This window comes from Triticum urartu, chromosome 2 (assembly GCF_003073215.2).
Source record: "Triticum urartu cultivar G1812 chromosome 2, Tu2.1, whole genome shotgun sequence".
Taxonomy (NCBI): domain Eukaryota; kingdom Viridiplantae; phylum Streptophyta; class Magnoliopsida; order Poales; family Poaceae; genus Triticum; species Triticum urartu.
In genome coordinates this window covers 392,374,045-392,446,133 of record NC_053023.1, presented here as the reverse complement: position 1 = coordinate 392,446,133, position 72,089 = coordinate 392,374,045, and positions in this window count along the sequence as shown.

Here is a 72,089-nt window from a genome sequence, read left to right as displayed (position 1 = left end):
ACGTCTGCTAGAATCGTTTTTTGACGTATATAATAACTAAAAAAATCTTGCATACGCGTCAACTAAACAGGCCCACAAGTTAGACCACTCCCTCTTTTTTAAAATAATTTATATATAGCTCATGGCAACTTCTTATGCAATTTATTGCAGTCGTTTTTTGGTTGGCCAGGGCCAAGTTCGCATATTTCCGTGGGTTCCAAACTATTTTTAATACCTAAATGTCCAGCCAGATTTAACGTATTTTGAAGATATATTTAAATTAGGTTAAGGCCCAGTGAAATAGGAATTTGAAAATGTAATAAAATTCAAAATTATAAAGTAATTGCCAATTTGTCATCTGTTTTTATATTTACAACCCATTTCATATTACTTTCAAGATTTGCAGGCGTCTTGAAAGATTTGCAGCCCATCAGGGCGTAGAAAAATAAGTAGGCCTGGATTAGGTATTCTTCAGAAAAAATAAACTGGGCTCATTTTCACAAAGAAAAAATAGCTAGGCTGGTCACATGGTGAACATAAAATATAAGCCTGGGCTAGACGGGCCACAACCCAGTTCAAACCCTGCTCTGTCTCAACAATACGAAACAAAAAGAATACTGCTCGAGTAGCTACGTCCCAGGTGTCAGCCGATCTTGTGTTGTTCTCTTGTCTATTGACTATATATGCTCACAATGTCGTGGGTCCCAGATGTCAGGAAAACACTAGGAGGAAGCATTTTATTTTTCCATACGCTGATGTGGTGGGCCCCTACTGTCATCCTCTCCACGTACTTCTGCCGATTCCTGTTGTTTGTTGACCATGTTGACAACGCGAGAGGGCGGCGCCGCGGCGAGCGCACCAAAGCGCGCGGAGGACGTCGGCGTTAACGATTTAGGAGACAGTGGGGCGGCGATGCGTGCGCTGAGGCGCAGCCAGCCGTGGGAAGCGGAAGCAGGTGGCCCCGCCGGCGCTGGTTTGGTTTTGGCGGCTGGAGGAAGACAGGACTGAAGAAACACGACAGACTGTAAAAGCAGGAGGAGTACTTAACAACCTTAACTGAAACCACCAGGGGCACTTAACAACCAAAGCTGAAAGCAGTATGGGTACTTATACAGGTTCAACCATATAAAGAAAGCCTCGAACAATGCTACTTTGCCTACAGTTAACCAAGGGTGAGGCCGCCAAGCCCCAGGACAAGGCCTAGGTGCCACCCCGCGCATCCACAACCTTCTGAAAGCGGCTTCATCTCGCAACGTGGTCAATAAATAGGATATTCGCTTTAGAGCCATGGAAAAGCATGAACATAATCTTCTGTCCTATTCTCCAAGATGGACGGGCCTTCATTATTTGAGACCACCCATGAATAAGTATCTTTTCACCTCCAAGGGGAATTGAGTAGGTCGACATAAACGGTCAATAAACAGGATATTCGCTTTAGAGCCATGGAAAAGCATGAACATAATCTTCTGTCCTATTCTCCAAGATGGACGGGCCTTCATTATTTGAGACCACCCATGAATAAGTATCTTTTCACCTCCAAGGGGAATTGAGTAGGTCGACATAAACGGTCAATAAACAGGATATTCGCTTTAGAGCCATGGAAAAGCATGAACATAATCTTCTGTCCTATTCTCCAAGATGGACGGGCCTTCATTATTTGAGACCACCCATGAATAAGTATCTTTTCACCTCCAAGGGGAATTGAGTAGGTCGACATAAACGGTCAATAAACAGGATATTCGCTTTAGAGCCATGGAAAAGCATGAACATAATCTTCTGTCCTATTCTCCAAGATGGACGGGCCTTCATTATTTGAGACCACCCATGAATAAGTATCTTTTCACCTCCAAGGGGAATTGAGTAGGTCGACATAAACGGTCAATAAACAGGATATTCGCTTTAGAGCCATGGAAAAGCATGAACATAATCTTCTGTCCTATTCTCCAAGATGGACGGGCCTTCATTATTTGAGACCACCCATGAATAAGTATCTTTTCACCTCCAAGGGGAATTGAGTAGGTCGACATAAACGGTCAATAAACAGGATATTCGCTTTAGAGCCATGGAAAAGCATGAACATAATCTTCTGTCCTATTCTCCAAGATGGACGGGCCTTCATTATTTGAGACCACCCATGAATAAGTATCTTTTCACCTCCAAGGGGAATTGAGTAGGTCGACATAAACGGTCAATAAACAGGATATTCGCTTTAGAGCCATGGAAAAGCATGAACATAATCTTCTGTCCTATTCTCCAAGATGGACGGGCCTTCATTATTTGAGACCACCCATGAATAAGTATCTTTTCACCTCCAAGGGGAATTGAGTAGGTCGACATAAACATCATGTTGTGACCAAGCGCAAGTCTGACCCAACCATGGTCAGGCATCTGTATTGGAAAAATAGAACTCGGCAGTTCCTGTTTCAAGAAGATCACAATTGTAAAACTATGTATAAGCAATAGTTTATGAACAACATATATAACATAAAATAGCTCGTACCATAAGTTTCTCGACACAGTTGGACCTGTTCAACGAGTGCAGCAGTGGCACACATATCCCACGTGGCCTTCCACCATTGAAACGCCCCACAAGGACCTCAAGACGATCAATAAAGTGTAGGAACTTGTGGATGTCGATCCAGTCAACTTCAGTGCCATTAGTAACAGCCAAGTTATTACAGAGTAACAAATGAGCAGACTGCTTAACTCTGAAAAAACCTATACGTGCCACCAATTATAAGAAAATATTAGTTAGAAGTAGCATCTTCGTGAGAGATTCGTTGCTACTTCTAAAGTTAAATTGTGATTAGTTAGACAGAATAGGTGGATTAAGAAGTAATCGAGGCAACAAGCAAGAACCAGATACAAAACTAACATAGATGAACAATTGGAACGACGTCGGGGTGGAAGATCACAGTGAAGATGAGACCAGGTTCTGCTATTTCCATCAACATTCGTGCGCCAACTTTCAGTCCGTAACACTTGAGAAAGTTTATCCAAGTTCGGCCATAAAAAAAGCAGCGATCTTCTTGGTTCATGAACCCAACTCGGAACTTATATCCATGGCTTGTCTTCACTGTGACCATTAAACTAGTGTATTCAGTTATGGCAAGGCCGAGCATCTTGAGTACATGTGTTCTGGCAGAGCAAATAATACACTGCAGGAAAAATAATATGAGAACATAGCATGTTCAAAAAAACCCCACCCTCCCGGATATAAAAGAGGATTCTAGGAACATACTATGCGCGTTTCAAAATGCTGTGTTAGGATGAGAAGGAACAAGTGTGGCGTCTCGCCGAGGGCGTAGAAACCTGTAGGGTACTCGCACTTTGGGCACTGCAATTGAAACACACTAGATTCAGTAGGAAGAAAAATGCATCAACGGCGGCGGCTGCCATCCTAGGATTACCTACGACCAAGGGACTTGGGTTTATCGGGGATGGATGAAGAATTCGTACCTGGTTCTCCATGAGAAAACCCTATGCAATCACCGAGAGGGGGTTTTCTCTGAACAAGAAGACGAGGGAGAAGGGGATTCAGGCCCAGTGAAATATTGCCGCTTCGTCCGTCCAGCTTACTGCTAAAGCTGGAAAGGGGGGTTGTGATTTGACGGCTCATTGGGCATTACTGCGGTGGTACGACCGGGGTGTGTCTACCGTGAAGTTGTGCACTCTAATTTGTGCATATGGCACGTGGACCCTGTAGCCGGTTGCCCCACATATCAGCGAAAGGAAGTAGAAAGACAGGAGTAAATAGTTAGACATAAATATTTTTTTTGACAGAGAGATACTCCCTTTGTAAAGAAATATACAAATATTTTATATCACAGGCTCACCTTGCCGAGAAATATACTCCCTCTGCAACGCACGAGCATTATGGGGGTTCAACCTTTTTTATGGGGGTTCAGCTGAGAATATAATACTCAGATAGGCTCACGGTTCTGGACTTCGGGCCGCAGGCCGACCCAGCGTGTTTGGGGGCCCATGTGTCCTACCTCAGCGCTTTTCATATTGCAAGCGATCGGTACGGCGCTGGTTTTAGATGCTGTCGCAAGGCGAATACACAAAATTGAATAAAGCACGACAGCTGTTGGAATGAAATTGAACGACAGTTCCTAACCAGCAATCAGAGTTGCAATTCTATCAAAAATATACCATGTGATAAATAATACTGTCGTACTACTTATACACACAGGACACTTGTTTCACCATGCCAGATTATTACATCAAAATCTCTCGGAGGATAGATTAGTTCGGCAGTTGCATGCTGCTACTGAAGAATTTCAAAGTTGATTTGGACCAGCTCTCCTTGCCGAGAAAGTTCGATTTTGACATCATCCCCTACCGCAAGATATGATTTAGATTTGAACCTTGACCATCCTTTAGCATCAATCATCATGCGACCATCCTTTGTACTTATGGTATATTGAGCAGGTTCATTCACACCAAGGCTGCGCATGGTAAGAGAAACTTGGCCGCGGTCGCCCGGATTGTTGAACGACTCCCTCCTTGCTCTAGAAATTCTCTGTTTGCAAACAAGAAGACATACCCAAATAGTTAGATCAACATAGTGAATCATGTGAAACAACATGGAAAGAAAAAAGAACGAAGCACTTGGGCGGCCAATGCTTACCAAGAAGGTGGACATGTCAGTTTTTGTAAGGACTTTGGTATATGAAGTGCGAACTGCAGCCCAGTTTGTTGCCGGTGCAACTGCACGGGCCGGAGCACATGCAAGTGCAAGTGTTGGTGCAGGTGCCGAAGCCGCTGCTGCTGCCGGAGATGGTGCTCCTTGTAGAACTGGTGCCGGTGTCGGAGCAGGTGCCGGTGTCGATGCCCGATCCTCCGGTATATCAGACTGATCCGATGACGCGGTCGGTGCCCAATCCTAAGCTGGATCAGAATGAGCTGTTGCCGCTGTCAGTGCTAGAGCAACTGCCGGTGCTCGATCTGTGCGAGACAGCGGTGATCGTGTCTGGTCTGCTATGATCAGCTTTCTAACTTGACTAGGATCCGTGACCGTGATCCAGTCTTTTTCTTCATTTCTTTTAAACGCGAGAAGGACTAATTGTGGCATTTTTGTTAAACCAAACTGTAGTTCATCATAGGGATTCAGCTTGTACTCAGACAATAGACTGATCCAATTTTTTCTAGTAATATAAGTGATGGACGGTGCCTTCGTTACTGACATGACATAAGAAGTGAAACCTGCAAAAATAGCCATCGTAGAGCAAACCAAACAGTTTATTCTGTGATGAATGTCACATGGCAAAACCTGCATAGTAAAATTGCAAGAAAAGAAAGAAAACATGACATTAAATCAATAAGATTTATACAGTAAATCAATAAGGTTTACTTGATGTGACACGAGTGAATCCTTACCAGGAAATCACTATGTTGAAGTACCAAACAGAAGATTGATCGTCCAACTACGTGTGGCATGCAGGGGCCCCGCCTACTCCGACAAACAGGACAGTCCAAAGGTCGTGACAAATCATATGGACCGAACATCCATGGGGCTGGAAATCCTGGTGGGTGCGATAAACTCTGCAATGCATACAGATATTGGAGTGTAACCATAATTGATAGACCGTCCTCACAAAAAATATGATATGGATACTTCAAAATATACAGACAGAATTGAGTGGACAGACATTAACATAGACCGTTCTCAGGACTGACCACACACCAAAAGCGGTAGTACTAATAAACAATACAGGGTTCACAAACACAAATCAAGTACTGAACAATAGTACTTACTACAGACAAGCAAAGTTTCACTAACTAAACTCTGCAGACTATTTTTTGCCACCGACCTACGGGATGAACCACGCATAACTGACTAGGCCATGGACTTCGTGTGAGATGTCTACATGCACCATCACCATCTTGTCAACCTTGGAGAACCTAACAGAGTGGTCTTTCCACTCATAAACATGATGATGAAGACAGGCCGCATCAGATTTGTTGGGAAGCTTTACAAGAACCACACCCTTCATAATCGAAGGCACAACCAGGAAATTGTTGTGGTCAAGTACAGCCTTGAGAACACGCCTGACAACAATGCTCCAGGAAAACACTAGTTCAGGACACGTGGCGACAAGGACACAGCAGCTGGATAGTTCAGCAGTAGAACTCATCATCAGGTCTTCTAGTTCACACGGCATGACTTTGAGAACTTCATCTCCACCGCGGACCTGGTTCTAATTCAAACTGAAACCATATTTTATTACTACCTCCGTTCAGAAATATAAGATGATTTTCGATACTATACTCCATATATGACTACATATACGCATAGAAATGAGTGAACAAAGACACTAGAACATGTATTCAAAGGCATGAGAGCAGAGGGATTACATGCAATATCCATAACACAAGGTACTGAGGCAAATATACCCTCTTAAAAGGTAGCATTGATGTTCATAAAGTACTCCCTCCGTCCCAAAATTCTTGTCTTAGATTTGTCTAGATACGGATGTATCAAGTCACATTTTAGTATTAGATACATCCGTATCTAGACAAATCTAAGACAAGAAATTTGGGACAGAGGGAGTAGTTGAAAGTAATCTATAAGAAATCAGTGTCAACCTCTCGCATGTTTTGGTCAAAAGTGGAATTTAGAACCGTCATTTGGCACACAAAAATCACATGCAAGATCACCCAGAAAGTTGTACTACTAGTACTAGTACTGCGTGTTAGATGAAAAAACACGATCAAGATCGAGAAAAAGATCGTCAAGAAGAGATATTACCTGGACTTGCTTAATGAGGGATCCCGAAGAGGGGGGCTTGGACAGGGCGATGGCTTTGAGCTTGTCTGCGGTAGTCTCGGCGGGGCGCTTGCGCTTCTTCGTACCATGAGCCTCGACGGTTTTGGCCGGAGCCATAGACATCACTTCGGCCGGTGCTCCAGCGTCCATCAAGAAACTGTCAAATAGAAATAAAAGAAAAGAAACCATAATCAGAAACCCAAAAGAAGAAAAGAGAGGGAGTTATAGGATCAGTCTCGGGGTTGCAAGACCGGGCCTTGGGCCAGAATCAACACCATTGATGCGCTCACCTTTCCTTCTTTGGGAGAGAAGAACAATGGTAGAAGCAGGTCGGGGTTTTCTTGAAGAAATGAGGAACAAGATGAGGCAGAAGCGAGGGTTGGGTAGAGAGGAAGCTCAGAGAGAAGAGTGAAATGATGGTTGCTTCGTTCGTCCAACTTATTGCTGGAAAGGGGGGAGTTTTGTGATTTGACAGCTCATTGGGCATTACTGCGGCGCTTCGATCGGGGTAGTCTACCGTCACTCTACTACGGAGTAATTTAGTGCATGGCTGATGGACCCCGATGCTGGCTGTCCCACACGTCGGCGAAAGTGAGTAATTTAGTGCATGGCTGGAGGAGGATCCGCACGGTAGAGCGTGTCCATTGTTTTTCAGAAGAAAAAAATGATTACAGCAAGCGTTTCCAGTCTTACGATGGAGGAGTGCGAAACACGGCAGCCACTTGAACATACACAGTGCTCCTACTACTAGGCATGTGCAGTGGTTCATACATCAGTACTACACAATCTTGTTGCTAGTGTAGTAAGATATGACGATAAGAAATGATGTTGTGCGCATGTCAACTACTCCTATATGTAACATAGTACCGCTTTTTCGATTGTCCGGTCGAGAATGAACGGTGAGATCAATGTTAACAGAACTAGGTCCACAGTGCACGGAGAGTACGGTGCTATAGTACTCCATGAAACATGAACCATATGAAGCACGAATAGTGTTAGGCAGGGTGTATGAAGGGTGCACGAGATGGGAGCAAAAGTTCCCTTCTCGACCCACTTTTGGGTGTTTCGCAGAGTGCATGAAGGGTGCATGAGTCCACACTAGTAGGTTGACAAAAATACACGAAGAGGAAACAACTATATTGAGATGAGAATGCAACTAAACACACCCACACGCTTTGTGCTACAGTGATTGATCTGCACCGTCTGAGTTTGATCCAACGGTCATGTTGCGCCGAGACATGGACATGCCCATGCAGAGGGCGCCTAAACACCACCGAAGTCCCTCTGCTTCTCGAGGCGCACGACGTTGGTGATGCAGGGTGCAACCGCCCGCAGAGCCCGCTCCCGGTCGACGGGAGCCAGCTCGTCAAAGACAGCGTCGAATGGCACGAATGGATTCCGGTGACGGAGCCCTGAAAGGATTCGCCCGGCAATGGTGACGGCAGCCCGCAACCCCTCCTTGTCCAGCTCAGCCCCCACCATCGCGCGGAGACAGCTCAGCTCCTCGAAGATATAGGTGAAGAAGGAGACCAGGTCAGGAAGCCGCAGCTTGTTGAAGTCGACCGGGTGGTCGAACGGGTTTAGCCCGACGGCCGGCATCGTTGCACTGGCACGATGGTAGGCATCGCGCAGCCGTAACACGTGCGTGGCAACTTGGTTCACCAAGTGGCTGAGGCGATCCTGGACCTCGTCATGATCGGCCCGCTCGCGCTCCAGCCGGCTCCCCTGACGGCCTATTGTATCTCCCGCTTTCTGCAGCAATGCCGCCGACGCCTCGAGCATCTTTCTGGTGGATGCCTGCCGCTTTTGAAGCTCCGTGAACTCCCGCACATAACGAAGGAGCATGGCACTCCTCTCCTCCTTGAGCTCACGGAGCTCCACGTCCTTGGCCCTGAGCTCCGCATCCTTGGCATGGAGCTCCTGTGTCAGGAGCCTCACCTCGGACTCCGTGATCTGCTGCACCGCCATGGCACCAGGTAGAAGCAATGGGGAGAGGAAGCAAAGGGGGCAAAACGGCTGAAAGGCAATGCAATCTACGGGAAGGCGGAGGGAGCGGGGAATCTTTTGGTTTTCACCACGGTAAAACACCAGTCGACGACTTCTCACATCAGGGAGCAGTGGGTACAGGCGGAGTCATCGTGACTAATTGCTGCCGCACCTGTTCCCGTCAATCAAAAAATTAAAAATCCTGCCGCGCCTGCTCCCGTCAATCAAAAAATTAAAAATCCTGCCGCACCCAAACACCAGAGCAACGCCGCAATGGATATTTAAATTTACCTGCCGGCAAGTAGATAAAAAAAGGGGTGAAAAAACAAATGTGGCGGCGGTCTAGCTAATCGGTCGAACTAGCCCAACTAGCTAGCCACCGTGCTTCACTGATGTACTCGGCGGGAAAGGTAGTCTTTCATGATTTGACGACTCATTTACTTGCTTCGGTGCTACGACCGAGGAGGACCCATAAAACGCGCGGTAGGGCGTCCCACGTTAGGAAGAATATATGCGTGTACCACCCGGGAGGACCCCGAAACCGCGCGGTAGGATGTGCCACCTCTCGGCACGGAGGAAAAATGTGCGTGTAAAAATATACTGTATCTCCATCTTCTCTAGTACACCAATTTTCAAACTTTGGATAGCCACCCACCGTGACGCAGAATCGTTTGCTAGCCATTGATTTCCTCCGCGGGTTGAATCGCCAACATTTATCAAAGTTGAACCCTACTGATCCAACGGTTATGGTTAGTGGGATTCGCTCCCACGGTTGGGCGCCAGAACAAGGCTAGGAGGATCTTTCTAGAGCTTCAAGTGAGCACGCAGCTAGCCTCATATTGTGAAATGTTCCTGTTAATACTCCAGTACACACCAGAAGCATCTAAACAAATGTGCATGTAGAGATTAGCGGCCTATATTAGCAATTTGCTCCTCACATGAATACTGTCAAATGCATGTAGGGAAGTATTTTTTTCTCAAAAGAATTAGAACACGGTAGAAAAAAAAGTGTATGCATGGCAATATTTTTGTTCGCTGAGTGAAATATTCAAAATATCATTATAAATTTTAGATTTAGACTTTACTTTATTTTTCTTAAGGGGACACTAAGTTACTTAAATTGCTGTGCGGTCGACAACACACAGATGAGATAGAGTTTATGAGAAAACGCTGACTTGAAAGTATGGAAAGATGAAAATTATATCATCAAATTAATTTTACCTATATTATAAGTTTGAATTTGAAAAACTAAAAGATTTCAGAAACACGCCCTTATCATTTCTTTTGGAATAAAACTATATGCTTTTTTCTAATGCATTCTTCATATATAAATTCATTGTAGTACTCTGATTTTTATGAGATAGGATATTTACTTTTAATCTAACGTGCAAAGCACGTACAAATTACTAGTCCGTGCGTCTAAACACAGAAGGGGAGGAGAGAGAGAGAGAGAGCACACATGGAACCCACCAGTAAGTGAAGGCGAATAGTACTAAAAATAATATTACATGTTACCCATTAATTAGGCTGTGGTAATATAAAAACATTATGTGAACAAAGGGGGTACAACAAACATTGCTATTCTACGTATGTTGCCTACTCTTGACGTGCGGCTTGAAGGCCCGGTCGCATGTTCGATCCTCGTCCTTTATTTTTTAATTTGTATATGGGTCCAAATTTGTTTCATGACATGTGGGCCCCTCGGTGTGTAGTTTGTACCACTTTAATTTGTGGGTCGAAATTTGTTCCATTCCAAGTGGACTATCGGTGTGTAGTTTTGTAGCTTATTTATAATAATTAAAGAGAACAACATAGTTTTTTCAATAATACCATGGTGCGATGTTGAAGGCGAGAAAGGACGTGCGAGAGAGCGATGACCGAGCCAGAGGGAAATCAACTAGGGCAGTTGCGTGGGTTGCAACGGTGTTTGGTGTAGTTGTGGGCCGAATGCTACGAAAATATAATCAAAACCGACCGGAATAAATGCCTACACAAATTAATCCAAGGTTGGAGTGCCCCTCGCAATGTAAATAGCTCCGACTTTGCGAGGGATGGAGAGGTAGTAGCTTCAATGCGTGGAAGATACGGTGTGAGAAAGCGAGGTCAATCGAGAGAAATATAGATAGAGAGACAAAGTGAGTGTGGTCCGACATTCATTGAACAAATATATATGCTCTGGAGAGATATTTTCCGATTGAGCTTTTTGGCAAGGGTGAGGGCTGTAAGATAGAGCTTGAGAGATGATCCAGTCACAGACGTGTAGATATATTTTGTGCGTGGGAGGAAGCAAGGTCAACCGATCACATAGGGTCGCCGTGCGATCGAAAGAGTGAGATTGGTTGGAGAGAGTGACCTAGATAGACGATGTGCGTGAGCGAGTATACAATGTGAATAGGTCGAATTGGGCTCAAACATGGTGATATATCGTTTTTGTCCGAGAAAGAGCAAGGTCAATCGAGACATACAGAGAGAGAGAGATTGAGTGAGCGTGGCCCACCATGAGGTCGAAAGAGTGGTGGCGGCTTGGATGGACTGACCTAGATAGACAATCTGCGTGAGAGAGTATAGAGTGTGTCGATCGAGGCCCGAACAAGGAGATATATCATTTGTGTGTGAAGGAAAACGAGGTTAAACAAGACTCAAATAAAGAGAGCAAGATTGAGCGAGTGTGGCCCGCCGTGCGGAAGAAAGAGTGAGACAGTCTCGAGGGAGTGACCTAGATATACAACGTGCGTGCGTGCGCATGCACGAGAGGTTGGGGGGCTAGATAGGCAATGCATGTATTTAGCGCGAGAGGGTGAGAGGGAGAGGGGGGGGGGGAGAGAGAGCTCGGCATGGGGTGCAATGGCGGGTGTGTGAGGTAAATACATTTGGTAACAGAGTGAAAAAAGGGGTTGTGTAGTTGAGAGACTTAGAGATCGAAACATGGAGAGAAAGAATGAACGTGTGTTGGAAACCGATAGCTTCCTAAGGTGGTTAGGAGAGGAAGATTGACCGATACAGGAAGTATGTAGCGTTTGTGCGGGGGGGGGGGGGGGGGGGGGGGGGGGGGGCTAAAAACAACATTTGAATGTACATAGTACGAGACTTAATATCGATGTTTCAATTCGGTGTACATTGTAAGATTTGAACCGAGGACCAGGCATACGGGTAATTATTTCGAATTCGTGCCGTACTAAGTTTTGAAAAGTTGACATTGACTCAGTTTGTTGTGCTATTTTGTAGGTCATATGTTTGAATCCATCCAAAAGTTTTCTCACTACCATGGTGTTCATCATATACATATGAATTTGTATTAAAAAAGTAGCGTGGATACAGTGAAATGCGAAATCCACGTTAGAATTGGAGATCGCTACGTGACACACACTCTAATTCAAATAACTAATTATGTGACACACACTCTAATCCACGTTAGCATGGGTACCGTTTCAATTTTTTTTCAAATAACTCCTCATTAATTAAGTTATAGTACTCCCTCTGTTCACTTTTATAAGACCTTGAAGACATTTCAGACAATGTGCAAAACAGTTCATTTTAAGTTGTCTGAAACGACTTACAAAAGTGAACGGATGGGGTATCTCGTTTTGAATGACTAATTATTGCAAGGAAAACACGGGCATGGTAATACATACAGGTTCGTTTGCAAATGAAAGAAGATTCATTTGCATTCTCAAATGTAGGCGCACCAGGCAAACCAGGGTCGTGTCGGGGTGGACGCTGCTTCGGTGCCTTAAAGGCAACTGCCTTTGGGTCACTGACATGTGGGCCAGCCACCTGTTGGGCCCATATGTCATGGACACAAAGGCAGGTGCCTTAAGGCACCGAAGCATAGTCCTGTCGGGGTGGTCGCGTGTGTCAGACGAACGCGTAGCACCCAACCACCCACCCCCTCCCCCCCAAAAAAAGGACAACGACAATATAAGTTCGTGCTTCCACGTTTCGGATTGAAATATCTGGCGGCCCCAATTCTAGCCCCGCAAAATCTCTCTTCTCCACCGTCCCCTTCCGCGCCCAGATTGCTCAAATCCCTAATTCGCCGCCAACCCTTGAATCGCCCCTCGTCTCGTCTCTTTCCCCACTGTTCCCCACCTCTGTGCCGGACGACAGCAACGAAGACGACGGTCACGCTTCACCACCGCACCGGAGCTACCTCATCTACGCCCTCGTCCACCGCACCGGGTGGTCCACCGACAATGTCGGCCACCGCAACCGACGTGCCTCACAGACACCGAGTTCCACCGCATCAGGTGCGCTTCACCGACGTCGTCTCCCAGCTCACCGGGGCTACTTCATCGAGCACATCGTCGCACCTCCGCCCCCCGAGGCCGTTGGGGCTTCACCAACGGTCTCGTCCACCGGATCATAGCGCTCCGCTGCCACTCAAGATCTGCATCCGTGCACGGCCAGCCAACGCTAGCGCATCACCCTCAACGGCTCTGAAGTGACCCGCACTCTAGCTAGGCGAGCATGCCCAAACGCCGGCCCAAACTAGGTATCCACACATCACTCCCTTGTGCACTGTTCCGACGATGTTTGGATATCCTTTCACTGCTCTCTTAGCTTACACGCCTATGCAACTCTAACCTTAACTCTGTATTTCTTCCGGAGATATCATCTGAAACAAGCAAATCCATATTTTAGCGAAGCATGACAGTGCTACGGGATCTGGTACACATCCTGCACACCCGTATAACCTTGTATGTATCTGTCCTCCGGTACAACATCAAGGTTGATTCCTCTTATTTGATCAACCATTCGCCATGTCAAAAATGCAGAGGGGGATGCAAGGAGCACAAGGCCTGCACATCCAAGCAAGTGGTAACATGGACTTGTACATGGAACGTCCCAAGCGCAAGTAGAGCTGCAGTGAGCCTATACAACGAGCTAGCGTAAGTCCCTGCATTTCATTTAATTCGTACTGGCATTCGTGTATGATTTGTGTGCAGTGGCTGATCCACGAATTCAAGTTACCAGGGGCGAACATTTAACTTAAAAAATACGAAGGCACTTGCACTCCGGAAATCAACATAACTTGAGAAATGTGAAGCTACATGCACTTTGAAAACCAGCTAATGATCCAAAGTAGTTCAGATTATAAACACTAAATGATGCAAGCACCAAAAACACAAAATGCAACATGGTGTACAAGGACTACAAACATGGTCTGTACCTGCTTGAATTATTCGTTCTCTGGCTGAAAATATCGAAGTGTAATTGTACGTATAACCAGTGCGCAAACTGCATATCAATATATCTATCCTGCACAAGTATGCCAATAGTTTCAAACAACAGATTAGAAAAGTATTTATGCTATGTTGTCATGATACGAGGACTTTCTGGTAGATGGCCTCGACGTTTCCTCAAGGTATGAAAATGCACTATAATTTGCTTGTCATCAATGCCTGCAAATCTCTGTCTCTCTGAACATAGTAGATCATCATTAGACACTAAATCCTTCAATGAGCTTGCAAAATGCTTGCATTAGATCCCTCATTAGACACTATATGTTCATCACCAGGAGCATGTAAAATGTTTGCATCAAATCCTTCATTAGCAGTCTGTTCATTAGACACTTCAGGCTCAAGAACAACATGAGCTTGTATGTTTGCACCGGAAACTTGATTAGATACATCAGATTCAGTCAGTTCAGTATTGATTGGGGGAGTTATAAAATAAGTAGAAATTGGTTTCATTTTCTCATAGATTCCCTACATACAAGCAGTTCTACAACACCGTCAGGTTTAACTATTGGCCAGAAATTGAAGAGTTGAATTAGATATAATCAGGGATGTGATGTACCTGCTCGTTGCGCATGCTACTCTTGCAAGCTGCGACTGTCCGTTTGCGCAAGCTCGATGCCATGCACGTGCTGCCGCCGCTGCCTCCCACGCAGGCTACACCCAGGGTTGGATTTTCATCTTCTTGTCCTTCCGTTCGCTTGAAGCCCGGCGACCGCCCTCCAACGAGGACGCGAGGAAGTGCTGTCTCGGTCTGTCCAGCGGCAGCTAGGTTAGGAGCAAACCAGACTGGAGGCTGGAGCGAATGAATCGGGATTTTTCCTGCTGTCGATCGATATGGGAGGCGCTCGTTTGGGCCGCGAGCCTGCTATAGGGCCTGCCTTGCACTTATGTTATTGGCCCATCCAAATTGAAACATTTTTCTTCATTTTTTACATTGCCTGCTCGTGTGTTGGGACGAACAAAACTAGCATGGGCCAACCTGGACGACTCAAACTAGGTGCACACTTTCCAGCCACCTGAGGCGGCCGCCCATACCAGCCCCTATGGTGGCGTCGCCCCTTTTTGCGTGTATGATTGGATAGTGAAAAATATTCCAGTGGCGCTTTTGATTTACCCACAGAATGGTTGAATTGCTTGTTTCTATGAACTGAGTTCGCCAATAATGTGAAGGATGCCAGTCTTTTCATCCTATTGTAGATTGCTTAGATCTCGATATGCCAAAAGTAATCACATGGAATATACAGTAAAAGCTAGTGTGATGTGTTTGGCTACAACTAGTCTGACTACACGTCCTCATATAACATATCAAGGACGCACCATCTTACCAGATTAACCATTCGACTTACCCATGCAGTGTGGGAAGAAAGAAGTATTAGGACTACGTATCCAAGCAATTGATGCCATGGACTCCTTCGTACAACCTTGTAAGCGAAAAAGAAGTTGCAGTGTGCCTGTACAAAGAACTAGCGTAAGTTCAGTTACCTGCTTCTCGGAATTTTAGTTAGCCACTTATTGCAAAATTGTTCAATTACGTTGCTTGGCTTAATTTAGTTTGCTACTGATTACATAATGGCACAGCCTGTTAATCATATTGTAGACTGCGCCTATCTATGTGTTTGATACTTACTGTTAAGAATTACCTGTTTGCCTTAACTTAAATATCTACTTGTTTGTTTAACTGCTTTGCTGCTGCAACAGCGGGTTACAATGATGTTAATAACTACTTTTCAGCATCCAATTGAAACTCTTTAATTCCTTGTTTGTTTAACTGGTTTGCTGTTATAACTCCCAGTTGAGATGTTTTGCTAACTTCAACTTTTCTGAATCCAATCGGAACTTTAATGGCAAAACAGGTTAGCCCAAGATTAAAGAGCGAGGTCCCCATGGACGTTGCATCATCCCACAGCAGTGGCACCGGCCCAATCGTGCATTATGAATTTCCAACTGCTGATGCTCTAGAGGCTAAACTAGTGGTAGAAAGAGATTCTGCTTCTGCACTTAGAGATGAAGTTGACATGTTGAGGAAGCAAACAACACAATCACAAGCAGTACTCAAGACAACCATTAAATATTTGGTGGATTTCAAAACGAAGCAAGCTGAGACTGACCAGATTGTTAAGGTCCTGAAGGAAAAAAGGAAATTAAATTCCTACTTGGTAAATCATAGGTGAAATGTTCTTTCCATAGTTGAATAACCTTTGTGTTGTTTGTTCATGTAATCAATCAAACCATTTGTTTTAGAGATCATGTAATACTTGTTTTTTTGTTTTTTGTTTGTAATTTTATTTGAGCACAAGTTTGTATTAATTGATAAGACTCGGAGACATTTCATTTGGATTGCTGTGCCAGACCTACGAATATGCCAATCGGGCTGAATGTGCATTCATCAAAAGTAGTATAGATGGACCATAAGTGGCACACATCGGAAAGGGCCAAGATGCTGGCTAAAAAAAGGATGCTGTTGTAGCCAAAAAAAGTACAGTGGCCTGGCTTATGTATGTTAGTTGATATTATTGACCCATATACTCTATAAGTGTTTATATGTCTGTTAGTTCCGTACATTCTTGGTTGATTGACTCGGTATTTGAATCTTGATACATCGCTTGTGTACATATCTAAATGGGAGTACACATTATGCTGCGTGTGACATTTGAGTTGGACATGAAGTGTTCCAAATATTCGAATTCACCTTAAACTGGATTCTAGTTTCTGAATTTGAGTATCGGCATTTGTAAACCATATTCATATATGACAGTGGAATACATCTTTGTCGTCCTTTTGAAGATACTCCCTCCATTCCACAATGTAGTGCTTCCTCTATCGCCGTGCTTCAACTTTGACCGTAAATTTAACTACCAAAACCGATTGCGGCGGGAGCAAAAATTATATCAGCAAATTCGTATTCGAAAGAAGTTTTCAATTATATAATTTTTTCTCCCGCCGCTGTTGGTCTCGTTGGTTAAATTTATGGTCAAAGTTGGACCTCGGGAAGCGCGGACGCACTATATTTTGGAATGGAGGGAGTATATAAAAACACATAGAATGATTTATAAAGATTCATATAGGAATACAAAATGGATTCGAATTTAGTTGCCAGGGTAAACATGGATGCTTATTGTCCCAAAATTCGAAAGAAACTACAAAATGTCGGCTCCCACATCGGCTGCCCGAAGCCAAGTGTTTGGGAGATGGAAATTACTGTCTACCAATTACACGGACAATCCATCGGCCCGATTTCCACTGCTCTAAATAGGGGTAGGTTAGTAACTTCAATTAGACGTGACACAACCGCCTCTAAGCCCATTCCGACACAGTGGGCGTCAAACATGGGCGGCAAAACTCATTTGATTCAAGCTCGTCCGAAAGACCTCTGTTTCTCCCTCCATTCCCCATTCATACACGGTGGGCGGCCAAACACCCTCTCCTCGTCCGAAATAGATGTAGGCTAATATTTTAAATAGGGGCAGATGTGTAACTTCCATCAGACGTGACACAACCGCCCTACCTGTCAGCCCCGTTCATACACCGTGGGCGCCAACTGTGGGCGGCAAAACACCCTCTCCTCGCCCGAAATTGATGTAGGCTAATATTTTAAATAGGGGCAGATGTGTAACTTCCATCAGACATGACACAACCGCCCTACCTGTCAGCCCCGTTCATACACCATGGGCGCCAACCGTGGACGGAAAAACACCCTCTCCTCGCCCGAAATAGTTACCGGCAAATATTTGGGAGATGCGAGATTACCGTCCTATCCCCAACCGACGAGACGTCCAAATTTGAAACGGGGGATAAGTTCGTAACTTTCCCATATTTCAGACAGGCGTATCCCAAAAACATGGTTCCCCGTACCTCTCCCTCCATTTTCCCATTCATACACCGTCCGCGCTTGAACACCCCATTCCCACACCAGCATCCGTCCGCCACCCCATCCATCGCCGCCGTCCTCCACCAAATCCATCACCATTGTCCTCCACCATGCTGGAGCGCCTACCAAGACCGCGTCGTCCACTGCTAGAGATGGACGTTTCTCATCCATGGCGACGGACCAATAGCCTTGCATCGCGTCCTCTCGCTTCATCGACGCCGTCGTCCTCTTTGCCGGGGCTGCTCACACGACCTTCTCTTCCACCGCAACGGGACTTATCCCCCGATGCACCCATCTACCGTCGCAGATCTGCTTCAACGCCACCGACAGCCATCGCAACCCCGATGCCTACACGGCACCGCAAGAGAGGTGGTACTTCATATCTCCTCAACTTTTTGATCTCAACCAGAAAATAGATCTTAACTTGGTTACTCTACTTTCTTTTCAGCTCTTAGAATTTAGTTCTTAGTTCGAAGCAAACAATGCATGCTAAATATCATTTCTCCGGTTTGCAGCTTCAAATCTGCCATGGCACAGCCATAATACGGTTTAATTGATCATGCTTAGGGTTTAATTGATCATGTTGGTTCCGTGGTGGTTTCTTTAATAGAAATCAGAGGGGAAACCCTCTTTTGCTAAAAAATATATGCTTAGAGTTTCCCCCTTTTATGATCACTATACGATCAGAATACATGCTTCATGTCATAATAACACTACTCCACCCATCAAGCTAAACAAGCTTAGTTGTTCAAATACGATTCTGGTATTATTAAAACAGAGTTGTTTAATTGGTCAGCTAAATGTTCCTAAATTAGTTTCGAAAATGCATGTTCGCCGCTCGGGTGTGTATCTTTGTGTGTGGTCTGGTCAGCACGGTTGGGGAGGTGAACTTTGCATATGTAGGGGTTTATAGGGAGACACTCTCCAAGTTGAAACCGCAATGCATTCCATAGATAATCTGACTACTTTTTATGTTTTCATGAATCTCAGATTCTGAACAACATCATAATGATTATGAGCTTGCGCACATGAAAAGAATAAAGCAGAACAATGCCATGGCTGTCAAACTTGGCATTAAGGGACTGAAATCAAGTCTGGATGCAATGCAATGCAAACACTCTCCACCTACAGATTCATGCTCAGAATATGATCCTAACAGTGATTCTGAGCTAGAGGGAGACCTAAGTCAATGTAGCTCCCTAGTGGAGGAGTCAGAGGAAGATGCCCTATCTTATTCACCCATCAAGGTACTTGCTCTAACTTTCCAAGGTTACATTGCTTGCACATATCTTGCAGCTGATGCTTTGCATTGCTTCTACTTTGTTGAACTGCCATTAGCTTAGTTTACACATCGTGAATGTGAATACGCCCTGCCTATCCATTTTCAGTACATATTCCATCTGTCATCATACCATATTTATCCATTCAAATGTTGTTCTTGTGTATCAGACGTTCAAAAGGAAGAGGGCGATTGCTGATCGTGGAGGAGCACAAGCAAAGTATTTGGAAAAGGTAGTGGCACCTAATAAATCAAATAGCCCATTAGGTGTAGTTCCAACATCACCTGACCCACAAAATACCCCAACTCTAGCAGACTCTAGCCCTACTACACTGGTTATTTCTGATGCCCCAACTCAGCAGACCCCAACTGCAGCAAACAGTATGATTATGCCAGTTGACATAGCACCAGCTGTACGACGCAAAACCCCCATTCCAGCAAAGAGTACACCAAATCTAGTTGCCAAATCCCTTTTCGAACCAGAGAGAGCCCCAATTGCAGCAAATAGGACCCATGTTCCATTTCTTCCCAGTTTAGAAGATGAAGCTTATGTTGTTGTCAGGAACTTTGTGCGCATCTTTCCTTCATGGAAAGATTATACTGTAGACATAGAACAATTTCCAGTCTTCCTCCGCAACTTATGTGTAAGTAATGTACTAATGTTATTCATGGTCATTACTGCATATGTTTTTGCTGACAGAAGACACAAGATTTCATTCTTTTAAATAGGCGAGGCGCAAACTAGATTGTGATGATGAGCAAGGGTTGGTTGCGCTTTTCAAGCACTCGTTGATGAAGTATCGTTCCTACCTGAGGCAAGCGCACTTCGATGGCAAGCCTCTGAACGAAATTCCTGTAAAGTCTCTGGTGCTACATTTATCCGACGGTGACTGGAATAATCTTGTTACACATTGGTCTCGGCTGCAGCGTAAGGTACTGCCTATGATATCACATCACAATTTGAACTACATTTCTGAATTTGCCTTAATGTCTCACTTGTACGAAAACTGTTAGCAGAAGAACATTCGTTCTCAAGGGACCACAGAATCTCGCAACTATACTGCACACTGCATTGCTCTTGTGAGTACCTCTTGCCCTGTATGACCATACTTACTTTTATAGCTGTTTGATTATGTAGCATCACTGCACATGTTAGCCTCGTAATCATCCATTTGGTGGACATTATAAGATCCGTATGGACTCTTACATAAATTTAGAATCAACCCAATGCTTTTGAAGAGGTTTAGCTATGCAGTCCTCTTGTAAGGGCTGAACGTGGTCTATCACTGTACTTACATTAACAGCTACTCCCTCTGTCCCATAATATAAGAACGTTTTGTACAGTACACCAGTGTTCAAAACACTCTTGTATTATGGGAAGAGGGATTGGTTCATTTTGTAGCATTCTGCATCTTATCTCCCTCGCCCACCATTTACTAAAAAAGATCAGATCTATATTTAATCTTACCAACAAGTAGAATACACAGACAATGCCAGTGCAGAAGTGTAGCCCATTGCTCTTGTCAGTACATTTTGTCCTATAACGCTTGTACTTTCATGGATTGGTAGTTTATTATGTAGCATCAATCTGCATCTTATCTTCATTATCCTCTATCCCTTCCAGTATTATCATATCTATAATTACTCTCTACAAAATGTAGAGTACAGGCAATGCTTATGAAGAAGATTCCGTGATGAAATTCTTGAGTTATCCTTCCCTTGCCATGGAGAAGGGCATTATAAAGCCGGTGTTAAATGTTAATGTAAGTCAGTCCTTCTAAAGCCTTTTATCCTCATCTGCTGTTTAATTTGCTCATACTCCCTATCGTTTACTGCTGTTTAGTTTGCTGTTTCTACCAAAATGCATGTTCGTAAGAACCGTAAGTTCTAAGTTTTACTTGTAAAACCAAATTCCTTATTCATACCATGCACATTACTTAATACTCCCTATATGTATGCTTGTTTTTGTGGATCTATAATCCAGTGTGTGGTGAAGTAGCCCACGTTTGCACCTTGTCATCTCCTGTTTTATCTTACTGATGTGGCTGATGATATGAACAACATGCCATGCACATTATCCAAAATAGATACAATGATTTTCTTTGCCCTTCATCTATGCTTGTTATGTTGACATGGTAATCCAGTAGTGTGGTGAAGCTCCCTGCATTATGAACAATGCCAAATTATGCTATTGATATTTTGAACATACTCTTTATTTTCTAATTTGAAATTGGATAGAATTGACAGAATAGTTATCATCTTTGTTTATACACGTGCAAAACCTGTCATCTCTCTGCTTTGTTTCAGGGTGATATGCCTGATGGCATGCACAAGTCTGCTGAAGGCTGTGAGACAAACCCAACATATATTGCAGCAAAGAAGGCAAAACATCTTGAAGATAGCGAGACAACCCCAAAGTCTTGTCTTGATGCAGTGTTCAAGTTACTTGAGACTAACAGTCAGACAAGCTCACAGAATTCGTTGTCTGAATCAGTTCGACTTCTTCAGTCCCAAGTTCTAGCAGAAAGGCATTCTGCAACTCAACTTCGACTTGAAGTCCTATCTCTAAGAAAGATTGCGGAGAACACAAATGAGAACCTCATCGCTAAACAGCTACACCTGGAAGCTATGACCGACATGCTAGGCCGGTCTCACAGCCTTGCTCAGCAGCTTGCACAGCAGTTCCCCCGCAAGGCTAACCTTTCTTGAACTGTCTTAGAAGTGGTCTTGGTTCAGTATTATTTTGTTACGCTGCAATGGTGCCCAGTTTTTGTAATCTGCTTCTTCATTGCGCTTTATGATCACTGGTGGCGAACTTTGATGCCTAGTGGATGTAATATACCTTAAATCCTTTATTGTGTAGTGTAGGTTTATTCTTAGTTACTATGCCGTAATTTCTTTATTGTATAGAGTAGGTTTGTTCTTAATTCCTACTAGTTACGCAGCAGCCCGAAATGAACCCCGACCCATGATTGTGCGAATCAAATCACAGGCTTTTAACAGGCCAAAATTGTCTGGGTCCTTGTTTGACCCAATCGGATATCGGCTGCGAGCAGGCCGGATGCAAACCGGGCCATAGTTAGGCCCAACTATATGACGAGCTTTTAATAGGCCGAAATTAATATAGGGCCGAAATGTTAAACAGGCCCTTAATAGGCCAAAACTAATATCAGGCCAAATTACTAAGTGGGCCTTTAGCAAGTGGGCCCAAAAGCATAGTGTCCAGTTGACGGGCTGGATATGATATGGGCCATAATTGAGCACAAAGCCTCTTAAAGGGCCGGACCTGATCTGGGCCGTAATTTGGCCCAGAATGTGGTAGGATTTTAACGGGCCGGATCTCATATGGGCCACTATTAGGCCCGGAGCGTGGCAGGCCATTAATGGACCGGATCAAATATGGGCCGGCATATGGCCCAAAACATGGCAGCCAATTAATGGGCCGGCCTACTAGGGTCCTCAAAATCTTGTGGGCCTACAACTGGGCCGGCCCATTAATGTCGGCGAAATCTCATGGGCCTTTAGCTAGGCTGGCCCATTATGACGCGCAAGAATCTTGTGGGCCTTTACCTGGGCCGGCCCATTATGGCACACAAAAATCTTGTGGGCCTTTACCTGGGCCGGCCCATTATGGCCCGCAAAATCTTGTGGGCCTTTAGCTAGGCCAGCCCATTCTGGTCCACAAAATCTTGTGGGCCTTTAGCTGGGCCGGCCCATTATGGTCCGCAAAATCTTGTGGGCCTTTAGTTCGGCCGGCCCATTTAAACTTGTTGGTCTGTGCCATGTGTTGACGTATCATAGGTGCCTTCTGTCCAGTGAGTGGATGACATCTGTCCCGACGATGAGCCAACACGTGTTTCCTCTAGCCAATGATGATTTTACACGTGGAAAATCCCCATTGGTCGGGGCTGTTAACGGGTTATCGGATCCAAAACCCGACCCGATAGCTTAACGGCGTTCCGTTACGGTGGATGCCACGTGTCAGTCACCCTTGACGAAAGCACTTCTGTGACGCGCGATTTATCGTCATGGAAGTGGACACTTCCGTGATGATAATTTTGGTAATGTCATGGAACACTTCTACGACAGCACATGTATGACTATCTTGATTCTGTCATAAATTTTTCATGGATGTACATGCATGACAAAAAAAGCGACCTACTATGACAAACACGTATCATCATGGAAGTGTATTTTTTTGTAGTGAGGTAAGTCTTCCCTATGCCACTAGGACCATCGACAGAAAAACTTGGCTCTTGTTGTTGACCACGTGATCAAGGTTTCCTCAAACCATCCCTCTGCTCGATGTTTAGAGATGTATACAAATCTAGATGATCTTGATCCACACCAACTGACAACTCTTCTCGAACCTCCCTTAGGAGGTCAGTGAAACCATCACCCCTTGTCTCAACCAACTCTAGGAGGCCATAATTTTTAATACATTTTCCCATAGAATGCACCAGATCTTGGATGTCTCTAAGGACCATCTGTTCCTGTGTGACCAGGTTGGAATGGGTGCGATGGTAATCTTTGTATATTGACTCCAAATGCTTCTCCCACAATGCATGGATGTTGGTCGGTTCATAAAACACCAGATCTATTTTTTTTTGTGAAAAGCCTTCTTCAAGCATAAGGCATCTCAAAAGTCTGACACAATCAAGCCGTGATCAAGGGATTTGTTAGTCTCTATTAGGCCCATTAGTTCACACGCTTCACTAAAGGTCGAGCAAGCCTTCCATTTACGATTCTGAAATTCTCATATGAAGTTTTACCTCTAACATGATTCAGAAGAACCCTCATGAAGTACCTCTCACCTTCAGCATGGTGGGTATACATGATTCTTCCAACTTGTCCCCGTCCGCTCTGCCTTCTTTTCTACAACTTTTTCTTACCCTTAATCCATAGAAAGAATTCTGCTTTTTAAACAAGCCGCTGGCCTCCATTGCCAGCTGGGCTTGGCCCATGGGTGAGCCCCCAGCACCCCTCCTTTTTTTCCTACTGCTGGCGAACATGCTTCAGATTCAGCCCATTAGTGTTTTTTTCCAGTGCGGTGATTTTTCCTTTTATTCCAGCGAATTACCAGTTTTACAGAAAACCCCTTCATGTTCATGCATATCATAACTCGCCAACCATGCATCGGATGTAAATAATTTATATATGTAAAATGACTAGAATTTCATCTAGTTTCATAATATCCAACTTTCATGCATGTTTGAAATGTTTAAACTGCTGTTTGCATTAATTTGCTCCTATGCCATGCTAAAATGATTTAATTCATAACTAAATAACCGTAGCTCCAAACCTCACAAACTTTATATGTAAATGGGGTAGAATAATGCCTAGTTTAACATGGTGTACTTACTTTGCATGTTTAACAACTCTAAAATATTGTTTAGGGCAGAATAGTACCAAATCTAATATATGCATATGAGGATTTTTCCGGACTTGTTGTTTGTTGTTCCGACCTCATTTAAACTTGTCTAGATAGGTAGTTTTCATGTGCTTCACCTCTTGCCATGTTCATCAACATTTAATATTTTTGAGTACATGAACGAGAGAGAACTAAATAAGTCACGTGGTGTTTCGTCAATATGCAACTCGTTGCATATTGAGCTCCACTTAATTTGTAGTATTGTTTGTGCACTTTGCCATGCCATGCTTCATTGAACTGGACATGCATCATACTTGGTTGTGAATCATTCCATGCTTATGTGATCATTGTTTACTATGTTGTTTGCTTCTTTTCGGGTTGCTTCTCGCATTAGCTTCGGTTTCGTTCTAGAGTTGTGAGGATTCGTTCGACTTCGTCTGTTTGTCTTCTTCATGGACTCGTTCATCTTCCTTGCGGGATCTCAAGCAAGATGACCATACCCTCGAAATCACTTCTATCTTTGCTTACTTGCTGCTCGCTCTATTTCTATGCTGCGATACCTACCACTTGCTATATCATGCCTCCCATTTTGCCATGTCAAGCCTCTAACCCACTTTTCCTAGCAAACCGTTGTTTGACTATGTTACCGCTTTGCTCAGCCCCTCTTATAGCGTTGCTAGTTGCATGTGAAGCTGAAGTTTGTTCCATGTTTGGAACATGGTTATTGTTGGGATATCACAATATCTCTTATTTAATTAATGCATCTATATACTTGGTAAAGGGTGGAAGGCTCGGCCTTATGCCTGGTGTTTTGTTCCACTCTTGCCGCCCTAGTTTCAGTCATATCGGTGTTATGTTCCTTGATTTTGCGTTCCTTACATGGTTGGGTGTTATGGGGACCCCTTAACAGTTCACTTTGAATAAAACTCCCCCAGCAAGGCCCAACCTTGGTTTTACCATTTGCCTCACCACCACCTACTTTTCCCTTGGGAGTCCCGCTCTCGAGGGTCATCTTTATTTTAACCCCCCGGGCCAGTGCTTGTCTAAGTGTTGGTCTGAACTAGAGTCCTTTGTGGCGTCACCTCGAGGAAACTTGAGGGGCGATTTTAGTTGTACGGAGCGCTCATCCGGTGTTGCCCTGAGAATGAGATATGTGCAGCTCCTATCAGGATGTCGGCGCATCAGGCGGTCTTGCTGGTCTTGTTTTACCATTGTCGAAATGTCTTGTAACCGGGATTCCAAGTCTGATCGGGTCTTCCTGGGAGAAGGAATATCCTTCGTTGACCGTGAGAGCTTGTGATGGGCTAAGTTGGGACACCCCTGCAGGGTTTTGAACTTTCGAAAGCCGTGCCCGTGGTTATGGGCAGATGGGAATTTGTTAATATCTGGTTGTAGAGAACTTGACACTTAACTTAATTAAAAATGCATCAGCCATGATGGTCTCTTTCCGGCGGAGTCCGGGAAGTGAACACGGTTCTCGTGTTATGCTTGAACATAAATAGTTTCAGGATCACTTCTTGATCACTTTTAGCTTCTCGACCGTGCTTTCCTTCTCTTCTCGCTCTCTTTTGCGTAAGTTAGCCACCATATATGCTAGTGCTTGCTGCAGCTCCACCTCACTACCCTTTCCTACCCATAAGCTTAAATAGTCTTGATCTCGCGGGTGTGAGATTGCTGAGTCCTCGTGGCTCATAGATACTTCCAAACAGTTGCAGGTGCCGATGATACCAGTGCAGGTGACGCAACCCAGCTCACGTGGGAGCTCGATGAAGATCTTGTTTGATGTGTTGTTTCATTTCCAGTTGATCAGTAGTGGAGCCCAGTTGGGACGATCGGGGATCTAGCATTTGGGGTTGTCTTCTTTTACTTTGGTTCCGTAGTCGGACCTTGATTGTATTATGGATGATGTATGTATAACTTGTATTTGTGTGAAGTGGCGATTGTAAGCCAACTCTTTATCCCTTTCTTATTCAGTACATGGGATGTGTGAAGATTACCCCTCTTGCGACAAGCCTACCATGCGGCTATATCTCTAAGTCGTGCCCCGACACGTGGGAGATATAGCCGCATTGTGGGTGTTACAAGTTGGTATAAGAGCCTTCTCCGACTTAGGAGCCCCCTGCTTGATCGAATCGCTGACGTTGTTGAGTCTAGAACAAAATGTTTTGAGTCTTAGGATTATATATATCGGAGAGTAGGATTCTTTTTACTCCTCAGTCCCTTCATCGCTCTGGTGAGGCCTCCCGACATAGAGTTTTGACTCTTCTCTTCTCAAATTTCACTAAATTTTGTTTAGGATCACGCGGGTATCTTGGAATCGTTCCGATGGTTTTGTGACGAGAACATTGTTCTTGGTGCCTCCTGACATTTAGGGGTTTTGGCAGTGTCCCGGGGAGTGGAGCTCCGAGGTGTTGCCATCACAATTTTATCGTTGCAGTTCTGGAATACCTGAGTTCGCCGACATCGAAAATCTCTTTTATATAGTTGTTGGTGAGATAACCTCGACGGCACCCAGTACTGGGGCGGGAGTTCGGGAGTATTGCCATAACTCGTATAACGCATGCTTTTCGAAGGTTGAGGTAAATGATTTCCGTAGGTTTCTTGGTTATGTGTTGAAGGATGGATACAGCTGGATGTAGGATTTGTTAGTTTTGGGTGAGATATTATGCTTCCCCTGTATCCCCAACACCTGATTGCATAACCAGAAAGTTTCGGGAGTTTATAAGTGGGAATTCAAGTAGCTCCTAGAATAATCTTTCCAATAGACACATGATACGATATGGGATCTATCATATGTTTGTTCCAGCTTATTTTGCAAGCCAATCCTTTGTTTTGTTTTGAGTTGTGGTATTCGAGTTGCTTCAATGTCAAGTGTTGATTCCATACCTTTTGCTAAGCGGTGTTCTCATATTCCTATGTGAACATTAATCCTTCTTATTTATCGAGATTGTCATCCCAATTCTATTTTCAACGGTGCGTTTCTCTTCGAGATGATCCCATCATTCTTCCAATCCATAAGATCTATTATCAGTTCTTCTCAACGGTGTTGTTCCATCTGCCCAAGTTGTCTTTTTTCCCCGCCCTCCCACCCTTTTTCTTTAAGGACTCAGGTTTCTGAATCAAGTATCCATCTTATGGATGTGAAGTTTCTTCATTCTTGCTTCAATGTTCTTATCCGGTGATTTTTAGGAAGATTCTAACGGAGCTTCTAGTTTATCATTCTTTGTTCTCTTATCTTCCCCGGTGTTTTCAATGAAATCTTTCGATGTTGATCATATCTTTTCCTCGTTTCAAATGCTTTCTTATGCCGGTGCACCTCATAATCATTCCCCGTTTGTTATTCAATTGTTCTGGAGTGCTGAAGATATCTCAGAAGATTCAAGTATCCATTCTCAATTCGCTCAAGTTCTTTTGAGGATGTTATCTCATTCAAGTCACTTAATTCAACCGGCGCAATCTCCCTTTCAAGTAATCGTTCAACGGTGTTTCTCTTTAGTGGGCCCTAACCCACAGGTCTTTTCCCAGGATCTTACCTGACTCTTCTTTTCCCGGCGCTATCCTCAAATTCTTTCAAAGTTTGACGTAGGAATGAACTGTCGTCAGTCAAATGTCTTTCACTAAGATCTTTCAAATTCTTTCATCGTTGGTTCAACCTTTCTAATTTTCATTCCGGAGTGTCTCAACAATTCATGGTGGTGTTTGTCGTCATCATTCTTGAATTTTGAAGACCGAAGAAGAGTTTTCTCCAAATCTTATCCGTTCTCTCAAAGATTCGTGATTCTAGCTTGATGCCATCCTCTCATAATTACTTTCGATTGTGAGAATTCTTTTCAACCATCCGGAGCAATTCAGGAGTCTTTTCAGTTTGATTCTCCAAAGGACATCATTTCGGGTTTATTCATTCTCAGCTTTCAGCTCTCGTTCTCCAAATCCTACCGGTGCATCATTCAAATATTCTATAATCAGCTCGTGATCTCTTCGTTCTCATGTATCTAAATTCCCTCAAGTATCATCTTTCGTTTTCCAATTCTTCTCGGTGAATTGTGCCTTTGCTACTTTCATTTTAAATTCTTATGGTAGTTCATTCAAGATTTCTCTTCCTTCGTTATCATATCAATTCATTCATTGTTTCCAAATCCTACCGGTGGTTCGTTGAAGACCTTCCCAAGTTTGCGCTATGTCTATCCTTTCTATGAGAATAAGTAGTATTTCAAATCCATTGCTTGTCATCAATTTAAATTGGTGAAGGATAAGCATAATGTAATTCTTATTCTTGTTTCATCCAAGTGATTAATTCCTAATTCCGGAGGTTCATCAAATTCTCGGTTTCAACTGTTTCATCTTTTCTTTTCCCAGAGTTCCAAGCTCTCTCAATTATCTCGTCGCGAAGCTCCATCTAAATCATCGCAAGGCCTCACCTTGTGTTTTCAACTTCTCTTTCTTTCTATCATCCTTTTATTACCGGATTTTTTCATGGAGGCTCTACATGGTGTTTCGTCAAGGATTCTTTTCATTCTTCAATTGCTCTTCAAGATCCCTCTCGAAGTTAAGATCCGCCAAGCTGTACTCTGAAATAAACATGATGTTCAACACATGTCTTGTTTTGAGGAGTTCAAGCATTCTTCATCTTGCATTCTGAAGTGCAATTCTTTCTACCTTATCATTTGAGGTGGTGTTATGTGATTATTGATAATTTCCCTTTGTGTTTCATGATTCACAAGTTTTCAAGAGTGACATATCTAAATCCATCATTTTCTCTTCGCTCAAGACATCTTTTCTATCAATCAACCTCTTCATTGGAATTATCTTGGGTTATATTTCACCTAAAGCTTTCCCCAAGAATTTTGCTATTTATGGTGCTTATAAATGACCCAAGTTCTTAATTCATCCTTCCGGGGAAATAAGTTTCTCGTCTCCTTGTTGATGTCAATCCAATCAATTGTTAAGTTAGTGGCAGAATGTCACCTTAAGTTTTGAGATGTTTTCCATAAACCCACAACAGGCTTACTCTTTTCGTTGTTGGTTTTCCAACAACTCCGTTCGACTCTTCCCCTAAACATGCTTTTTCAAGCTCATTTGAGGCAGAAGATGTGGTTTTCTCCTCCTTTCTTTTGATTCCATTCTTACATTCATTCCGGAGGCATTGTGATGTTGCTCTCTTCACCCATCATCTTGATTTGAGAGGATCGTGTTCTTTCATGCTTATCCATTTAACCGGAGTGTCGTGTCCTCTGCTCAAGTTCTTTTCATCTTATCAAGTTTTTCCTTCCTTTTCAACCGGAGTGCTGTCTGAGATCTTTCTTACTCCTTGTTCCACTCTTTAATTCGTTCCAGAGGCAATGTGTTGTTGATTTCGCCAAGTATCCTCTCATCTTGTCAACTTCATGTTCATTCCTTCCATTTACAACCGGAGTGCTTTCCAAATCATATCATTCTTTTCCCTTCTCTATCTTGTTTTAACCGGAGTGTTATGTCTATCATTCCTCTTCTAACCGGAGTCTCATTCAAGTGCTTTCGTTTTGCCAAGTTCATATTCTATGCCTTCCATTTCCAACCGGAGTGTTGTCGTAATTGATCTTTATCATTCCTTGTACATCTCGTTTTAACCGGAGTGCTTGCATGTACTTTTTGTCCATTGCAACCCTTTTTCTTATGTCTTTCAACCTACAAGGTTCTAGTAATGTTCCTTGTTCCTCTTTTCTAATGGAATGTTTTCAACTTTGTGCATCTTTGTTGTATTCTTTCGTTCAATTTGTTCAACCTCTCAAGGTTCGTGGTTTCACTCGTTTGTCAAAGAAGCAACTTTCTTTTACCTCTTCTCTTCCTCTTCCGTTTCCCTCCGGTGCCATCCTAGATCTCGAGGCGTGATCCTCTTGTAGTGGTGGAGTGTTGTGACGCCCCGAGACCGATGCGCCATGTGTCTCCCAGTTGTTCGCCATCGTTGCCATGTCATTCGCTTGAGTGTTGCATCTTGCTATGTCATCATCCGCATTGCATCTGTATGTTTTCGAAACTTGCATCCGTCCGGGTTCTCCCAGTTCTCTCCGTTGTGCGTTCTGAGCCTAGACACACTCGCACGCGCCCGCGGCACCTCCGAAATATTATTTTATAAGTGGCCGGAAAATGTTCCCGGAATGGGTTGAAAGTTGACATGCGGTGTTGTTATGTTGTCAGTAGACCGCCTGTCAAATTTTATCTCATTCGGAGCTCGTTTGATAGCCCAACCGTTAAACTTAGAGCAGCATTATAGCCGGTCTAGCGTAGGACGTTTTCGGTCTTCGGAAACAGTTGCCGGGCTGCACTCATTCCCTCTCATCTCAGCCCAAACCTTTTCTTCACAGCCCACCAAACCCCCCCTCCGACCGGAGCCTTTAGATCGCGATCGGAGGGTCCAAAACCCCCCTAAATCCCCCTAACCTAGTCCCCGTGTCTATATATAGACCTCTCCTTCCATTTTTGAGCAGCTACCTACCCCTCCTCCTAAATTTACGAACCCCTAATCATCAACCGCCGCCACCTCCCACCTTCTCCTCCATTTCTGTTCCCAGCCACCTCCACTCCACCACTTGGCGAGCTCCGATTCGCTACGCCGTCGCCAGCCGCCGCCTCCAGCCAATGGCGTGCGGCCACGTTGCCCCTGCCTCCTCCCCGCCGCCGCAAGCCCGCGCCAGGCCTGCCCGGGCCCCGATCTGGGACCGAGACGCCCGCACCCCGCCGCTCCCCGCGTGGTTGCGACCCTCATTCCCGAGCTCCATCGAGAGGAGCCTGAGCCCCCACAAGCCCCTGCTCCGCCCCACCGTCCTCGCCGTTGGCCCCGGTGGTGCCGCCCCTCGTAGGTCATCCGTGCCCCTGCTCTTCCTTCTTCTTCCCCTATCCCGTTCTTCTCTCAGTGCTCTCTCTGCTCCCAAACCTCATCTCTCTCTCCCTAACCTCATCTCTCTCTCTCTCTTAGGGAATGACCATGGAAGTCGCCCCGCTGCCGGAGATGACCAGTGCCGGCCCGTCCCCGCCGGATCCACGCAACTGCCGCCCCGGATCCGGTCCCTGCCGCCATCCCAAGCCCCGCCGGAGTCTGTCATACCGGTGTTATGTTCCTTGATTTTGCGTTCCTTACACGGTTGGGTGTTATGGGGACCCCTTGACAGTTCTCTTTGAATAAAACTCCTCCAGCAAGGCCCAACCTTGGTTTTACCATTTGCCTCACCACCACCTACTTTTCCCTTGGGAGTCGCTCTCTCGAGGGTCATCTTTATTTTAACCCCCCCGGGCCAGTGCTTGTCTAAGTGTTGGTCCGAACTAGAGTCCTTTGCAGCGTCACCTCGGGGAAACTTGAGGGCTGGTTTTAGTTGTACGGAGCGCTCATCCGGTGTTGCCCTGAGAACGAGATATGTGCAGCTCCTATCAGGAGGTCGGCGCATCAGGCGGTCTTGCTGGTCTTGTTTTACCATTGTCGAAATGTCTTGTAACCGGGATTCCGAGTCTGATCGGGTCTTCCTAGGAGAAGGAATATCCTTCGTTGACCGTGAGAGCTTGTGATGGGCTAAGTTGGGACACCCCTGCAGGGTTTTGAACTTTCGAAAGTTGTGCCCGCGGTTATGGGCAGATGGGAATTTGTTAATATCCGGTTGTAGAGAACTTGACACTTAACTTAATTAAAATTGCATCAGCCGCGTTTGTAGCCGTGATGGTCTCTTTCCGGCGGAGTCCGGGAAGTGAACACGGTTCTCGTGTTATGCTTGAACGTAAATAGATTCAGGATCACTTCTTGATCACTTTTAGCTTCTCGACCGTGCTTTGCTTCTCTTCTCACTCTCTTTTGCGTAAGTTAGCCACCATACATGCTAGTGCTTGCTGCAGCTCCACATCACTACCCTTTCCTACCCATAAGCTTAAATAGTCTTGATCTCACGGGTGTGAGATTGCTGAGTTCTCGTGGCTCACAGATACTTCCAAACAGTTGCAGGTGCCGATGATACCAGTGCAAGTGACGCAACCCAGCTCACGTGGGAGCTCGATGAAGATCTTGTTCGTTGTGTTGTTTCGTTTCCAGTTGATCAGTAGTGGAGCCCAGTTGGGATGATCGGGGATCTAGCATTTGGGGTTGTCTTCTTTTACTTTGGTTCCATAGTCGGACCTTGATTGTTTTCTAGATGATGTATGTATAACTTGTATTTGTGTGAAGTGGCGGTTGTAAGCCAACTCTTTATCCCTTTCTTATTCAGTACATGGGATGTGTGAAGATTATCCCTCTTGCGACAAGCCTACCGTACGACTATGCCTCTAAGTCGTGCCTCGACACGTGGGAGATATAGCCGCATTGTGGGTGTTACAATAAGTGAAGATCAATGAGCATTCTATAAATTGTCACGAAACTGTGTCTATCTTAATTGGTGTGATTAGGAAACAATGATTGTGGAAAGAAGAAAACAAACAAAACAAAATCACATGATTCTCCAAAAAAAGACACATATCATGTGATGAATAAAATATAGCTCCAAGTGATATTACCAGGGGCGGAGCCAGGATTTGGACATGGGGGGGGGGGCGTGTGGTGACGGTCACAAGTACAATATGATGTATCAACCGAAATAGTATATCAACATATGTTTGTAAATACATGTATATATCAATAATAAATCCTCTCAAATACTAAAGTTCATAGTTTCCAAAAAAGCCTTTGAAATAGATAAGCAAACAGATATGTTTGGCTATTTTTTAACAAAAATATAGTTCTAATGTCACCATTCACCAGTGTCTCCAAATTTTTGGCACTATCACAGATTTGATATCGAGGCAATTGGCGTGAAAAATTATATTCGTTTTTCAACAAAGTATGCCAAACAAAACCAAAATGAGGATTACATCATACTAGCAAAACTTCTATATGGAGTATATAGTAATACTGTCTATGTACCTAGTTGTGTGTGTGGACGTAGTCAAGCGAACACGGACGATCAGTGGGCGGCGGCAGCCACGCTACTCACTGCTACTCCGCTACCTTAACAAGCCGGCAATCAAGTCCATGGTCAACGACTTTGGACCAGCGGCAAACTTTTTTTTGGGACCGGCGGTGAGGCGAGAAAGATAGATCAATCTGATTTGATCGTGAGACATGAGAAACTAAATGACCAGGGCACCACTGCACCACGCGAGTCCATGATCTATCGTCTATACAAATAGGCATCAAGGTAAGTAGATGGGCTATTTTGGTTGCTTCCTGGGCTTCTGTGCGTGCACACAACCACGTGACTTTGGGCTTAATGAACATAATTAGGCAATTATCTACGGCCATTAGCACATACACATACACGTATTAGTACTGTGCCTGCTATATTTCGTTGAGGGGGGCGATCGTTGGGGGGGGGGGTCTTGCCCCTGCTCGCCCTGTCTCCGCCCCGGGATATTACCGATAGATTAAAGACATCCCCAAGCTTAGATGATTAGATCTTCCTTGAATATTACCTTGGGGTGTCTTGGGCATCCCCAAGCTTAGGCTCCAAATCCTCCTTATTCTTTCTTACGTCGTCATCTCACCCAAAACTTGAAAACTTTTGCCACAGAAAACTTAACAAAACCTTTGTGAGATCCATTAGTATAATAAAATAAATCATTAACTTGGGTACTGTCAAGAAACATTCATAAATTTTCTTTCATAATACCTACTATATTCTATCATCTCGATGACTTAATCCCCCGATACAATTCATAGAAACTTTAAAATTAGCACACTATGCAATAAAAACAGAATATGTCTAAAATAGAATAGTACGTAATGATGCAATTTTTAGTCATACTTCTGTAACTCCAAAAAATATAGGGCACACCAAAAATACTTTTCCGCTGCCGCAAGTTTCTTTCCTCGTGAGATCCCACCTTGGGGAGGGAAATAAAGCTCGAGGATGGCTCTCTCCCACCCTCCTCCACCCACCTACCTTCTCCCTCCCGGCGGCCATGGCTCCGACCATGATCCGGCCGGATCCCTCCAACAAAAAGCCTTTTCTCTCCAATGGATCCATTCTCTGACCCCAACTCTATAGCCCATCTTCTGGATTTCTCAATTGGTCATCAATTCATAGGTGAGATATGTAAGTATTTTCAATCTTCGGTGAACTCGGTCTCCTCCTCTCATGGCTTCACGATGGTGATCTCCTTTGCAAGATTTGCTTTTCGTTTGAATTATCTCAATGTCAGCCTGGTTCTTTTTGCATGCATGGGTGGTGATTACCAAACATTTGAGGTACTCCATATCTCTGGCAATGTATATTGTTTCAAAGTGTGCTCCAAGGCTGTGGGTTTCTATTTGGTACGCAAGATCTTATTCACTTGTGATCTATTTAAATGTTACTTCCACCTCTGGAGTGGTGGTGGCCCAAATTAGATTTTTGAAGAAAAGAGATGGTATGTTGAGCAAGATGCTGAATGGACTACGGTTTCATCTCAGGGAAAAGGTATGACAACTCATAATGTGCCTGTCAAGCAAGTATATTGTCGTATCCTTGATCATTTCACGCCTCAGAACAGTGGATATGTCTCATCTCAACATGCTAATACTACTTCGACTGGCGCTAATGTCATTCCGATCGGATCATGCACGGTTTTGACTAACCACGCACATGATCGTGATAATCGCACGTCCATTGCTCCCGCAACGACTTCCATGAATAGTGGATAAATTGTTCTAGGGCCCGACCGCGTTTCGAACTCCAACCCTCCCACACGCATTGTTTCTGGGCCGCCAGAGCCCATTCAGCTGAAGAAAATATGCCCTATAGGCAATAATAAAGTTATTATTTATTTCCACATATCATGATAAATGTTTATTATTCATGCTAGAATTGTATTAATCGGAAACTTAGTACATGTGTGAATACATAGACAAACAGAGTGTCACTAGTATGCCTCTACTTGACTAGCTCATTAATCAAAGATGGTTATGTTTCCTAACAATAGACATGAGTTGTCATTTGATTAATGGGATCACATCATTAGGAGAATGATGTGATTGACTTGACCCATTCCGTTAGCTTAGCATTTGATCGTTTAGTTTTCTGCTATTGCTTTCTTCATGACTTATACATGTTCCTATAACTATGAGATTATGCAACACCCGATTACCGGAGGAACACTTTGTGTGCTACCAAACATCACAACATAACTGGGTGATTATAAAGGTGCTCTATAGGTGTCTTTGATGGTACCTGTTGAGTTGGCATAAATCAAGATTAGGATTTGTCACTCCAATTGTCGGAGAGGTATCTTAGGGCCCACTCGGTAATGCACATCACTATAAGCCTTGCAAGCATTGTAACTAATGAGTTAGTTGCAAGATGATGCATTGCTAAACGAGTAAAGAGACTTGCCGGTAACGAGATTGAACTAGGTATTGAGATACCGATGATCGAATCTCGGGCAAGTAACATACCGATGACAAAGGGAACAACGTATCTTGTTATGCAGTTTGACCGATAAAGATCTTCGTAGAATAGGTGGGAGCCAATATGAACATCCAGGTTCCGCTATTGGTTATTGACCAGAGATGTGTCTCGGTCATGTCTACATAGTTCTCGAACCCGTAGGGTCCGCACGCTTAAAGTCTGGTGACGATCGGTATTATGAGTTTTTGTGTTTTGATGTACCGAAGGTAGTTCGGGGTCCCGGATATGATCACGGACATGACGAGGAGTCTCGAAATGGTCGATACGTAAAGATCGATATATTGAATGACTATATTCGGACACCAGAAGTGTTCCGGGTGGTTTTGGAGAAAACGGGAGTGCCGGAGGGTTACCGAAACCCCTCTGGGAGAAATAGTGGGACTTATGGGCTTTAGTGGAGAGAGAGAGAGGGATGGCCTAGGGCAGGCCACACGCCCCTCCCCCTCTAGTCTGAATTGGACTAGGAGAGGGGGGCGGCGCCCCCCTTTCCTTCTCCCTCTCGCCCTTACTTTCGCCATCCTAGTAGGAGTAGGAAAGAGGGGAATCCTACTCCTACTAGGAGGAGGATTCCTCCTCCTGGCGCGCCATCTAGGGCCGGTCGGCCTCCCCCCTTGATCCTTTATATACAGGAGCAAGGGGGCACCTCTAGACATACAAGTTGATCTATTGATCTATTCCAGCCGTGTGCGGTGCCCCCTCCACCATAATCCACCTCGATTATATCGTAGTGGGGCTTAGGTGAAGCCCTGCGTCGGTAGCATCATCATCACCGTCATCACGCCGTCGTGCTGACGAAAATCTCCCGTGAAGCTCTGCTGGATCGGAGTTCGTGGGACGTCATCGAGCTGAACGTGTGCTGAACTCAGAGGTGTCGTGTGTTCGGTACTTGGATCGGTCGGATCGTGAAGACGTACGACTACATCAATCGCGTTGTGCTAACGCTTCCGCTTTTGGTCTACGAGGGTATGTGGACACACTCTCCCCTCTCATTGCTATGCATCACCATGATCCTGTGTGTGCGTAGGAATTTTTTTGAAATTACTACATTCCCAAACATCAGCAAAACCAGCCCACTTTCCCGGAAGCCGGAACGACTAGCACACCCAAAGTTTATCATCCAGATTATAATTCTTTTTGCTCTAAATGGCTGGGCTATGGTCACACACGCTATCATTGTAATAGTAAAATCAGGTGCCGTGCATGTTATGGTTATAACCATATTGCTAGATTCTGTTTTAACAAGAAAATCTCAGTTCAAGCTTATCGGATCATACCAAACCCGCAACCTCAGCCTATTATATCTACCACCCGTGACACCTCCTCGCCTTGTCACTTCGTCCACCATCCCTAGCTTCGCCTGCTCGCGACTCGCTTCCCGAGATGGCTTGCTACCCCTGCAACCCTCTCCCTCACCTCCCTCCGGGTACCACCATCATCCCCCCAGCCCTCTCTGTGCTCGTCGTGGCTATGTTGTTTTGGGAGGATAACTTCCCATGGTGTGCGATGAATGGGCTATCACCACCTTGGTTCTGGAAGTATCTGTAAGGAGTTCCATGGCGTGTAGCGACCCGACCTCAGACGGTCAAGTCTCTATGCTTAAGTGTCATCCCTGGATAGGTATGCTGACACACACAGTACTCGAGGATCTATAACAGAGGTAAATCACATGTATAAAGTAACGTAAATACTATTACCTCAATCCAAATAGCGGAAGTAACAACAAGGCTGTGGATTCCCATCAACACCAACGGCAAAGTTGAGTGTAGAAGTCGTAACCCTAATGTATCACTTACTCGTCGTAAGATTCCTGCAACATGAGACGTTGGAGCCATCTAGGTTAGTACATTGAATGTACTGGCAAATTCACACCATAGGATAATGATGAACAATATCTATCACTACATGCATATTTGGCTGGTGGAGGCTCTAAGTTAAAATTTTGCATACAGATAATTTTTCCCTACAACAAAGGAATATATTTTATTTAACTACCAAGTTTGTTGAAAACATTGAGAAGGTTCCTCCAACTCAATCCCAAAATAATAGTTATAGCTCAACAATTTCATTGAGTAAGTGATGAGATCAAATCAATAATTCAAGTACCAGATACTCAAGATGTCCATAACCGGGGACACGGCTAGTCATGATTAGTTTGTACACTCTGCAGAGGTTTGTGCACTTTTCCCCACAAGACTCGATCTCCTCTGTTGAATTTCTTGCACTGCATTATGTTTGAGAAACAGATGACCGAGACACAGTCTTTCCGAAGAGGTCCCCTTAACCGATAGATAGGCCGGTACACCTACAATCCCCTACATCTTCTAGCCCATCATGGAAAGGATTCCCACAACTTACTCAACTATGCCAGAGCCCATAATGGCTTGTGGCTGCACACAGAAGTTTCTAGCATGAATAATCTTATGATCCCTTTGAGCCTTGGTGGCATTCCATAGGGTGATCACACAGGTACTCTGGGATCCCCTAGGGCAAGCACTGGGTTCTCCAGGGGCCCGGGCAAACCACTGGGTTCTCCAGGGCTCCCCAACCAATCCACCTAGATGTGTATTAAAGTAACCACCTTAAGTTTCCCTTAGTTAAAATCTCTCACACCTTTCATGAGTCTCACGAACCAAACCACGTCTAGGAGCATAGCAAAGTAGTATAAGCATAACGGATAAACCCAGGGTTTGATACAAGACAATAGGTTCCTACCTCATCAACTACTTCCCAAATCCTGATAATGTTTGAGGGTTGAAACTAATGCATAAAAACAGGGTAATAAAGGGATATGATCAAAGTGTGAACTTGCCTTGTACTGTTGTTGAACATAACTCGCACTCATAAATCCTGATAATTCTACTCGTAACACTCCGGTCAATCTATCGGGAGCAAGCAATAGCATACATAAGCACTCATGCAAAAGAATCAAAGAAAAGATCTTGGAAAACTTCAAAAACAAGCAATTAACTCTTGCAACAGAAAACAATCTCTAACAGTACCAAAATTGGATGGATTTGGTCTTATCAGAAAGTTTAGGTCAAGAGCTTCAATTAGCAAAAAGAATCAGCTGAATCGGAGTTATAAAACTCAAGTTATGAACAAAAGAAGTTTGAAATTCAAATCTGTTTGAAACCAAATTTTAAAATTTCAAAAACATGTTAAAGTGGATTATCTGGATAGAGGGGATCATAACGAAAAAGTGGGCATTGGTTTCATTGGATTTGGACAAACGAGTAAAAAGTTGTGACCGTTTGAAGATGAGGGACTAAACTGTAAATAAAACATCTATATAGAGGTCCCTGACTAAAACAGAAACCCTAACGAACGGATGTTTGCTATAGAACTATATGAAACGGAAACTTTCTCTAAACACACCTAAACAGAGAACGTTTGCTAAACAAAGTAAACCTAAAGAAAACCGGTTTTATAAAGAAAAACCGATCTAGGGTTTTTGAGAAGAAAACCTAAGAGAAACCCATAGCGGTTTATTACCGGTTCGGGGTGGTTTTCCGTCGAAAACCGGCGGCAGCGAGGAGCGGTGGCGGTGGCGTCGGAGAGGAGCGGCGGCGGCCACTACGCGGGGCGGCGCGGCTTGGCGGCGTGGTAGAACAGAGGCGCGGTGGCGGGCGCGGCGGAGCTAGGCGAGCAGGCCGCGGCATGGCTCGGTGCGCGCATCGGCGGGGCGGCGCAGCACGCTGGCGAGGCGCGATGGTAGGTGCAACTGCGGCGGCGACAGCAACATGCGGCGACGGCGCGATGTGAGGAGGAGGGCGGCGGCTCGCTATTTAAAGGCCTAGGCGGCCTCGGGTGGCGTGGCAGAGGGGCAAAGTGAGGCGGCGCGAGGAGTCCGAGGCAGGTACGGCGTCCATGGCGGCGCGACAGCGTGCGGCGGGCGGACACCGTCTCGGTGTTGGCGACGAGCTACGCGGGGCTGGCTGGGCCGTGGCCTAGCGATAACGGGTCGGCCCAGTCGGTAGAGGAAGTTTCTTTTTTTAAACAGTCAATATTTAAAAGAACAAACAAATAAAATAAAAATATAATATACCAAAATTTTCAGAAAAAGATTTTCTACAACTTGAACTTTTTTCTAGCATCAAATAAAATCCACAAAAATTTAAATAAAGCAAAGAGTGCTACTGTTTCATTTAAAATCCAATAAAAATCATTTTTAAAATATCAAAATGATTTCAAATTTATTTCTCTCCAATTTTTTGATGTAGGGAATCATTTTATCCTAATTTCTTTATATTTTATTTTTGGATAAAAATAATTTGAATAAAACCCAAATAACTCCAAATTGAAAATAATTCCAAAGGGACTTTAAATTTGATTCCTTTAAACTTCCAACTAATATTTCATATGTTTTGAAGAAGTCATTTTATCTTCTCTCATGAAAATCATTGAGTTGCTTATAGTTTCTGAATTTGAAATAGTTGCAAATGAAATTCAAATATTTTCAAAAAACCCTTTTTCATTTAATTAAATGGAAGGAATCATATCATCTTCTTTGTAGGGTTTTGTGATCAAATGAATTTGAATTCATGGAGATCATAAATGCAAGATGAATGTTTGGGAAAGTCCTTTTATTCCCTCTCATTTAACTTTCAAAAGTTTCAAATCTCACTCAATTTCACACAAGCAACCACACCAAAAGCAACAATCAATCTAAACTATTTATTTAATATACCATTCAAAAATTTAGAATTTTGGGATGTTACAAACCTACCAACCTTAAAATAAATCTCGTCCTCGAGATTCGGAGAGGCTAGCAAGAAATAGGTTAGGTTTGGGGGTCTTCTAAAAAATCCATCAATCGTCACAGGGGGTCTGGGGTGCTACCACCCTTAGAAACATGGTTACGATTCCATCAAAACTCGTATACTCCATCCTTATCGTTGATAGTGTCCACCTTCTCAGATTCTCAAAAAAATTCCTACTCTGGCTCTTCCGGTAGTGGCATAACCCTTTCCCTCAATTCTTGTGTCCATTTCATCTTGGTACGGTACCTCTATGACTGGGCCTTCTTAGCTGACAGGTCTGGCGCCAATACTAAACAACTATTGATATCTCATGGTGGTCAACAAACAATTTGACTGGGTCCCTGCAGGAAATGGGTCTGGGTTTCATTCTCACTGTATGACCTAAGATTGGCAACAACTACCTTGTAAAGGGGAAAATTGTCATACCATTCTAAGGTTTAAACAAGGTTTTGATCGTTGTTGCTCTACTATGGGTAAGTCACTCAGATTTACCATCCCATCACTAGTACAGCGAGCTCCGAAACAAACGGTTTTTAACCCCTTTCCATGGCGGCGTTTGGAACCGTCGCCAAGTGAGTGTGGGCGACAAGGGGGTCCTTCCCACACGACCCAGAAACCGTCGGGGATATGCCCTCCTGGCACACACGTTCGGCAAAATGAGGTCATGTGCAACCGGCGAGCACTCAAATATGGAAATACGTACATTAGAGCTAAAAAATACAATTGTACGGCGAAATTGTTTCCGGTCACAAGTACATCCCACACAATCAGTCCACACTAAACGTTTCCATTCGTATGTACATCCCACACAGTCACTCCAAGGAAAACATTTCCGTTCACAGGTACATCATACACAATTTTTCCCGTTAAATCGCTTGCGTTATTGAATATATCACACACGGTCCGTGGAAGAAACTGTGTGGCAAAGGCTGTCCATCACACATAGTTTTCATGTGGTAAACGTTTGCGTAAGGTGGACTAACGCAAACAGTTTTCAATAGAAAGTCGTGTGTGATTGTTCATCGATCCAACACGGTTTATTCCTAGAAACTGTGTGCATTGCCTGAGGTCACCGCCCATGGTATTTTTCCAACAACCGTTTGCAATAGCAAAACCCAATTAGCAGGCTAATTATCCAATTATTCATAATCCATTTATTATTCTAATTGACAGTTCATATTAAGCACACAATATATTTCATTTTCATAATTGAAATACATCAGAGTACAACATCATATAGCTTCAGCACTCAGCTACCCCATTACATAACTACACCAGGACCAAGTTTCACATGCAACATCTATAACCTTTCGAAATCAACATCATAGATGGTACATAGACATATGTATCTCATCTGGAAAATGCGTAAGCAGAAGGCGAATATTGAGCCTTCATTGATGTTGAAGGTCTTTGTAACTTTAGGCTAGTGCCTGTGAATGATTGACCGTCCATCCTTCGTCCTCTTCAGGAACACTTCAATATTGAACCGTGGGTGTTGTATTAATACCTTCCTCCCCTCCTGACCATACAGGTGGTTTGAGAGGTAATCATTAGTGAACTGCTTTGGAAAGGCCCGAAAACAAGGATGTGCATAAATATCTTCTCTATATTGGAAATGGGGCAAAGGAATAAAAAAGGCAAGGTATAATAGTTAGTACCATCTTGTAGTGAACTGATGTCTTCTTCATTGTGCAGACAAAGATCTTGTTGTTTTTTGTCGCTAATTTCTTTATCCTAACAATCTTTCTGAGTTTCTTGACTTGACTAATATTCATGGACAACTCATTTCCCCATATGCAAAAAGGGTCGAACAGTGGTGTCGTGGAATTGTCATAGTAGATGTCCTAGTGGAAGGAGTTAGTCCTAGGGCCATCGCAACTAGGAAGCTTAAAGGGGTTAATTGGGACAAAGGACACGAGAGGTTTTATACTAGTTCGGCCCCTTACGATGAAGGTAAAAGCCTACGTCTAGTTGTGTTGGTATTGTTGGGGTTTCGATTACCAAGAGGCTAGTTCGCCGGCTTGGTTCTTGATCTCTTGTTTCTTGCCCTAAGCCGCCACCGGGTCGCCCCCTTATATACACGGGTTGACGCCTAGTGGCCTACAGAGTCCCGGCCGGCTCATAAATCGTATCCGGCTCGGTGACTTCTTCTACATGCCTTTCTTTACAAGTCTTTCCTTATCTATGGCGGTTTACAATATTGGGCCTTAAGCCACCTCTAGGCCTTAGGCCTTCTATAAGCTTTAATAAACAATCGTCTTGAATGTTTATTGGGCTTCCTTCGTGACCCGCCATTGGGGCTGACTCGGCCCCTCCTGGGTTGGTCATAACTGATATTTATATCTCCAACATTAGGCCCCAGGTTGACTTCGAACTTTGTTCTTTGTCAATCTTCAATACTTAGACAAAATCCATCCTCTTATCCTCGCAGAGGTTTTTTGTAAACCGCCATGACATCATCTCTGGAAAACACGAAAACATTTTATGACGTCATCTCCCAACGGATCTTCATCTTTAATGCCTTCCGAGAATCGAGGCGTCCATCAAGTTAGATAACCATCATTCGGCTCTTCCTCGATTTTCGCGCCCGTCTGTTCATCTTTTCCCTTATAAATAGGCACGCCCCGGCCTTTTCTCATTCTTCTCTCTTCTTCATCTCCTTCCTCTCGCAACTCTCCTGTTGCTCAAGCTCCACCGTCCCCGCAGCGCTCATCGTTGTCCTCAAGCTCGGCCGCTGCATCACCCTGATTCTGTCCAGAGAACGGCGGCGATCCTCCGCAGCAACTCTGCACCCGTAAGCTCTCACCTTCTCACCCCCATAGATATGCATTAGGGTTCAGGAGGTTTCCTTCTTGTGTTCTTCGTTGTTCGTCGTAGATTTGTTGCAACTTCTCTTACCGCACCCTCTTTTGATCTAAAAGTAGTGCAAAACTTAAGCGGTAGCTGTTTCTCATCCATTTTAAATGTTAGTAGATCCCTTTCCATTGCATATATATCTTCTTAGAGGTGATGAACTCATCTGGGCTATATTTTTAGGTCTAGGAATTTTTTTTCATTTTGAACGGCCATTTGATCCATATTAATATCCAGAAGTTTAAGAAACATGTCTGTCTCCATACTTAACCAATTTCTGCTGCTGGTATTTCTTAAATGCCTGTAGTCATGGTGGCTTACTGTGTCGGCTTACCTTTCCTTATATGACATTTGCCCTTAGTTAAGCCGCCATTACTCCTCTGTATCATCTTGTACTTTCATCATATTTATTGAATTGAACCGGCATGTTACCTTCCTTTCAATGCGTTTTTGAACACCATGCCGTCTAAAACGCCGACTGTCTGCAACTGGGTTCCCTCAACCGTGACTGAGGAATGTTTGAAGGAGTTCTTCTCCATAGGATTTTTGCCAGGAAAAAATGTCATGTCTTACCATGCACCTAACCCGGACGAAGAACGGCCCAATCCACAAAATGGTGAAGTCATTGTCTTTACTGACCACATGAACCGTGGCTTTTCACCGCCCGGCTCAAAGTTCTTCAGAGATGTCCTCCATTTCTTCAAACTCCACCCTCAAGATATCGGGCCCAACTCCATATCCAATATCTGCAACTTCCAAGTGCTCTGTGAGGTGTACCTTCAGGAAGAGCCGACCGTGGAACTGTTTAGAGAATACTTTTATCTGAACCGGCAGAACGAATGCACCAACGGCCTTAGCTTGGAGCTTGGCGGCATCTCAATTCAGCGTCGGCAGGGTGCTTTCTTCCCCCTCATAGTCTTTCCGAGTCATCCAAAAGACTGGAATCAGACTTGGTTCTATTGTCAAGATACCTCACCAGCAAACGAGAAGCCACTACCGGGTTATCGCGCCGAGCGTCTTGACTCCAAATTCGCGCTCCATGACAAGCTTACTGCTGCCGAATGCAAGAAGCTGATCCCATCAATAAAAAGGATTAATGCCTTATTAGGGAACAATTTAACCGGAGTTGACCTGACCCGCTGCTGGATCTCATGGCGGGTTATCCCTCTAAGCCGTCGATCAAAATTGATGTACAAGTATGGTGGAGGCCCAGATGACTCTCTTCGTCACAGCTCCGTTCAATTAACGAAAGCAGATATTGTTTCAATGTCAACCCTTCTGGTGAACGGAAAATACGAAGACTGCAGTATCGTTGGGTTAAACCCCTTCTGCAAGCTTAACCCGGTGCCAGAAGTAAGGAAACTCTGATCTCTTTCCTTTGTATTTTTCCCAACCGTATTGTTTAATACTTGCCTGACCTTTCATCTTGTTTTTACCTGTTTGCAGGCTAAATCTGATTTCTGGAAAGTTAAATATGACCACGAAGCTGCCAAGAAAGCGAGAGTCGCCGCCATAACCGCCAAGAAAACGACCCGGAGGTCTAAAAAGAAGAAGAAGAGCACCGCTAAAGATATGATGAAGCTTGACGATACTTTTGAGTCGGAGGTAGCCCTTGACTCCCTTGGCCAACTTTTTAATAATCTTATTAACACTGATCATTACCAGGATGACACTGGGGCCAGTCAGGCCGTGGAAGAAGAGGTAACTATTTCCTCCGACTCAGCCCATTTGCCAAGACAGAAACTTCGAGTCGTAACCCGGAAAGTAAGGTTTTCACACCCTTTGGCTTATCTGGACCCTCACTTTCTTCTGAAAAAACAGCAACATGAGAGCCGCCGTCAAGCCCGGACCGAAGACGAACCGCCTGCTATTCTTCAACAAACTCCTCAAAAACGCCAGAATGAGGTTTATTTCTTTGTCTTTTGACTTTCTGTTAATGGATCTCCTCCCTTGCATTACTTACTTTGTTTTATCTTTGCAGGAGGTGTCTCTCTCTTCTCGTGACTCGTCTCAGACCCAATTTCCGGCCTTCAAGACTGCCCCTGGGTAAGAAAAAATCCTATTTCTTCCGTGTTTTTAAAATTGTCTCTTTATATTGACAGTCCTATAATATTTCACTTAGTGGTCAAGCTAAGTCTAAGAAGGCCAAGGTGACTAAGCCGGTGGAAGACCCGCCAGTCCTTGTATCTGAACCGGCAAGGACACCTTCTCCTCCATTAACTGAAGCTCCAGAAGACCCGCATGTCAATGATGAAGTAAATCCTCCTGAACCGTCAGTTGACGATACCATCGTGAATCCTTCCGCAACTGGACCATCAAGCTCGGCCAACCCGCCATCACCGTCTGCACAAGACGTTTTGATCACCGGGAGCCGCTTTGTTGAGCCGAGGAATCCCACCGTGTTAGCTCGTCACACGGCGAAACAAGAGGCGTTGGAGAAACAGAAAGTGTGTTTTGATGTTTCACATTATGACCATCTGAATGCCAACGACATTTTATCCGGTTATCTCAGCCATGTGCACTCCAGCCGCGACTCAGAGATCGAAATGGTCAAGCTATAGCAGCTGAAATATGAGGTATGTCCGTCCGGCTTACTTATATTCCGCCAGCCCCCAAGTCTTCAGATTATGAGAAAACCGGAATGATCTGTAGACTTTTATGATATAGACTGACTTTTAACTTTGAGATTTTTCTGGAGTTCAATAAAATGGAACAAAGCATCACCTGTAGTCCCCAAGGGTCGGTTCATTTGACCATAAATGAGCCGGTACTTTGAATTTTCATAATTGTCTTGTACCGTATCCAAAAAACATTGTAATCCGGCTTAACCTTGAGAAACTTGCTGAATAGCATACATTAGCCCCCAAGTGCCAAGTGCTGTTACTTTGTAAAGTACTTGGGACTTGAAGTATGTTGTAGAGTCATAAGAAATTGTTTTGGCATACATTAGCCCCCAAGTGTCAAGTGGTTTTGCAGTGCAAAGTACTTGAGACTTGAATCTTTAACTTTTGAACCTTAATTGAAATGTTGACTCATCTGGGTATGTTTTGCAGAATGCCTTATCTGAACTGAGCTCGCAATTAACTGATGCGAAGACCCGGCTGGCGAATCAGGAGGCAGAAATCAAGTCTGCTGACTCCAAACTGCAAGTAAGTCTCTCTGAGACGGAAAAATTAAAAACCAGCTTTACTGCCAAGAAGAAAACCTGGGATGAAGAAAAAAATGCTTCTGACTCAACGCGCCGAGAAGGCTGAAGCAGCCCTTGAAGAGGTTACAACGGAGTTGACCGGCTTAAAGGACTGGGTGTCTCAAATGGTGGCCGCCATCTTTGGTAAGCCATTTGTATTTGATCTTGTGTACTTTTTGTTGATCCGGAATATAAGCCGCCAGCTGACTCTTTGTTCACAAAATATGTGCAGGCCCACGAAGCAAGAATCTGAGTCAAGACCACATGATTAAACCGAAGGCGGTCTATACCTTAGTAGAACAGTTGTACATTGGCGCACAACGAGCACTCGCCGCTATCTCTCCTGCCAATCAAGGACCCAACCGGCTCAGTGATGTTTTAAAGAAGCTATCAATCTTACATGCCAGGTTCCAAGAAGTGAAGCGCTCCTATGCCAGAGCCGGAGCTTTGACTGCCCTGAGCCGCTCCAAGGCTTGGGTGCCAGATCTAGACCCGGCGGATGTAGCCAGAGGGTATCCTACCGTGAAGGAAGACGGATCTCCCTTTGAACAAGATGACTTCATGGCTTGTGTGCGCGGAATTCGACCTCAGGCGACTATTCTTGGAGATGAAACCAATATCGAGAAGTATCGGCCGGGTTTTGATGTGGGAAATAAGAAGATGGCGACTCCCTCGTACACGGTGACAGATTTAATCCTGCCTGTTCATGAACATACATTTGCTCCGGAAGTTGATCCGGCCGGCCTGATTGACGAAGAAGCAGAATTTGTCGTCGTGAATGGTTTTGATTGGCCAAAACCCAGCTTCCAATCAGTAGAGGGCGGTGAACCGGCGAGGGAGGAGTAATAACCATCTTCATCGGCTTATAAAAGCTTTGTAATAGATTAGGTGTGAAAACACTGCATGCTTTGCCTATGCCATTGCGCATAAAACACTGTGTGTGATTCTGTGTTTCCTGATGTCAATATATGCATCATATTTATGGTTGTCCCTGCAATACTTCAGCTCTATTCATGTAGATACAAGAGAAAAAACTGGCTCGGGGGCTTAGTACCGAACGGGTTAGAACACCCGTCTTATAGCCAATATTTTTACCATAGTAGAAAACAAAAACAGACATAAAAAGAGAACAAGGATGAACAACCCTTTGATTAATACAGGAGGCAATTGCTCATAAACAATAGCCATACTTGTACCTTTGATCTCCGGACCACCGGTTTAAATAACCCGGGTGATGAAGTTGATAATCCGATCTTTTTGAGAAGTCAATGTATGCCAAATAGTCTAACCGGCGAAAAAGACCATGCTGATTATTTGTGAAATTGAGACAACAAAAATTAGAAGGCAAATATCAGGTGGAAATAAAATTAACCTTGTAATCAAAGGTTGGGGGTTTCTGATTCGAATACGATCAGTAAACTGGACCAAAGGGGTTAAGCTAAGGTTCGAATATGACCATATAGCCCCCAGTGGCTTTGGCGTTGCGCCGATCAAGAGGGTACCGACAACTATGTTCTCTTTGGTTCGAATACGACCTATGTTTGAATAGGAAGCCCCCAAATGACCTTGAGAGGTTTTTAATGACCCTGATTCGAATACGATCCAAGTCAGACCCAAAAGGGGTTAAGCTGTGATTCAGATACGATCAAAAAGCCCCCTAGTGAGTTTGGCTTTGAGCCGATCAAAAGGGTTACAATAGCTATGTTCTCTTTGGTTCGAATACGACCTATGTTTGAACAGGAAGACCCCAAGTGACCATGATAGTTACAGCTAGATTCAAATACGATCATAAGCCGGACTAAAAAAGGTGAGACTTGATTCAAATATGATCAGCTCCTTAATAGTCATTTGAAAAAATAGTAGTAAAAAATAATAAAGATGCGTAATCTTTCTGAAAAGAAAAGAGACCGATGGTCCTGCTTTATTACTTATCATAATATATACAACTGCAAAGTATGTACATGATGAGAGCCGGTGGCTCAGGTGTAGTATGGCCGGAGTTCAGCAATGTTCCACGGCTGGCGGGTCTCCTCTTCCGACTTACGTGAGTCTTTGTGCTCTGGAACGTCAATAAGGTAATACGACCCGTTGTTTAAGTTCTTGCTGCCACAAAGGGTCCTTCCCAAGGTGGGGATAACTTGTGTGCATCTAATAGATCCTGGATGAGCCGGAGCACCAGGTCGCCTTCTTGAAAAGTCCTGGACTTAACCCGGCGGCTGTGATAACGACGCAGGTCCTGTTGATAAATTGCTGATCGAGCCGCTGCTAAATCTCTTCCCTCATCTAACAGGTCAAGTGCATCCTGTCTGGCTTGTTCATTATTAGCTTCAACATAACCCGCCACACGGGGCGAGCCATGACGGATGTCACTAGGCAATACTGCTTCTGCTCCATAAACCATGAAGAAAGGTGTATAACCTCTAGACCTGTTAGGGGTGGTGTTGATACTCCACAGCATCGAGGGTAACTCCTGTACCCAACACCCGGGCGTTCGCTGCAAGGGAACCATAAGCTGGGGCTTGAGACCTTTTAAGATTTCCCGATTTTCTCTCTCAGCTTGACCATTGGATTGAGGATGAGCTACAGAAGAAACATCAAGCCGAATATGCTCACGTTGACAAAACTCCTCCATAGCCCCTTGGGATAGATTAGTGCCATTATCAGTGATAATGCTGTGCGGAAAACCAAAACGAAAGATCACCTTTTTCATGAACTGAACCGCCATGGCCGCATCACGCTTACTCACCGGCTCTGCCTCAACCCACTTTGTGAATTTGTCAACTGCTACTAGAAAATGTGTCTTTTTATCCTTAGACCTTTTGAAAGGTCCAACCGTGTCAAGCCCCCAGACCGCAAACGGCCAAGTGATTGGAATCATCCGTAGCTCTTTGAGCCGGAACATGTGCTCGTCGTGCGAATTTTTGACATCCATCACATCTACTGACTAGATCCTCCGCGTCAGCGTGAGCCGTCAACCAGTAAAAACCGTGACGAAAAGCCTTGACCACCAAAGATTTTGACCCGGCATGATGACCACAATCGCCTTCATGGATCTCACGAAGTATTTCTTGGCCTTCTTCAGGGGAAACACACCGCTGAAATGCTCCAGAGATGCTGTGATGGTATAGCTCTCCGTCAGAAATGGTCATTGACTTAGACCGCCGGGTTATCTGTCGAGCCAGGGTCTCATTCGCTGGCAACTCTCCCCGGGTCATGTAAGCCAAGAACGGCACTGTCCAATCTGGGATGACATGAAGAGCCGCCACCAACTGTGCCTCCGGGTCAGGAACGGCTAGATCTTCTTCTGTGGGTAACTTAACAGACGGGTTATGCAAAACATCCAGAAAGGTTTTAGGTGGCACCGACTTACACTGAGATCCCAACCGGCTTAGAGCATCAGCCGCTTCGTTCTTCCTACGGTCAATGTGTTCCACTTGATGTCCTTTAAAATGTCTTGCAACAACATAAACTTCACGGCGATAAGCCGCCATGAGAGGGTCTTTGGAATCCCACTTGTCTGATACCTGTTGAGCCACTAAATCTGAGTCGCCAAGACACCGGACCCGGCTCAGGCTCATCTCTTTGGCCACTCGAAGACCATGGAGCAAGGCTTCATATTCCTCTATGTTGTTAGTGCAAGGAAACATCAGCCGCAACACATAACAAAATTTGTCACCTCGAGGGGAGGTTAAAACAACTCCAGCCCCCGAGCCTTCCAACTGTCTGGACCCATCAAAGTGAATAGTCCAATATGTGTTGCTGGTTTCTCCTACGGCATCTGCATCTCTGTCCAGTCATTAATAAAGTCAACCAGCGCCTGAGCCTTGATCGCAGTACGTGGCACATACTTCAACCCATGAGATCCAAGTTCAATGGCCAACTTGGCGACTCGTCCAGTGGCCTCTCTATTTTGGATGATGTTCCCCAAAGGTGCAGAGCTAACCACTGTGATCGGGTGTCCCTAAAAGTAATGCTTGAGCTTCTGGCTTGCCATGAACACCCCGTACACGAGCTTATGCCAATGTGGATATCTTTGTTTAGATTCGATCAGTACCTCACTGACGTAATAAACCGGCCGTTGAACCAGATGTTCCTTGCCAACCTCTTTGCGCTCGACCACAATTGCCACACTAACAACCCGTGAGTTAGCGGCTACGTACAACAATAGCAGCTCTTTCTCAATTGGAGCAGCAAGAACCGGTGGCTCAGCAAGCTGTTTCTTCAGATCCTCAAAAGCAGAGTTCGCAGCATTACTCCAAACAAAATTATCTGTTTTCTTCATCATCTGATACAAAGGCATTGCCTTCTCCCCTAACCGGCTTATGAACCGGCTTAAAGCAGCCACACGACCCGCCAGCCGTTGAACGTCATTGATGCATGTTCGTTTGGCCAGGGATGTGATTGCCTTAATCTTCTCCGGGTTAGCTTCAATACCTCGGTTGGACACCAAAAATCCCAAGAGCTTGTCGGCTGGGACTCCAAAAACACATTTAGCCGGGTTAAGCATCATTTTGTAGACCCGGAGGTTATCGAAGGTATCTTTCAGATCTGTGACCAAGGTCTCCTCTTTCCTGGACTTTACCACTATATCGTCCACATAAGCATGGACATTACGCCCAATCTGACTGTGAAGACAATTCTGCACACACCGCTGATAAGTCGCCTGGGCACTCTTAAGTCCAAAAGGCATAGACACATAGAAGAAAGCTCCAAACGGAGTGATAAAAGCTGTCTTCTCCTGATCTTTGACTGCCATCTTGATCTGATGATAACCTGAATAAGCATCCAAAAAACTCAAACGTGCGCAACCCGCCGTAGCATCGATGATCTGATCAATACGGGGAGAGCAAAAGGGTCAGCCGGACAAGCCTTGTTTAAATCGGTGTAATCCACACACATACGCCAGGTGCTATTCTTTTTGAGTACAAGCACCGGGTTGGCTAACCACTCTGGGTGAAAGACTTCCACAATGAACCCGGCCGCCAAGAGCTGGGCCACCTCTTCTCCAATGGCCTTGCGCCTTTCCTCGTTGAACCGCCGGAGAAACTGTCTAACCGGTTTAAACTTTGGATCAATATTGAGAGTGTGCTCAGCGAGTTCCCTCGGGACACTCGGCATGTCAGAAGGTTTCCATGCAAAGATGTCCCGGTTCTCACAGATGAACTCGATGAGAGCGCTTTCCTATTTTGGATCCAAGTTGGCACTGATGATGAACTGCTTGGATGAGTCGCCAGGCACAAAGTCAACCATCTTGGTGTCATCAGCTGATTTGAATTTCAACACCGGCTCATGCTCCGTTGTTGGTTTCTTTAAAGACGTCATGTCTGCCAGGTCAACATGATCCTTATAAAACTTTAACTCCTCTGTTGCACAAACAGACTCAACATATGCAGCATCACCTTCTTCACACTCCAAGGCTATTTTCCGGCTTCCATGTACTGTAATGGTGCCCTTATAACCTGGCATTTTGAGCTGCAAATACACATAACACGGCCGAGCCATGAACTTGGCATAAGCCGGCCGTCCAAACAGAGCATGATATGGGCTTTTGATCTTAACCACCTCAAAGGTTAATTTTTCTGCTCTGGAGTCATACTCATCCCCAAAGGCTACTTCTAGTTCAATCTTACCAACTGGGTATGCCGACTTGCCAGGTACCACACCGTGAAAAACAATGTTGGATTGCTTAAGACTATTATTAGTCAACCCCATCCGATGGAATGTCTCATAGTAGAGGATGTTGATGCTGCTGCCTCCATCCATGAGCACCTTAGTGAATTTATATCCACCAACCTGAGGCGCCACTACCAAGGCCAAGTGACCCGGATTATCAACCCGAGGTGGATGATCCTCTCTACTCCACACAATAGGCTGTTCTGACCAACGTAAGTAACGTGGAATCGCCGGCTCAACGGCATTGACGACCCTCTTGTGAAGCTTCTGGTCCCTCTTACATAAACTAGTGGTGAACACATGGTATTGCCCACTATTCAACTATTTTGGGTTGCTCTGATATCCGGACTGTTGCTGCTGATTACCTTGTCCGGGTTGTGGATTATATCCTCCTTGGTTACCTGCATGGCCCTGACCGTGAAATCCTCCTCCACCTGAACCGGCGCCCGGGCCATGGAAACTGCCCCCACCTGAACTGTCGCCTGGGTCGTGACCTCCATCAAATGCATTTGAATTTTTAAACGCCTTCATGATTGTACAATCCTTCCACAGTTGGGTGGCTGGCTTCTCCCGGGTGTCGTGTCTTGGAAAAGCTTCATTCAATAGCTGCTCAAGGGTGGGACCTGACCCGCCCGACCGAGGGGGTTGCCTGCCCTTGCACCGTTGATTGCCGCCCTGCGCATTGGTGTTAGTGACAAATTCATCAGCCTTACATTTATTACCTCCTTGATTTGCTGGGTTATGCTGGTGACCCTCGCCGTTGCTGTTCTTCTTTCCCTTCACTGTCTTTCCTTCATCAAACACCAGGTCCTTGGTACTATCAGAATTAGCATACTTGACGAGAGCCGCCATCAACTGGCCCATGTCATTGCAGTCACGCTTGAGCCGCCCCAACTTCTGCTTCAGAGGTTCAAAACGACAGTTTTTCTCCAACATCAAGACTACTGAGCCGGCATTCATCTTATCAGATGAATGTATTATCTCCTTGACCCGGCGCACCCAATGGGTTATAGATTCACTGTCCTCTTGTTTACAATTAGTCAGGTACACAATCGACATGGGTTGTTTACATGTGTCTTTGAAGTTCTGAATGAACCGGGCCTTCAACTCCGCCCACGAGCCGATAGAATTGGGTGGCAACCCCTTCAACCAAGTACGAGCTATTCCATCCAACATCATAGTGAAATACTTGGCCATTGCCGCGTCGCTGACCTCCAACAACTCCATAGCCATCTCATAACTCTCAATCCAAGCCCCAGGTTGCAAGTCGGCCGTGTAATTAGGCACCTTACGAGGTCCCTTGAAGTCCTTTGGCAACCGCTCATTACGTATGGCCGGAACCAGGCAAGGGACACCTCCGGTTCTTGTGGCCACTCCAGCCTCAACCGAGGTCGCTGGATAAGCTGGAAAAGTCTGATGAGCCGCTTGCTCCGCTGCCAGTTGAACCGCTCGCTCAGCTTCTTGTGGATCCTCTCCTGATCCGCCAAGTTAAGGGCTCCAGCCTGTACTGGCTCATGCGTGTGCGGTCGGTTGCGGCGTTGAGCATTACTTGACATGTCAGCTGAGTCCATATGCCTACTATAGCTTGGGCTCTAGCTTGGGCGAGGAGTTGAATGGATCCTGTCTCGACTATAGGAGTACGCATCCTGTTGTGCCAGAGCTGTTTGAAGAAGTTCTCTCACCCTTCGTGTTTCGATTGCCGCCGGCGAGTCGCCTTCCATCGGGAGAGCCGCCAAACGAGCCGATGCTGCAATGAGGTTTTCCAAGGGATTGGAGAAGTGACCCGGCGGTGTTGGTACATAATGAGGCGGAGCAGTATGTACACGAGGTGGTTCCATGGCGCGCAGTTGAACCAGTGCCCCGGGCATCGTGATCCGATTTGCCTTCGGCGGGTTGCTTGCCCCAACCTCGGGTGTATGAAAAAGGTTCCTAAGATCGAGCGTCAGAGGTAGACGTTACTGAGTTTTCTGATGCCTTCTTCTCATGACCTCGTTTGACGCAGTCAGATCCACCGAGAGCCGAAAAGTCTATGCTTGAAGCTATTGAGCACGAACGTCCAAAGCCGCCCGCTCCGCTGCCATCCTGACCTCCTCTTCTTCTAAATTTTCTTTAGCTTGTACCATCTCTTCACGTACGCGTGCCACCTCTACGTCATGCTGGGCTTTATCCGCCAGCTCTACCACGACAGTCAACAGAGTCGTCAGTTTATCTGTGAGGTCCATTAGAATCTGAGCCGGGGGCGCGCCGGGTCTCCTGACCCGGTTGCGGCCGACCCAGTAGTTATTGCTGCTGCTACTGTGGAGTTCTGCTCGGGCTGTGTTCCTGCCATGAAGACTTCGGCCCAATTCGGCGGCTCAAGGGGGTCCGGAATACTGCTGCCATCGGAACAGCCCCCGAGTATGCCATCTTGCAGCTGATACAAAGAGTCCGTCTCACCTGTTGATGATGTAGCGTTAGAATAGACGATCGTCTCAGCACCATCCACCGATCCTTCAGAGTATTCATCGCCGTGGACGCAGCCTATGAAAGCATGCTTCACGACAGATTTAACATGAGTGGTCCTCGCGCGCTGAGCCATTTCCAAGAGGTTGGTGTGGACGTCCGGCTCAGGGCCCGACTCGCCGATCCGGCCGATGAAGACCTGAATTCCGCCGAAGGGGACCCGGTACCCGTACTCGATTGAGCCGGCCTCGGGGCCCCAGCCTTCGTCATCGATGTAGAGCTTGCCGCGACGACTCTTGGTCATCCGGCCCACAGCGTATCCCTTGAGCCCTTCGAAGTTGCCCTTCAAGAACTCAAATCCACCGTGCGCTGGCCCCACAGTGGGCGCCAACTATCGTGGAATTGTCACGGCAGATGTCCTAGTGGAAGGACTTAGTCGTAGGGCCATCACAACTAGGAAGCTTAAAGGGGTTAATCGGGACAAATGACACGAGAGGTTTTATACTAGTTCGACCCCTTACGACGAAGGTAAGAGCCTACATCTAGTTGTGTTGGTATTGCTGGGGTTTCGATTACCAAGAGGCTAGTTCGCCGGCTTGGTTCTCGATCTCTTGTTTCTTGCCCTAAGCCACCACCGGGTCGTCCCCTTATGTACACGGGTTGACGCTTGGTGGCCTACAGAGTCCCGGCCGGCTCATAAATTGTATCTGGCTCGGTGACTTCTTTTACATGCCTTTCTTTACAAGTCTTTCCTTATCTACAGCGGTTTACAATATTGGGCCTTAAGCTGCCTCTAGGCCTTAGGCCTTCTATAAGCTTTAATAAACTATCGTCTTGAATGTTTATTGGGCTTCCTTCATGACCCGCCATTGGGGATGACCCGACCCCTCCTGGGTGGGTCATAACTGATATTTATATCCCTAACAAGTGGGTCAAAACCTCGGATAGCTGGACCTACATGTGCAAGACCAAATTGTTAAAAACCTAAATATTAGAATGGTTCCTGCAATTGCACAATAATGTGCTACTAGACAACGGACCATGAACGTGCTAACCTCGATTGTGAACCTCAGTGCTTCCCATTGTTTCCCTGCAACACATATAAGGTAGTTAGTCATCAGGTTAAGTAAGGGTTCACATGCTATCAGTAAAATATGTTGATGAAAAATAATCGCATTGCAGATTCATCAGATTAATTGAGGCCACACGGAAAACCCATTTATCCAAACCAAGCATGATTAAGAACTAGGAAATATAACACTTGTATATGTTTCTCATGTATTAAGTGCAGCCAAATTTGATTTATTCCTCACGTGCACAACAATACGAAATTCTACCAACGACAATTGGACATCACATTGTAGAATTGAACCAAGCAGTTAACTAGACACCACAACAAATGAACCAAACATTAACTGAGCACCACATTGCACAATATAATATACTCCTAATAGAAGATCAGATAGTTAACCAAACGGTTAACTACAGCCAATTGTAGCAATTGTATTTGTTTCTCATGTATTTACTACAGCCAAACTCAATTTATTCCTCAAATGGTATACAATAACAGAATGCACCCATAATTTTGTAAAGATAAATTCGATTTTTATCACATGGAAGACAATACAAAATTGCAGCCTGAAGAATTGAACATCACATTTGTAGAATTGAACCAAATAGTTAACTGAAGACGACAACTAATTAACAAAACAGTTAATAAGTGAGCACCACACTTCACGATATATAGAACATATACACTATAGCAACAGATTGCATGGTAAAATTAGATAGCATAATTCACTAGAATCTGTGAAGGAAAGGTAGGAGCAGCACATGCAATGGGTAAACCGAGCATGCTTAACCGACGTAGCTAGCAAATGGCAAGGTGCTCCTTCAAGATCTGGGGGTCGGCATGAATGGCAGCCATCGCGATCTCACTGCGCGTGCGGCCGCGATTTGCTTCTCCGCTGCCAAATGCTCCTTGAGGTCCTGGCTATACTGCGTGCACCATGTCTTAGGCCGGCGCTTATTTGGTGGAGGGGTCGGTGATTTTGGTGGAAGGTGTCGCGCTTGCGCCGGCGGTAGGGGCATGTGGGATGTGGAAGGAGGGGGAGGATGGGGCTTGGGTGTGGATTAGATGCCTGGATAGGCGAGGCCGAGGAGCGTGAAGGAGGGTCGCCGGCCAAGAGGCGGCGGCGCTGCAAGCAAGGAGTGAAGGTTTCAACTTGGAAAGGAAGGCGGCAATAGGGGAAATGTGGCTTTTGGTAGGGGGGCGGGGAGGTAGGTATTTCCGCGGAAGCCGAAAATTTGGAATCGCTTCAGCCAAAAAACTGGCACGCAAAGTGTCATCAAACACGGCCCCTTATTCAGACACGGTCCAAAGATAATTTGTGCTGCATGTCACACGGTCGGTTATAATAAACTATGCGGGATCTACTTGATTTTTCCTATTGATTTGAATTACATAATGGGGTCACAACGGCCATGGATGGTGTTTGAATTGCTAGACCTTTTATCTGTACTGATCATAAAAGAATTGGAATTATTCAGGGTTCTTTGGACATTTTTAAGCATTAAGTGAGTTTTCAATGCATTTATGTGCATAATTAAAATTTGAACTACATGCACATGCTCCAGTGCATATAAATTCTTTGAAAAATCAAATCTTTGTCCTTGGATGCATGCTTAGGTCCCATGCAAGAAACGAGAATGAATTTCAAACACCATGGCACCATTGATTGCCGGCAAAACATTGAGATGCCTGGTTTTTAAATTCTTGTAAATCGAAAACTCGTCTGAAATTCATGAAACTTGGCATGCTATCATGGAGCGGCATCAACATGCCGTGGTAAAATTTTTTTCCCATTTGGGGCAGGTTTGGGTATATGCTTCTCACAAACCGGAGCTTCTGACAACAAGCATGATGGTTTCGGTTGGGAACGCCCCACCTTTGGGGAAGAAACGATATCCATTGCCTCTTATTGCTTTCAAAAAATTTCTCGTGTCAACATAGAATAACAAGAATGTTGTGTCAATTTTTGGGATTTTTGGGGGTTCGTTTGGACATTTTTATGCATTAACTGAGTTTTCAATGCATTTATGTGCATTATTCAAATTTGAACTACATGCACATGCTCCAGTGCATATAAATTGGTTGAAAAATCAAATATGTGTCCTTGGGTGCATGCTTAGGTCCCATGCAAGAAATGGGAATGAATTTCAAACACCAGGGCACCCTTGATAGTCGGCAAAACATTGAGATGCCTGGTTTTTAAATTCTAGTAAATCTAAAACTCGTCTAAAATTCATGAAACTTGGCATGCTATCATGGAGTGGCATCAACATGCCGTGGGATAATTTGTTTCCCATTTGGGGTAGGTTTGGGTATATGCTTCTCACAAACCGGAGCTTCTCACAACAAGCATGATGGTTTTCGGCAGGGAACGTCCCACCTTTGGGGATGAAATGATATCCATTGCCTCTTATTGCTTTCAATATTTTTCTCGTGTCAAGGTAGAACAACAGGAGTGTTGTGTGAACTTTTGTGATTTTTCAGGGTTCGTTTGGACATTTTTATGCATTAACTGAGTTTTCAATGCATTTATGTGCATAATTCAAAGTTGAACTACATGCACATGCTCCAGTGCATATAAATTGGTTGAAATATCAAATATGTGTCCTTGGGTGCATGCTTAGGTCCCATGCAAGAAATGGGAATGAATTTCAAACACCAGGGCACCGTTGATTGCCTGCAAAACATTGAGATGCCTGGTTTTTAAATTCTAGTAAATCCAAAACTCGTCTGAAATTCATGAAACTTGGCATGCTATCATGGAGCGGCATCAACATGCCGTGGTGCAAATTTTGTCCCATTTGGGGCAGGTTTGGGTATATGCTTCTCACAAACCGGAGCTTCTCACAACAAGCATGATGGTTTTCAGTAAGGAACGTCCCACCTTTGGGGACGAAACGATATCCATTGCCTCTTATTGCTTTCAATTTTTTTTCTCGTGTCAACGTAGAACAACAGGAGTGTTGTGTGAATTTTTGTGATTTTTCGGGGTTCGTTTGGACATTTTTATGCATTAACTAAGTTTTCAATACATTTATGTGCATAATTCAAATTTGAACTACATGCACATGCTCCAGTGCATATAAATTGGTTGAAAAATCAAATATGTGTCCATGGGTGCATGCTTAGGTCCCATGCAAGAAATGGGAATGAATTTCAAACACCAGGGCACCATTGATTGCCGGCAAAACATTAAGATGCCTGGTTTTTAAATTCTAGTAAATCCAAAATTTTGTTAACCATTCACGTGATGCCACGTGTCTTGGTTTTAATGGCTGTAGGAGGTGTCGTGCAGACAGCTGCTTGACCTTGACTGAACGGGAGGCGTGCGAGCGCCGTCCAGTGCGCAGGCTGACCGAGAGGCGTGCAAGGTGTCCTCGAGTGCGCAGGCTCACCTGGAAGCGTGCGAGCTGTAAGCTGCGCAGGCTCACTAGGAAGCGAGCCCTTTGACTTCCATGGCCACCCGTCTTGCTCGCATCCTCTCCATTAATGGCGCCCAAGCCGCAGTTTAATTCACTTTTGAAATATAAAACACTCATCACAAATGTTTTAGTTAGAACACCCGTATGCAAACCGACAGCTTCCCCAGGAAGCCAAGAGAAAATTCGCCGAGTAGGATTTCTGCAGCTCTTGATCGCAAACAATTTAGATAGAACACCCGTATGCAAAGTGAGAGCATCGTAGGATTTGTGCATCCCTTCAACGCAAATGGTTGTTTTAGATGACCCATGTGCAACCACGTACAAACAATTTGGTAAGATTTGCATCTGTCATATTGGGTATGTTGCCATTTGTCAAACTGGAAATATTTAGCACTATGTTACATTTGTTGATCTAGTAACGTTGCCATTTGTCAATCCTTCTAACAATGCGATTTGTCAAAATATGCAGCTAGAAATCATTAGCACTATGTAATTTTTGCAACTAAAATTCAGTAATTAAGCATAGGTTTCATTCATAGATTAAGCAGTCGTTCTTAATTTATACAAACAGTTCAACTCGACAGCTGAACCGACCAAACTTCTCCCCAATTGTTGCCAACCACGTACTGAAATAGCTAGTTCAACTATATATACTAGCTAATTTTAAGTACGTTGTACAGTTCCACCATACATTTATAGCCAGATGAACTGAACAAAATAGCCCCTAAATACTACTACTACTACTACCACGGAGGGGCTTTGTGCTACTTCCGGCAACCTCTCGTCTGCCGAGCGCGCTCAGTAAGAGGCAGAGGAGGAGCCTACCAACGAGCTAGACAAATGCAATACGGTGCCTGCCGCTGTTGCACGTTCAACGATGCTCGCTAGCTCGAACACCCACTGCCGCTCCAGAAGATCCCTCTCGAAGCGGCCGGACTGCTCGTAGATCTCCGGATTCCTCGCCTCTGTGTCGACATGTGCTGCGGCCACGGCTGCGGTAAGGCTCTTTGCGTGCTCGACGAGGCTCTCCTCCTCCTCCCGCAGGAACTCGATGTAGCGCGCAAGGTCGTTGACGCACGTGCGGGCTTCCACCTCCGCCTCCCTCCTTCGGGCAGCGGTGGCGGAGCGGGTGATGATCACGGCGGTCGACGGTGGGCTGGCGGCCACGATGGCCAATGATGGGGTGGTGCCACGACCACCACCTCCCGCCTTTGGGATGCGGTGGCGGAGCGGGTGATGGCCATGGTGGCCGGCAGTGGGGTGGCGGCCACGACGGCCACCTCCCGCCTTTGGGCCGCGGCAGCGAAGTGGGAGATGGCCCTGGCTTTCGACGGTGGTGTGGCGGCAACAGTTGCCGATGGGCAGCGGCGGCGGAGCGTGTGGTGGGTGTTCCGCGCACACCCAACAGGGACACCATGCGCACTACACTACGCCGGGGACTGCGCCGCCTCCACGATGTAGCCTCCCAGCTGGAGCTGTCCTTTGATGACGGCGAAGCGGCTGAGCGACGACGACAGATCGGTGCCATTGGTGATTGTGGGAGAAGCAGACAAGATAAGGTACAGGGAGGGAGGGGAGAATGTGACACAGGACTCGCCGGTCGTGAGGGTTTTTATAGCAGACCGGCAAGCATTGAGATTTTAGGGGATTTCACCGAGTCGGGCGGGAAGCTTGCGCGAGAACCTGCAAGGTTGAGTGGGAATGGGCTCACCGATGATTCATTGACGCCACCGTTTGGCCAAAAGAACACCCCCGCGCGCTGCGCAAGCTTGTGCTGTAAGCCATCTGCGGTAGCGGGGTGACAAGACGTGCGAGAGGAGGACGAGAGGACACGTACACATACAGTTAATAAAAAAGTTTGTGATTTAATTACGTACTATACCCACGTCCTGGTTTATAAGTACGATTTAACTAATAAAATGCGAATGCATGTCGCCATAAATTATATCGTTGGAGTCGTATTTGAACATAGTTTCTAGCTATACAATTTTTGTAACATGCATTAACAATTTTTTGGTTAAAATTAAGGTTATACACCAGCAAGCATTTGCCCGCAACACACACGGCTTATTCCATCACAAACAGCTCTGATGGATCAACTGTCTGCCACGTATCGCACATGCAACTCTAACCTGATTCGTGCTTGATGTCTCCGATATCGCTCGCACAGTTCGTCTTATTTGCCACGTATCATTGTGCCGTCCTCTGCTCGCGTCCCTCGGCAAGCTCTGCTCGCCGTTAGGTGCCGCAGCGTGATGTGCTCGCTGTTAGGCGTTGCGGCGCGCTCTATCGCGCCTGTTGGCGCACTCTGCTCGCGTCCGTCAGCGTGCTCGGCTTGTGGACAACTTTTCCTTGACGTGACCGCGGAGCGCTCTGCTCGCGTCCCTCCGCGTGCGCTCTGCCAGTGGTTGGGCGTGCGCACGATCACGTCGGGGGCCCCATATGCATGCGGTTGTGCCACGCGCGTTGCCACGCAATGCAGTTACGTGCGGCATGATGGAGTTACGCACTACAAATTAGATCTGCCATCAGGGCCTGCCGATATTCCTGGCCGTCCGGCTTCCCCTTTAATTCCCGCGGCCATTATAACCTTAGTCTCTTCAACCTTTCGATCGCGCCCCACAACACAACAAGCACACCCACAACGACACATAGAGAAGGGAAGTCCGGCGGCGCTCCAATGGAGTTCGGCGAGCATAGAGTGGAGACCCATGCGAGGGAGACAGATCTCTCGGTGGTGTACACCATCGACCCAGCCGTGGTGGACGACTACATCAACATTGAGCAGTTTCTTGCTGGAGACAAGTACAAGGCGGTCGGCATCAACCTCCAGTACACCGTCGGTTGTCCTGGCATAGATCAGAAGGTTGTTGTCGCCCAGTTGTGCATGCGCCATCATGTCCTCATCTACCACTACTGCATGGCCACAGAGCCTTGCGACCGTTTCAACAGGTTTGTCAACATCATTGACTACAAGTTCACCATGGTGGATACGAAAGATGATGTAAAAGCGCTCAGTGTTACGGGCTTGGCCTGCAAGAACCTTGTTGAAATCCATGGCCACTACAGGGTCTAGGGCAGCACAAAGCAGGACTCCCTGGTCGAACTCGCCTCGGCCATCATCGACCCCTACTATGAAAGATGAAGCAGGATGCCCAGAGAACAAGTCTCGTATCCTGGCACAAGGCCTGGATGCGGCAACTGGATGAACCTCACCTCAGGTTCGCGGCCAAGAGCATGTACACATGCTACGAGATGCACATGCGGATCGTTGACATGAGGAAGTGCCTCGTTTCCCAAATCGACGAGCCCGGATCGAGCCACAAGCAGAGAAAGCATCACAAGAAGTAGATGATGATCAGATGATCGTTTATGCTAGTTAATCATGCATGTAATATATAGTTTACTTTATTGGTGTGTGTGGAAATGTCATGTGTGTAGTAGCCACCTATGTAATTATGCATGTAATAGTTTACTTTGGTGTGTGCAAATGCCATGGTTGTAGTAGCCACCTATGTAAGTGGATGTTTAATTTGGTTATGCAAGCATGTCCTTACAAGTGTGTGTGTGTGTGTGTGTGTATGTTGTTGTTCTGTATGCAATCCCATCGCACAACACACACGTCTTATTAGCAGCAACCGTCTGTATTATTATCGGTCTTCACACATTTCTGATTACAGACCTGTTTGACGCGTATTACACACATCTTGTTAAGTTGAACCATTTCTATTCTCATGTCTCAACGCAAACAGTTCATCTGAGTTAACCGCATGCCGTATATCGCACACACCTTCATCTGGCTGCATGTTTCTTTTGTGTTGCCTAATGACAAAAAGTTCATCCGACTGAACTGTATGCTATGTATCGCACACGCCTTCAACTGGCTGCCCATTTCTTTTGTTCCTCCTCATCGCAAACATGTAATTGAACTGAACCGTATGCCCTTCATCCCACACGCAACTAAAACCTGAACCGTGTTTGATGCATCCGTCATCGCAAACATTTTACACATTTCTGACAGTTTTCATACAACACCGTTTGCGATTATTGCATCGCACACAATTTCTCGAAGGGTCTCTGATCTTAGTGTTGCGTTAGCATCATCCTGCAGTAGTGCATATAGCAAGGCGAACACTAAGAGTAAGTCGGTATGGTGATCAATCCATCCCGCACCCAAATCATTACCTTGTACATGGTTTAGTGAATCTCACATTCTAACACTCGGTCATCCTCACAAGCATTGCAGGATTCCTCTTGGCGACGAACTAAGTTTGGAAAAATCCATTGATTCTGCAAGCCAAACAAAGATCTATCGTTTCTTCACACTCTCAGGTTTTGCGTAACTCCTATAAGATCACCTGTGGATAAATGTAACTTCTTCCAGGTTTTTCCTTCAGCAAGAGTGTGCTTGCTTCTTGGCAAGTCCTGGAGACTATGGGTTATGGCCCATCTCATCACTTGTTACCCTTGAAATCATCATCGGGGGCAACTGATCATTATTCCAACATCCAGCTTCCTAGCATTCTTAAATCCATCCAATTGTATTGTCTCCCTTCCTTCTATTTGTACCAAACTAGGACGTGATTACTTAGTCCCATCATGGAGTTACAATAGCTCCATACTACCCACATTATACCTCCTTTATAACCAATAGTACTTCATCCCTTCATATTCTTGGGGTATCCCATATATCGAGATAAAACTCATACTTATTTTGTCCGAAGTCCACTCCATGGAATATCATTATCTTTTCCAGGGATCAAGTGTCCACACAGGGTACTACCACCTTGACATGCACAATTTCATCCATAGACCATATTTCTCATATCCTCAAAAATGGTCAAAATCTTTCTTCATAGAGTAACTACTCATAAAATCCAAATCAATACCAATGATGCTAACTTTATTGATTTTCAAATTATTACAATTTCCTGCACTTCCATTACATGCCTCAACTCAACACCTCCATAAAAAGAATTGATCCCACTACTACTACTACTATATTTCTTTTTCAACTCAACCATTTAGCACAAGCCTCCTTCTCTTTGGGACAATCTCTGGCAAAGTGCCCTGCTTCGTTACAACAAAAACATATTCTTCTGACAAGTCTTGTGGTTTCCTTGTAATTGCATAGCCTCATTGGGTCCTCGGCTTCCTTTTTGGGAAACCGCTGAAGTAGTGCCCTGACTCCTTGCACCTGAAACAGCTGATATGACTCAGGTCCTTCCTGGAATCCAATCTATTTCTCTTCCTAGACTTTTCCGTTCCAATCAGGGCTTCTATTTCCCGTGGGTCATACTCTACTTCCTTTGTCGGGAATTCTACTAGGTCCCCATTCAGACAATTTTGGGAGATGTGTGCTTCTTATCCACATGAATAGCATGACTTGGTGCAGGGTTTAATTGGGTATTCTTCGGGTGTGTCCTCCACCTCTTCCTTCATCATAGGTTTTTCTAAAATTTCCATGAGGGCTCCTTTCATTGCTTCTTTCTTCTGTTGGATAGTTTGTTGTACCATGGGGTAAATGTGACATGGAGCAGGGTAGTGGGTAGTCCCTTCACATAAGAAACAAGTAATCTGCCTAGTTGGGCATTCTTCAGCTGGGTGACTTTCTTCACAATTAGGGCATTCATCCTTGTGTTCTTTATGGTTGTGTCCTATTTCTCCACAGAGCTTGCATGCACAAGGTTTCTTCACATCATTTCTGTAAGGCTTCAACTTCTGGGGCACAAGACGAGACCTTTGCAGACTCAACTTAAATTCTTCCCAAGTGGTTACTCCCTGCCATCCATTGATGGTTTGGTACATCCTCCACCAGGTAACAACACCTCTTTCAAAGCACTGAAGAGCATGCTGGGCCATATCCTTTCCGGCTATAGTGTTATTCTTCATGTGATCTTCCATGTTCTGAATCCATCGGTCCGTCTCCAATTGACTTATCGGTCTCGGAAATGTGAGTTCATCTCCATTCATCCTCTATTGGGTCCACAGGTTTTGGGGTAAGATAAGAGAGATAGAGAGGGATACACACAATACAAACAATAGTTTTGAAGAGACATGTTTTATTTTGTGGCTATCGGGAAAACATCAAACAAGTGACAGCTCACAAACGTCGCATCTAACATATATAGGTATATAACAGGGGTTTGGTCCTCTAAAGGTCAATAAATCTTCAAAGTTGCCAAACTCTTCAAGTCTTGTTCATGTCTCCGATGGCTTCTTCCGATCGTGCTTGTCCTTCTCAAGTTCTTTTGCCAGATCATCTTTGTTGACGCGAAGTCTCTCATGGCGTCCTTTAATATTCCTAGAGTTGTGTTCCAAACTTATAGGTTTCAACATCCTTGGCATGAACCATGGTCCTACTGTCCTTCAGTTCCTGACGAATCTTTGGTATCTCGAGGTTTTGTTCCCCCAGCTTGGCTACTTTCAGCTTCTTGGTCCTGAGTTCTTCACGAAATGCTTCCTTGTCAAATACGGCTTCTTGCAGGTCCATCTTAAACTTCTTGATGTAATACTCCAGATCCCGGTGATACACCATCTAAGGTTAAAACTTCATCTTTTGCTGATAGGTGCTCCATTAGCCCTTTTGTCATCCAATCCATCTGAAGAAACGTATGGTTAACTCAGCATGGTGACAATAGCATAAGCGGGCGATAACATCATGGATAGCCATGTTTATGCCCATGTCATTGCCATGAGCTATCATTCCATAGTTAATATCTCCTGCCTTAGGGTTTTCTTGACAAAACTTCGAGTTTTAATGCTCCATGTTCCGGTATTTCTCCGGCGCACCTTGATCCCGGGTATTGACAACTTCCATAGTCTGACAAGTTCCATAAGGGTAGCCTTCCTAGGTCATACCAATCTAGAAATTCTGTAGAGCCTTCAAATTCTCCTAGTCTTTGGAGTCTTCAACCATTGTAGTTTCCATTATTATAATGCATGGTAAAATCCTCTTTATTCCGAAGTGGTCTTAGTTGTATGATATCTTGTACTTCTTGAAGTGGTCTCATCAGTTGAATCTTCATGTGTTCAAAAGGGGAAAGGGGTATAGTCTAACTAAAAGCGAATATTTGATAAAGCTGAAGAGAGGTAAAAGATATTTTTGAAAATAAAGTTTTAGAGAAAATCGTTCCTATGGGCTTGCCAGTTTCTAGGGGTCACATCCTACAGTCAAGATGTGCTCTGATACCATCTTGTAGCGACCCGACCTCAGACGGTCAAGTCTCTGTGCTTAAGTGTCATCCCTGGATCGGTATGCTGACACACACAGTACTTGAGGATCTATAACAGAGGTAAATAAGATGTATAAAGTAACATAAATACTATTACCTCAATCCAAATAGCGGAAGTAACAACAAGCTTGTGGATTCCCATCAACACCAACGACAAAGTTGAGTGTAGAAGTCGTAACCCTAACGTATCACTTACTCGTCGTAAGATTCCTGTAACATGAGACGTTGTAGCCATGTAGGTCAGTACATTGAATGTACTAGCAAATTCACACCATAGGATAATGATGAAAAATATCTATCACTACATCGTATTTGGCTGGTGGAGGCTCTAAGTTAAATTTTTGCATAAAGCTAATTTTTCCCTACAACAAAGGAATATATTTTATTTAACTACCAAGTCTATTGAAAACATCGAGAAGGTTCCTCCAGCTCAATCCCAAAATAATAGTTATAACCCAACAATTTCATTGAGTAAGTGATGAGATCAAATCAATAATTCAAGTACCAGATACTCAAGATGTCCATAACCGGGGACACGGCTAATCATGATTAGTTTATACCAATGTTGGGGATATCGCTTATCGGGAACATATCGGTCGACCCATGATAATGGGTAAATCGACAAATTTATCGGCATATCGGCCGATTTATCGCCATATCGGCTGATTTATCAGCATATTTATCTTATCAGCGAGACAACGATAAGCGATAAATCGGCCGATTTATCGAAATATCGGAAGATATCTTGAACAGTGGTTTATACACTCTGCAGAGGTTTGCGCACTTTTCCCACAAGACTCGATCTCCTTCGTTGAATTTCTCGAATTGCATTATGTTTGAGAAACGGATGACCAAGACACAGTCTTTCCGAAGAGGTTCCCTTAACTGATAGATAGGCCGGTACACCTACAATCCCCTACATCTTCTAGCCCATCATGGAAAGGATTCCCACAACTTACTCAACTATGCCAGAGCCCATAATGGCTTGTGGCTGCACACGAAAGTTTCTAGCATGAATAATCTTATGATCCCTTTGAGCCTTGGTGGCATTCCATAGGGTGATCACACGGGTACTCCGGGATCCCCTTGGGAAAGCACTGGGTTCTCCAGGGTGCCCCAACCAATCCACCCAGATGTGTATTAAAGTAACCACCTTAAGTTTCCCTTAGTTAAAATCTCTCACACCTTTCATGAGTCTCATGAACCAAACCATGTCTACGAGCATAGCAAAGAAGTATAAGCATAACGGATAAACCCAGGGTTTCATATAAGACAATAGGTTCCTACCTCATCAACTACTTCCCAAAACCCACATGTTATCAAAACCTACTCATGCAATGTTTGAGGATTGAAACTAATGCATAAAAACTGGGTAATAAAGGGATATGATCAAAGTGTGAACTTGCCTTGTACTGTTATTGAAGATGACTTGCACTCATAACTCCTGATAATTCTACTCGTAACACTACGGTCAATCTATCAGGAGCAAGCAATAGCATACATAAGCACTCATGCAAAAGAATCGAAGAAAAGATCTGGGAAAACTTCGAAAACAAGCAATTAACTCTTGCAACAGAAAACAATTTCTAACAGTAGCAAAATTGGGTGGATTTGGTCTTATCAGAAAGTTTAGGTCAAGAGCTTCAAATGGCAAAAAGAATCAACTAAATCGGAGTTATAAAAATCAAGTTATGAACAAAAGAAGTTTGAAATTCAAATCTGTTTGAAACCAAATTTTAAATTTTCAAAAACATGTTCAACTTGATTATCTGGATAGAGGGGATCATAACAAAAAGGTGGGCGTTGGTTTCGTTGTATTTGGACAAACGAGTAAAAAGTTGTGACCGTTTGAAGATTAGGGACTAAACTTTAATAAAACATCTACATAGAGGGGCCTGACTAAAACAGAAAACCTAACGAACGAACGTTCGCTATAGAACTATATGAAACGAACACGTTCGCTAAACACACCTAAATATAGAACATTCGCTGAATAAGTAAACCTAAACAAAACCAGTTTTATAAAAAAACCGATCTAGGGTTTTTGAAAAGAAAACCTAAGAGAAACCCATAGCAGTTTATTACCGGTTCGGGGTGGTTTTTCGTCGACAACTGGCAGCGGCAGCTAGCGGGTCCGGCGGCGGCCACTACGCGGGGCGGCTGTAGCGACCCGACCTCAAACAGTCAAGTCTCTGTGCTTCAGTGTCATCCCTGGATCGGTAATGCTGACACACACAATACTCGAAGGATTTATAATAGAGTGGAAATCACACACTTATTACATCGAATGTCTCATGAGAGAACTTACTACAATAAATATGGCTTAAGGCCATCTAATACGATAACAGTGGAAAGCTTGGAAGATAAAGTGAGTCCATCAACTCCGACGACATAGCTGAGTGCATGACAAACGACCTATCGCACCTTACTCCTCACCTGAAAAGTCTGCAACATGATACGTTGCAGCCCGAAAACGGGTCAGCACATGGAATATGCTGGCAATGTAACACAGGAGAGTAATGAACAGATAAAAGCTATCACTACATGCATATATGGTTGGTGGAGGCTGTATGGTTAATATGTTTTGCGAAAAGCCAATTTTCCACTACAACAAAGGAATATATTTCATTTAACTATCATGGTAGTTGAACAATATTGAGAAGGTTCCTCCAACTCAATCCCAATTAAAAGTAATTATCACCCCAACAAATTAATTTAGATTGATGAGATCCATATGATAATCCAAGAGCCAGATACTCAAGATGTCCATAACCGGGGACACGGCTAACCATGATTAGTATATACACTCTGCAGAGGTTTGCGCACTTTTCCCCACAAGACTCAATCTCCTCCGTTGGATTTCTCGCACTACAGGGTGTTCAAGAAATGGATGACCGAGACACAATCTTTCAGAAGCATTTGTTCTCTACTCCGTGCGGACCAGTACACCTACAATCCCCTACATCTGATAGTCCACCTCTTCAAGAACTCATGCAACTTACTCAACTATGTCAGATCCCATAATGGCTTGTGGCTGTACACAGAAGTTTCTAGCATGAATAGTCTTATGATCCCTTTTAGCCTGGGTGGCGGACCATAGGATGATCACACGGGTACTCCAGGATATCCTAGGACAACACTGGATTCTCCAGGTGCCCACAAGCAATCCACCCAGATGTGTATTAAAGTTGCCACCTTAAGTTAAACCATTAATTAACAAATCACATCTGTTATGGATATACTCAAACCCAATCCATGTCTACGAGCATAGCATGGCAATATAAGCATAACGTAGAAGTAACTCCCAAAGGTTTGATAACAAAACAGGTAATAGGTTGTACCTCATTATCTACTTCCCAGACCCACATGTTAAGATATCCTAGTCATGCAATGTGTGAAGGTTGAAACTAATGCATAAAAACTGGGTGATAAAGGGGTATGATTAAAGTGTTACTTGCCTTGCTGATGATCTACAAATCCTAAAGACTCATGGTAGCACTCTTCGCATCCGGGTGTTCTATCGCAAACAAACAATAGAAAACATAAGCAATCAAGCAAGGATGCACAGGTAAATCTCAAATGAGAAGATCTAACCAGAAAGTTCAACTGAAGAACTCCGGTTTGCAACAAGAATCAAAACAAACGGAGCAACGAAACTCAAACTGCGAAAGAAACAAGATTCGATTACTAATATGGACTAAAGTCAAATTTTACAGTACCAAAATCTTGTTCAAGTTGGTTAAACAGAAAGAGGGCTTCAAGACGAAGATCCAGGTGCTTGAATCGCCTGATTCCGATAAACGAGCGAAAAGATAAACTAAAACGAACATCAGGGCAGAAATCGCGATCGAAAAGAATCGCGGAAAAACCCTAGAAAAAGAAAACTGACGAACAGGCTAACGAACGAACGTTCACTGTCTGCGGTTAACGGGTGAAAACCGTTCGTTAAAACAAATGTACGAACGGGCGTTCGCTAAATAACTAAACCGGGAAAAAATAAAATAAAACCGATCTAAAAAAAGCATCTAGGTTTTCGTATAAAAACCAAACAATTTTTAGAATAAAACTGATGGCTACCTTGCAGATCGGGATGGCGGCGGCGAACTCCGGCGGCGGCGGGGGCGGGGTGGCGACGAACTCCGGCGGCGGAGGGCGGCGGGGTGGCGGCGAACTCCGGCGGCGGCGGGGTGGCGACGGGGCGCCGGCGCGGCGTCGGGGTGGCGGCGAGGCGGCGGCGAACTCCGACGGCGGCGGCGGCAGCGGGGTCGGGGCGCTAGGGTTTGGGTCTGGGGCGACTCGGGCCTCGGCCTTAAAAAGGCCGGCCGGGTGCAGTGTCCTAGTCGGACATGGCCCGGTAAGGCGGTTGAGTTTTAAAAAAATCCCGACGCGCAGAAAAATGAAGAAAATAAATACTAAATGGACTCCAAAAATCCTGAAATAAATTCCCCCCCTCCTCTAAAAATACGCCAGACAAGGTGAACATTTATTTGGGCCTCTAATGCAATTTTGAAAAACACATATTTTTCCTAATTCAAATAAAATAGCGATAAAACTACTATTAAAAATACATATTGATTTTAATATTTTTCCACCAACATTTCATTTATTTTGGAGAAGTCATATTATCTCCTCTCATATAATTTTAATATGAAATATTTTTGGGGAGAAAAATAATTAAAACCAAAGTGATCCTTGTTTCAATATTTGATAAAACTCAAATATGAGAACGAGGGAAAATCCCCAACTCTCTCCGAGGGTCCTTGAGTTGCTTAGGATTTCGAGGATCACAAAACGAAATGCAATAAAATATGATATGCATGAATGACCTATGTATAACATGCCAAATTGAAAATTTGGGATGTTACAAACCTGCCCCCCTTAAGATGAATCTCGCCCTCAAGATTCGGGTTGGCTAGAAAATAGGTGTGGGTGGTCCTTGCATAGATCATCCTCTCTTTCCCAGGTGGCTTCGTCCTCGGTATGGTGGCTCCACTAAACTTTGCAAAACTTGATAACCTTGCTACGGGCAACTCGATTGGCAAACTCGAGAATCTTGACTGGTTTCTCCTCATATGTCAAATCACTGTCCAACTGAATTGCTTCCAGGGGCACTGTATCTCCCAGAGGAATATCGGCCATCTCGGCATGGCACTTATTTAACTCGGAAACGTGAAACACATCATGAACTCCTGATAGTCCTTTAGGTAATTCCAACTTGTAGGCAACCTCTCCCATGTGCTCCAGAAAATGGTACTGTCCTACAAATCTCGGGGCTAACTTTCCCTTAACTCCAAAACGCTTAACTCCTCGTAGAGGTGACACCCGCAGATATGCTCTGTCTCCGATTTCATAGACTACCTCCTTGCGTTTCGAGTCTGCATAACTCTTCTGTCTGGACTAAGCTACTTTCAGTCTATCTCGAATCAGCTTAACCTTCTCCTCACACTCCTTAATCAAATCCGGTCCAACAACTAGCGGTCTCCAACTTCATCCCACATCAACGGTATTCGGCATC